The sequence below is a fragment of the Pristis pectinata genome, chromosome 7 (assembly GCF_009764475.1).
Source record: "Pristis pectinata isolate sPriPec2 chromosome 7, sPriPec2.1.pri, whole genome shotgun sequence".
Classification (NCBI taxonomy): domain Eukaryota; kingdom Metazoa; phylum Chordata; class Chondrichthyes; order Rhinopristiformes; family Pristidae; genus Pristis; species Pristis pectinata.
Genome location: NC_067411.1, coordinates 4,154,921 through 4,216,635, shown reverse-complemented (window position 1 = coordinate 4,216,635; position 61,715 = coordinate 4,154,921). Strand labels below are relative to the sequence as shown.

Here is a 61,715-nt window from a genome sequence, read left to right as displayed (position 1 = left end):
TCCTTACCAAGAATCTATCTATTTCTGCATTAAAATGTGATGGTTCTCAGCAAATCAAATAAGGGTAGGACATACACAGTAAATGGTAGGGCCCGAGGATGAAGAGAGAGATGTTGGGCTACAAATCTATAGTTCCCTGAAAGTGGCAACTCAGGTGGATAGTGTGGTGAAAAAGGTGTGGGGCATGCTTGCCTTCATTGCACGGGCATAGATTATAAGAGTTGGGCCATCATGTTACAACCTTACAAAACACTGGTTAGACTGCACGGAATATTGTGTGCAGTTCTGGACTCCTCACTATAGGAAGGATGCAGTTGTGCAAAGGAGATTCACCATCTGGATTGAAGGACTTTAGTTATTTGGAGAGATTTGATAGGCTCTGTTTATTTTCCCTGGGGTGAAGGAGGCTGACGAATCACCTGGTGGGAGTATGTAAGAGGCATAGACAGAGAAGATTGTCAAAGTCTTTTTCCCATATCAGGGGTGTCTAAACCAAGAGGGCATAGGTTTAAGGTAAGAGGTAGGTGTTTGAAAGGGGATCTGTGAGAAAAGATTTTCACACAGAGAGTGGTTTATATCTGCAACTCACTGCCAAAGGATGTGGTGGAGTCAGATACAATCACTACGTTCAAGAGGCATTTAGACAGACATCGGAATAGCCAAGGCATAGACGGATACGGACTTAATGTAGGCAAATGGGATTACTGTAGATAATGTACAATAGTTGCGAAGGACCCATTTCTGTGCTGTATGATTCAATGACTCCAAAAATATTCAAGACTTTGCCTTGAGTGTCCCTTGAAAAATTTCAGCACGTCACTGAACACTCTAAACTTCTACAGGTGTACGGTTGAAAGTATCCTGACTGATTGCATCACGGTCTGGTATGGAAATTTGAATGCACAGGAATGTAAGAGGCTGCAGAGAGTAGTGGACTCTGCTCAATACATCATGGGCACATCCCCCCCCACCATCGGGAGTATCTACAAGAGGCGCTGCCTCAAGAAGGCAACATCCATCATCAAAGATCCCCACCATCTGGGCCATGCCATCTTCTCGCAGCTCCCATCGGGCAGGAGGTACAGAAGCCTGAAGTCCCACACCACCAGGTTCAAGAACAGCTACTTCCCTTCAACCATTCGGTTCTTGAACCAACCGGCACAACCCTAATCACCAGAGTTTAGCAACACTGTGACCACTTTGCACAAAATGGACTTTGTTTTTTCTGATCTAATTGTGTTTTCTTGTAAAAAAACTGTGTATAATTTGTTTAGTTTATGATTTTCTTGTGAATGTTGTGTGTCTGATGCTATGTCCCTGTGATGCTGCTGCAAGTAAGTTTTCCATTGCACCCGTGCGCACATGTGCTTGTGCATGTGACAATAAACTTGGTATTGGTTTATTATTGTCGCTTGTACTGAGGTACAGTGAAAAACTTGTCTTGCATACCGATCGTACAGGTCAATTCATTACACAGTGCAGTTACATTGGGTTAGTACAGAGTGCATTGATGTACTACAGGTAAAAACAATAACAGTACAGAGTAAAGTGTCACAGCTACAGAGAAAGTGCAGTGCAATAAGGTGCAAGGTCACAACAAGGTAGATCGTGAGGTCAGAGTCCATCTCATCGTCTCAGGGAACCGTTCAATAACCTTATCACAGTGGGGTAGAAGCTGTCCTTAAATCTGGTGGTACGTGCCCTCAGGGTCAGGCAGCATCTGTGGGGGGGTTATAATCTGTGGAGATTATCCCTGAGCCAGCATAATCAAAGACCCCACCCACCCGGGTCATTCTCTCTTCTCTCCTCTTCCATCGGGTAGAAGATACAGGAGCCTGCGGGCAGTGACCACCAGACTTAAGGACAGCTTCTACCCCACTGTGATAAGACTATTGAACGGTTCCCTTATACAATGAGATGGACTCTGACCTCACGATCTACCTTGTTGTGACCTTGCACCTTATTGCACTGCACTTTCTCTGTAGCTGTGACACTTTACTCTGTACTGTTATTGTATCTGTACTACCTCAACGCACTCTGTACTGACTCAATGTAACTGCACTGGGTATTGAATTGACCTGTACGATCGGTATGCAAGACAGGCTTTTCACTGTACCTCGGTACAGGTGACAATAATAAACCAATACCCGCTGAGCTCCTCCAGCAGATTGTTTGCTGCTCCAGATTCGAGCATCTGCCGTCTCTTGTGTCTCATTGTGTATAATTTATGTTTAATTCATGTTTTTCTTGTGAATGCTGCTTGTCTGATGCTCTGTGCCTGTGATGCTGCTGCAGGTAAGTTTTTCATTGCACCTGTGCACACATGGACTTGTGCATCTGACAGTAAGCTCGGCCTTGGTGACACAACACTGCAACACCCCCCCCCCCCCCCCCCCCCCATTGCCACCAGTAACATTAAACTTTTGCCTTGCAGTTGGTTGCTCCTCCACCGCTGTCAGAACCAGGCCCGGTTACCCAGGCAACCGGCCGCGTCTCCCGCCCCGCCGCCGCCGGTTGTCAGGGTGAAAGGTCAGCGGCGCGTGGGCTGCCGGGAGAGTGAGGCCTCCTCACAGTCACGGATCGGCGGCGGGCGGGCGGCGGGAAGTGAGCGGCGGCGGGCGGAGGGCGCGGCTCGCCCCGGCACAGGTCAGGTCCCGGCTCCGGTGCCGGCCCCGACCCGCCGGCGAGGCGGACGGTGGCGGCGGCCGAACGGCGGCGGCGGACGAGGTGGGGGGAGGCCAAATGCGCGATGTGATGACGTAACCGCTGTCAACAGTCGCCGCCGCGAAGGCGGGAGGGCGCCGCCGGCCCTTTCACCTCACCTACCGGCTGTGGTGCGCTCCCCCGCGGGCTGCCCGGCCAGCGCGAAGCCCCGGGCCGGCCGATGGCGACGGCCGCCTTGTTTTTCGTGTCTGGCCGCGGTAATCGTTGGATTTTCAGCCCGAGGTGAAAGCCCAAAAGTAGGCCTTCCGGTGCCGATGCGGGGAGACAAGGTGGCCCCGCCCACTTGACCGGAAACCAGTTTACTGGTTGATTGAAGGGTGGTCCCGGTTCTTCATTGGTGGGTTTTGGGCTGATTGATGGGAGACAGCCGATTGTCATTGGTGGGTTGTGGGCTGCGTGACGGGAGACAATGGGTAGTCATTGGTGGGTTTGTTGGGAGATAACGGGATGTCATTGGTGGGCTGTGGGCTGTTGATGGAGGGAGTGGGCTGTCATTGGTGGGTTAAGGGCTGCTGATGGAGGGAGTGGGCTGTCATTGGTGGGCTGTAGGCTGTTGATGGAGGGAGTGGGCTGTCATTGGTGGGTTAAGGGCTGTTGATGGAGGGAGTGGGCTGTCATTGGTGGGCTGTAGGCTGTTGATGGAGGGAGTGGGCTGTCATTGGTGGGTTAAGGGCTGTTGATGGAGGGAGTGAGCTGTCATTGGTGGGTTAAGGGCTGTTGATGGAAGGAGTGAGCTGTCATTGGTGGGTTAAGGGCTGTTGATGGAGGGAGTGGGCTGTCATTGGTGGGTTAAGGGCTGTTGATGGAAGGAGTGGGCTGTCATTGGTGGGTTAAGGGCTGTTGATGGAAGGAGTGGGCTGTCATTGGTGGGTTAAGGGCTGTTGATGGAAGGAGTGGGCTGTCATTGGTGGGTTAAGGGCTGTTGATGGAAGGAGTGGGCTGTCATTGGTGGGTTAAGGGCTGTTGATGGAGGGAGTGGGCTGTCATTGGTGGGTTAAGGGCTGTTGATGGAAGGAGTGGGCTGTCATTGGTGGGTTAAGGGCTGTTGATGGAGGGAGTGGGCTGTCATTGGTGGGTTAAGGGCTGTTGATGGAGGGAGTGGGCAGTCATTGGTGGGATCTGGGTTGTTGATGGAGGGAGTGGGCTGTCATTGGTGGGTTAAGGGCTGTTGATGGAGGGAGTGGGCTGTCATTGGTGGGTTAAGGGCTGTTGATGGAAGGAGTGGGCTGTCATTGGTGGGTTAAGGGCTGTTGATGGAGGGAGTGGGCTGTCATTGGTGGGTTAAGGGCTGTTGATGGAGGGAGTGGGCTGTCATTGGTGGGTTAAGGGCTGTTGATGGAGGGAGTGGGCTGTCATTGGTGGGTTAAGGGCTGTTGATGGAGGGAGTGGGCAGTCATTGGTGGGATCTGGGTTGTTGATGGAGGGAGTGGGCTGTCATTGGTGGGTTAAGGGCTGTTGATGGAGGGAGTGGGCTGTCATTGGTGGGTTAAGGGCTGTTGATGGAAGGAGTGGGCTGTCATTGGTGGGTTAAGGGCTGTTGATGGAGGGAGTGGGCTGTCATTGGTGGGTTAAGGGCTGTTGATGGAGGGAGTGGGCTGTCATTGGTGGGTTAAGGGCTGTTGATGGAGGGAGTGGGCTGTCATTGGTGGGTTAAGGGCTGTTGATGGAGGGAGTGGGCTGTCATTGGTGGGCTGTGGGCTGTTGATGGAGGGAGTGGGCTGTCATTGGTGGGCTGTGGGCTGTTGATGGAGGGAGTGGGCTGTCATTGGTGGGTTAAGGGCTGTTGATGGAGGGAGTGGGCTGTCATTGGTGGGATCTGGGTTGTTGATGGAGGGAGTGGGCTGTCATTGGTAGGTTAAGGGCTGTTGATGGAGGGAGTGGGCTGTCATTGGTGGGTTAAGGGCTGTTGATGGAGGGAGTAGGCTGTCATTGGTGGGCTGTGGGCTGTTGATGGAGGGAGTGGGCTGTCATTGGTAGGTTAAGGGCTGTTGATGGAGGGAGTGGGCTGTCATTGGTGGGTTAAGGGCTGTTGATGGAGGGAGTGGGCTGTCATTGGTGGGCTGTGGGCTGTTGATGGAGGGAGTGGGCTGTCATTGGTGGGTTAAGGGCTGTTGATGGAGGGAGTGGGCTGTCATTGGTGGGCTGTCATTGGTGGGCTGTGGGCTGTTGATGGAGGGAGTGGGCTGTCATTGGTGGGCTGTGGGCTGTTGATGGAGGGAGTGGGCTGTCATTGGTGGGCTGTTGATGGAGGGAGTGGGCTGTCATTGGTGGGCTGTGGGCTGTTGATGGAGGGAGTGGGCTGTCATTGGTGGGCTGTTGATGGAGGGAGTGGGCTGTCATTGGTGGGCTGTGGGCTGTTGATGGAGGGAGTGGGCTGTCATTGGTGGGCTGTAGGCTGTTGATGGAGGGAGTGGGCAGTCATTGGTGGGATCTGGGTTGTTGATGGAGGGAGTGGGCTGTCATTGGTGGGTTAAGGGCTGTTGATGGAGGGAGTAGGCTGTCATTGGTGGGTTAAGGGCTGTTGATGGAAGGAGTGGGCTGTCATTGGTGGGCTGTGGGCTGTTGATGGAGGGAGTGGGCTGTCATTGGTGGGATCTGGGTTGTTGATGGAGGGAGTGGGCTGTCATTGGTGGGTTAAGGGCTGTTGATGGAGGGAGTGGGCTGTCATTGGTGGGTTAAGGGCTGTTGATGGAGGGAGTGGGCTGTCATTGGTGGGCTGTGGGCTGTTGATGGAGGGAGTGGGCTGTCATTGGTGGGATCTGGGTTGTTGATGGAGGGAGTGGGCTGTCATTGGTGGGTTAAGGGCTGTTGATGGAGGGAGTGGGCTGTCATTGGTGGGCTGTGGGCTGTTGATGGAGGGAGTGAGCTGTCATTGGTGGGCTGTGGGCTGTTGATGGAGGGAGTGAGCTGTCATTGGTGGGCTGTGGGCTGTTGATGGAGGGAGTGGGCTGTCATTGGTGGGCTGTGGGCTGTTGATGGAGGGAGTGGGCTGTCATTGGTGGGCTGTGGGCTGTTGATGGAGGGAGTGAGCTGTCATTGGTGGGCTGTGGGCAGTTGATGGGAGATGATGGTCTCTCCCATCAAAAAGCCCATAACCCACCAATGGCTGGTTGGATGTTGATTGATGGGAGCACCATCAATTGATGGGTTGGGGCACAATTGGTAAATTGGTTTATTATGGTCACATGTACTGAGGTACAGTGAAAAACTTTGTTTTGTGTGCCATCCATACAGATCATTTTGTCACATCAATGCATTGAGGCAGTACAAGGGAAAAGAATAGCAGAATAAAGTGTCACAGTTACAGAGAAAGTGCAGTGCAGGCAGATAATAAGGTGTAAAGCCATAATGAGATAGATTGTGAGGTCACGAGTCCACCTTATCGTACTTGGGGACTGTTCAACAGTTTTATAACAGCGGGATAGAAGCTGTACTTGAGCCTGGTGGTCTGTGCTTTCAGGCTTTTGTATCTTCTGCCTGATGGGAGGGGGGAGAATAGAGAATATCCATGGTGGGTGGGGTATTTGATTATGTTGGCTGCTTTACTGAGGCAACGAGAAGTATAGACAGAGTCCATGGAGGGGAGGCTGGTCTCTGTAATTTGCTGAGCTGTGTCCACAACTCTCTGCAGTTTCTTGCGATCACAGACAGAGCAGTTGCCATACCAAGCCGTGATGCATCTGGATAGGATGTTTTCTATGGTGCAGCCTTAGGAGCAGGAGTAGACCTGAGAATCTTTCATTGGGACTGAGGAAATGACAGAGGAATTAATCAAACGCCGAATTTTAAAATAGCGTAGAAGATTGCCAAAGGATACCATTGTGGTCTCATACTCTGATAATACAGCAGGATATAGATCAGTTGCAGATGTGGGTGCAGCAATGTCAGATGGAGTTTAATCCAGGCAAGTGTGAGGTTTTGCACTTCGGGAGACGAAATGTAAGGGGAATGTATACAGTTAACGACAGGACCCTGAACAGCATTGATGTACAGGGGGATCTTGGGAGTCCAAGTCCATAGTTCCCTGAAAGTGGGAAAGAAGGCATATGTTAGTCGAGGCATTGAGTTCAAGAGTCAAGAAGTTATGTTGCAGGGATGATATGGAGGCTGTGGAAAGGGTTCAGAAGAAGTTTACCAGGATGCTGGATCAGAGGGCACGTGCTATAAGGAGAGGTTGGACAAACTTGGGTTGTTTTCTCTGGAGCGGCAGAGGCTGAGGGGAGACCTGATAGAGGTTTATAACATCATGAGAGGCACAGTTAGGGGAGAGTCGGGTCGAGGTACCTATTTCCATGCTGTATGAATCTGATTTTAATAAAGTAACTCCTCATTTTCCTAAACTCCAAAGGATACAAGCCCAAGATATTTACCCTCTCTTGATAGGACGACCCTCCCATTCCATTAATTAGCACTGACTCCAATCTTACTTTGTCTTTTTATAGGCAAGGTAACCAAAACTGTAATTCAAATACCCATTAATCAGCCAGTATTTAGACCGGAGTAAATTATGATCGTTGCTGCTTTTTAAAAATGTATTCACAAGTAAGCATTTAGCGTCTGTCTCTAATTGCCCTTCTGAAGACAGCACTGTTGACTTCATTTACTGTTGCAGTTCGTTGATTGTTACTGGGCTTCCAATTGCAAAACCAACTCTCCACTGCCACACTGCCTCCTGTCACTAAACTAATTTCAGGTGCCTATGACTTTTTATCTTTTAGACCAGTCTCCCTTTTTTAAAGTCCACGTAGACTACCCATGTGGACTGTCTTCACACTCCCATTCTCCCACCTTGTTCCATCTTTTTTTCCCCTTCTTCCTCTCTCTCTCTCTCTCTCTCTCTCTCTCTCTCTCTCTCTCTGCCTCCATCTATCATTCACCTGCCACTGTCTCCCAGCTCCACCCCCTGCTCCCCTCCACTACCTGCCTGTCACCTCAGTCCACCAATCGCCTCGGGATCCTTCCTCGCCACTCCCCCTCTCCTCTTCATACTGGCCATCTCCCCTCTCAGTCCTGATGCAGGGTTTCAACCCGAAGCGTCAACAATTCCTTTGCTCCCAGCGATGCTGCTCGACTTGCTGAGCTCCTCAGTAGATTGTTTGTTGCTCCATCAACCAACTGTCCTCATCAACACACTTCAAAAAATTTCAGTCACATTAGTCAGACAGGACCTCCCCTCAACAAAGCCACCAAGACTGAGGCTGGTTGAGGCTAAAGTATTGCAATAGCTCAGCGATCAGCTCAGTGATTCACGTGGTGATCCACAACACAGTCTTCAGCATTTGTTGTCCCTACCATGGAGTGTCCATATTAATTCATTGTCCATTGGTAAATTGGTTTATTATTGTCACATGTACCGAGGTACAGTGGAAAACTTGTCTTGCAAACCGATCGTACAGGTCAATTCATTACACAGTGCATTGAGGTAGTACAGGGTAAAACAATAACAGAATGCAGAATAAAGTGCCACAGTTACAGAGAAAGTGCAGTGCAGGCAGACGATAAGGTGCAAGGCCATTACAAGGTAGATTGTGAGGTAAGGAGTCTATCTTATCGTACTAGGAGACCATTCAATAGTCTTATAACAGTGGGATAGAAGCTGTCCTTGAGCCTGGTGGTATGTGCTTTGTCAGGGGTGCGTGTGGTCCTTGATTATGTTGGTTGCTTTACGGAGACAGTGAGAAGTATAGACAAAGTTCATGGAGGGGAGGCTGGTTTTCGTGATGTGCTGGGCTGTGTCCACAACTCTGCAGTTTCTTGCGGTCACGGGCAGAGCAGTTGCCATACCAAACTGTGATACATCCAGATAGGATGCTTTCTATGGTGCATCGATTAACATTTGGTGAGGGTGAAAGTGGACATGCCAAATTTCTTTAGTCTCATGAGGAAATAGAAGTGCTGGTGAGATTTCTTGGCCATGACTTCTGTGGTTGGACCAGGACAAGCTATTGGTAATGTTCACTTCCAGAAACTTAAAGCTCTTAACCCTCCTGACCTCAGCATCACTGATGTAAACGAGCATGTGCACCACCCCACCTTCCTTGAAGTCAATGACCAGCTCTTTTGTTTTGCTGACATTGAGGGAAAGGTTGTTGTCATGACACCATGTCACTAAGTTCTCTATCTCCTTCCTGTACTCCGACTCATCATTATTTGAGATATAGCCCACTACGGTGCTGTCATCTGCAAACTTGTAGATGGAGTTAGAGTAGAATCTGGCCACATAGTCATGAGTGTATAGGGAGTAGAGTAGAGGGCTGAGGACACAACCTTGTGAGGCACCAGTGTTGAGAATAATCGTGCCGGAGGTGTTGCTGCCTATCCTCATTGATTGCGGTCTGTTGGTCAGGAAGTCAGGGATCCCGTTACAGAGGGAGGGGTTGAGTCCCAGGTCTCAGAGTTTGGTGATGAGTTTGCTTGGAATTATAGTATTGAAGGCAGAGCTGTAGTCAATAAACAATAAGAGGCTCCCATAATGACCATGGGAGACTAACTGAAGAGCAGTCTGAGCTTGATGCTGCAGAAGTTGGTTACCGGCGCTTGTTTCCTGGGGTCGCGTGTGTGTCGGACCCTGCTTGGTTGGCTTGCTGGAGAAAGCACTGAGATTATCCGGGATGGGTGTTGTTCCTTGTCCAGTCGAATGAACTGTGCCAACTCAACCAGTCATAGAATCGTAGAAATGTACAGCACAGAAACGGGTCCTCACAGCCCACTTTGTCTATGCCAGCCGTGATCCCTATCTGTGCTAATCCCATTTGCCTGCTTTAGGTCTGTATCCCCCTATTCCTTTCCTATCCAAATACTTCCAAATGCCTTTCAGACATAGTATCTGCCTCCACTACCTCCTTTGGCAGCTCTGTGTGGGAAAATCTTGCTGCTCAGGTCCTTCCTTCCCTTTTTAGACAGCATTACTGCAGCCTGCCAGCACCATGCCCATAACCAGAGAAATGTGGCAAATAATAGTCTGACCCTCTGCCACTTCCTCCCTGCCCCTTGGCAGTTTACAGATGAGCTCTGCTGGCTGGGTGGTGTGGCCAAGCTGGTGCTGTAAAGCTCCAGTGTCAGACGTTGTCTGTGCCCTGGTCTCCCTGCCATAGTTCTGTGTTCTAAAGATGATGCAGTGCCTCTGCTCTCATGTTTACTTTATTCTTCAGCCAGCCTCCTGCACAGGAAGTCTGCTACAAATTAATTTTCACTCCTGGGTTATTCTGCCCAGTGGTCCTGATACAATCTACTTCCTTTTTTTACTTCTCTCCTGCAAATTGTACAGCCCACTCACTACTGGCATTAGACCCCATCCAGTTGACCGTATCCATCTGTGTCTATTCTTCAGCAGGTTCCCATAGACTGGCAATCTGAACCTTGACCTTCCCTGGACTGGCCCTTCTCCCGGGTTAATTTTAGTTCGAGAGAATCCCAATACAACAGCTCCTCAATATCTTGATCACTTTAGATACATGAACCAAAGAAATGGTTAAGTGAGAGATTTGGGATGGGATTCTTGGGTCAGGGGACAGTATTTTTTGTCACAGTGTTGACACTCTTGTTGCTGCCTCTCATTTATTTGGCAGCCGCGCAATGTGTGTGGTGAAACTACGGATTTATTTTCAGCTGCTTGAAGTCATTTCTCAATACTAGTTGCATCTTTTTATAAAATCGACCTTGTGTAAGACAGCAAATCTCCTTGTTGCTTCCCCTCTGCTCTGCATTAGTCCTGTTCCCTTCTCCAGCTGTTATACAATGTGCCCTTTCCCTTTCCCTCTCTTCCAGTTCAGCTGTAGCTAAAGGACAGCTCTTTTACACACTGGTTACTTCATCCAAAATGAATCATCTGTTTCCCATAACAAAACAAAAGTGCAAGCAAAGCAATATATAAAATGATAGATGTGCTTGTATATTAATGATCTGGATGAAAATGTGGGTGGTCTGATTAGTAAGTTTGCTGACAACATGAACATGGTGGAGTTGTGGGTAGTGAGGAACGTTGTCAAAGGATACAGCAGGATTTTGATCATTTGGGCGGAGGGGTGGCAGATGAAGTTTAATCTGGACAAGTGTTAGATGTTTCACTCTGAGAGGTCAATTTCAGGAGGAAGGTATACAGTAAATGGCAGGACTCTTAGAAGCACTGATGTACAGAGGTGCAAGTCCAGAGCTCCCTGAAAGTGGCAACACAAGTGGATAGGGTGGTAAAGAAGGCATATGGCTTGCTTGCCTTTCTTGGTCAGGGTGTTGAGTATAAAAATTGGCAGGTCATGTTGCAGCTGCATAAAACTTTACATTTGGAGTATTGTGTGCAGTTCTGGTTGCTACAGGAGGGATAGGAAGGCTTTGAGGATGTTGCAAAGGAGGTTGCCTGGATTGGAGAGTGTAAGGAAAAGTCGGATAAACTTGGATTGTTTATCTGGAACAGGGAGACTTGGTCTTACACAATTTCAATTTTATAATAAAATGTAACTCCCATTGAGAAATGACTTCAAACAGCTGAGAATAAATCAGTAGTTTCACCACACGCACTGTGCAGCTGTCGAAAAAGGAGAGGCAGCAAACAGAATGTCAACACTGCAACAAAAAAAGTGCCTTCCGTCCCCTTGCCCTTGAAGTGCAAGGGCATTTTGAGATCAAGAAGGACATGGTGCTGGGTCTCTTGAAGATCCCCAGGGCCTGATGGGATCTATCCCAGGTTATTGAACGAGGCAAAAGAGGAGACTGCTGGGGCCTTGATGAAGATCTCTGTATCCTCACTAGCAACAGGCGAGGTCCTGGGGTGTAGATAATGTTGTTCTTTTGTTCAAGAAGGGAAATAAAGATAATCCTGGAAATTATAGGCCAGTGAGCCTCACATCAGTGGTAGAGAAGCTATTGTAGAGGATTCTTAGGGATAGGATTAATGCGCATTTGGAAAAGAATGGCCTGATTGGGACAGTTAGCATGGCTTTGTGTGGGGGCAGGTCACGAGCTTTTGGGGAGGTAATGAAGGTGACGCACGAGGGTTGGGCAGTGGACGTTATCTACATGGACTTTAGTAAAGCATTTGACAAGGTCCCTCATGGAAGGCTGATCCAGAAGATTAAGATGCATGGGATCCATGGTGACTTGGTAGTTTGGATTCATAGGAGACAGAGGGTAGTGGTGGAGGGGTGTTATCCATGATCAGTGGTGTCCTGCAGGGATCAGTGCTGGGACCTCTGTTGTTTGTGATGTATATAAATGATATGGATGTAAATGTAGGTGGGCTGATTAGTAAGTCTGCAGACAACACAAAGATTGGTCGCATTGTGGATAGTGAAGAAGGTTATCAAAGGATACAGCAGGATATAGATATGGGCGGAGAAATGGCAGATGGAGTTTAATCCGGCAAGTGTGAGGTGTTGCACTTGGGGAGGTCAAATGTAAGGAGAAAGTATGCAGTTTATGGCAGGATCCTTAACAGCATTGATGTACAGAGAGATCTTGGGGTTCAAGTCCACTGCTCCCTGAAAGTGGCTGTGCAAGTAGATAAGGTGTAAGGCGTGCTTGCCTTCATTGATCGGGGCATTGAGTACAAGTCACTTTGCAGCTTTATAAAACCTTGGTTAAGCTGCACTTGGAGTATTGTGTGCAGCTCTGGTCGCCCCATTACAGGAAGGATGTGGAGGCTTTTGAAAGGGTGCAGAAGAGGTTTACAGGGATGCTGCCTGGATTTGATGAGAGGTTGGACAAACTTGGGTTGTTTTCTCTGGAATGTCGGAGCTTGAGGGGAGACCTGATAGAGGTTTATAAAATCACGAGACGCATAGATAGGGTAGACAGTCAGATCTTTTTCCCAGGGTAGAAATGTCAAATACTAGAGGGCATGCATGCAATATGTCCTTGTATGGATATGGATCATGTGCAGGTAGAAGAGATTTTGTTTAATTTGGCATCGTGGTCGGCACAGCCACTGTGAGCTGAAGGGCCTGTTCCTGTGCTGTTCTATGTTTTCTCTGGAGCATCGGAGGCTGAAGGAGACCTGATAGAAGTTTATAAAGTTATGAGAGCCACAGATAGGGTAGACAGTCAGAGTCTTTCCCCCAGGGTGAAAACACCAGAAGGTGAGAGGGGAAGAGTTTAAAGGAGATTTGCAAGGTAAGTGTTTTAAACAGAGACTGGTATGTGCCAAGGGAGGTGTAGAAGCAGATATGATAGCAACATTTAAGAGGCATTTAGACAAGCAAATGAACAGGCAGGGAATGGATGGATACAGACCACGTGCAGGCAGGTGGGATTAGTGGGATTGGTATCATGGTCGGCACAGACATGGTGGGCCGAAGGGCCTGTTCCTCTGCTGTCCTTTTCTGTGTAAAGGAGAACTAGAGTTAATGCTGAGTCAACTGATGACAAGTCATTGGCCTGAAACATGAACTTGGTTTCCCTCTTCAGAGAAGCTGCTGGTTCAGCTGAGTATTTCTAGCACTTCACATTTCTAGTAACTACATTTTTTTTTCTTTTAATAGTTTCTCGCATCATTTCTCGCTGTTTTTGAAAGGTTTTGTCTCTGCCACGTTGCCTTTCTGGCCCTAACTGATGGCGGTATAGCTGACGAGCGGATGTTCTGCTCTGGCAGATCGCTGTATGGTTACTCCACCTACATTCTGTGAAGAGCAAATGGGATTGGTGTAGGTGGGCACAAAAGCCGGGCATGGACATGGTTGGCTGTAGGGGCCTGTTTCTGTGCAGTTTGTCTGTATAAGAGAGGATGGGGCTGGATGCAGCCAGCTGCCATGTCCCACCTGAGCGGTGTAGAATTACACTGCATTTACAGCACAGAAACAGGTCATCCATCCTGTTGTTCACTGCCAGTGTTTCTCCTCCACTTGACATTGTAGTCTCAAGTCCATTATTTCCTTTCTCCCTCGATGTTTTTCAAGGCCTCCCTACAAATGTTTTGGTGCCAGTTGCCTAGCCGGTTGTGCTAACAGTGTCTGCATCAAACTGTTCTCTAGGTGGAGAAGTTTGCCCCTTGCTCCCTATTGGATTGGTTAGCCGACAGTGGGGCTCAGTGGCACATATTGTAGTGTTGCTGCCTCATAGCTCCAGCGACTCTAGTTCAGTCCTGATCTCCAGTGCTGTCTGTGTGGAGTTTGCACGTTCTCCCATTGACTGCAGGGGCTTACCCTGGGTGCTTAAGTTTCCTCCCACATCCCAAATTTCTGCAAATTGGTAGGTTAATTAGCTACTGTAGATTGCCCCTTAGTGTGTAGGTGAGTGGTAGAATCTGGGGAGAGTTAATGGGAAGGTGGGGAGAATAAAATGGTAGTGGAGGATTACGAATAAATGGGTGCTTGATCGTCAGCACCAAGACTTGTTGGGCTGAAGAGCCTCTCTCCATGCTATATCGCTCTATGACTCCACATATTTATGGCCCCAAGAAGTCACTTATAGAGTCATATAGCACGGAAACAGGCCCTTCGGCCCAACTCATCCATGCTGACTGTGTTGTCCAGCAAGCTAGTCTGCCCGTGTTTGGCCCATAGCCCTCTGAACTATCCATGGACTTAGCTAGATGGCTTTTAAATGTTGCTAATGTGCCCGCCTCAACCACTATTTCTGGAAGCTCATTCCAAATACGCACCGGCCTGTGCGTGATTAAGTTTCCCCTGTGCCTAGGTGCCAAATTGTGTTTGATTATGCTGCTTGTAGGGACTTGGGACATTTACCTGCACTAAAGTTGTAAGCTGTTAGTCTGACAGATTGCAAAAGGGAGCCATTTAGCTTCTGTGTCTGTTCTGTAGATTGTGGCCAGTCTGTACCCCTACTCCAGTTACCCAACTGAAATCCGTACATCTCACAAGATCTAGACAATCCCTTGCAAATGCAGTCTTTCATTGGTGAGTTTTCCCATGTTATACCTCATTCTGAGCTCCCACCAGAGGAAATTGTTTCTCTTCACTTATATTGAGAATCTATTGGCATTTAGTACACTTGCCTACATCGGTCAGAATATTGAGTACAGGAGTTGGGACATCATGTTAGAGCTATACAAGACATTGTGAAGGCCACATTTGGAATACGGCATGCAATTCTGGTCACCCTGCTATAGGAAGCATGTTATTAAACTGGAGAGGGTGCAAAAAAGATTTCTGAGGATGTTACTGGGACTAGGGGGTTTGGGTTATAAGGAGAGGCTGGATAGGCTAGGACTTTATCCCCTGGAGTGTAGGAGACTGAGGGGTGACCTTATCGAGGTTTATAAAGTCATAAGCGGCATTGATAAGGTGAATAGCCACAGTCAGGGTAGGGGAGTCTAAAACTAGAGAACATTTAAAAGGCATTTGGACAGGTATGTGGATAGGAGAGGTTTAGAGGGATATGGGCCAAATGCAGGCAGGTGGGACCAGTTCAGTTAGGCAAACTTGGTCAGCATGGGACAAGTTGGGCCGAAGGGCCTCTTTCTCAGTTGTACAGCTCTTTGACCCTTCATTATTTTAAACACCTATCAGACTGTCTCTCATCCTTCCAAGTTTAACAGAGTGCAATCCATGTGTAAGTTATCCACCCTTGTAACTTAACCTTGTGGTCCTGTTATTATTTTGCTGACCCTTGCACTGCACCCTTTCCAAAGGCAATATATCCTTCCTGAGGGGTGGTGCCAAAAACACAGTACAGTGCTCCAGAGTTGGTCTGGCAATCCTCTCATGTAATTTGAAGTTAAAAGTTTCCGATCAGGAACTGCAGGCTGCTTGCCCAGTCTAGGGGTGCTTTAGCTCACTGAGTTGTGTCTCAGCTGAGATCAGCTCATTTCACACACGTAAAACAGTTTGGAACAAGTTGAAGCAGGCAGAGCATTAACAGGATTCCTTCACAGCACGCATCTTCTCGCTCCCTGCCCCTTCCCTTCCCTGCCCCGTCCCTTCCCTGCCCCTCCCCTCCCCTCCCCTCCCCAGCTGAACTGGTTCTCTGTCATTCAACCCTGAGGTGTGAGTCTTTCCAAACTGAAGGCAATTATGGCAAGAATGATTGAATGGAGACACAGGAGACTGCAGATACTGGAATCAGTTCATTAAAAACAAGCTGCTGTACGGACTCAGCGAGTCAAGCAGCAGCTGTGGAGGCAAAGAGATGGTCAACATTATTGGTCGACACCCAATGCAGAGTCCTGATGCAGGGTCTTGACCTGAAACACCAGCTATCTCTTTGCCCTAACAGATGCTGCTTGACCTGCTGAGTTGCTCCAAGAATTAGTAAAACCTAAACTATCTTGTTTTGGCCATTCCAACACAATTTCTTAAAACTTTTAAAAATTTCTACCCTGTGTCACCGATACCAAGCTCTGCAAAAGCCAGGCCCTTTTTTTTAACCATCATTTATGGATATGGGCGCCATTGATTTTCTCCACCCTTGAAAAGATGAATTAATGCAGTACACCCACTCTCATAAGCATCCAAAATTTAGACCCAGCAACAATGAAGGAATAGAAAGATAGGGTGATGTGGGACTTGGAAGGGGACATACAGATGGTGATGGTCCCAAGTGCATACTGCCTTTGGCCTCGTTGGTTATGGTATGGTGGTTAGGGAACCAAACTAGTAACCTGAAGCCCAGCATTCAAATCCTGTTGTGGAATTTAGAACATAGAACAGTACAGCACAGCAATAGGCCCTTCAAGCCCACTATGTCTATGCTGAACACAATGCCAAATTAAATTAAATCTCTTCTACCTGCACATGATCCACATCCCTCCATCCCCTGCATATTGGTAAATTGGTTTATTATTGGTAAATTGTTTTATTATTCACATGCACTGAGGTACAGTGAAAAACTTGTCTTGCATTTCGTCCATACAGATCAATTCATTACAACAGTGCATCGGGAAAACAATAACAGAATGCAGAATAAAGTGTTACAGTTACAGAGAAAGTGCAGTGCAGGCAGACAATAAGGTGCAAGGTCATAACGAGTTAGATTGTGAGGTCAAGAGTCCACCTTATTGTACTAGGGGGCCGTTCAATAGTGTTATAACAGCTGGATAGAAGCTGTCCTTGAGCCTGGTGGTACGTGCTTTCAGGTTTTTATATCTTCTGCCTGATGGGAGGGAGGAGAATGCATGGGTCTTTGATTATGTTGGCTGCTTTACAGAGGCAGTGAGAAGTGTAGACAGAGTCCATGGAGGGGAGGCTGGTTTCCGTGATGTGCTGAGCTGCATACACAACTCTCTGCCGTTTCTTGCAGTCACAGTGCCGTACCAAGCCGTGGGTGCATTGGGATCGGTTGCTTTCTGGTGGTGTCTCATGTTCGTGTGTCTATCTAAAAGCCTCTAAATGCTGCTACCGTATCTGCTTCCACTCGTTCTGGCATCCCGTTCCAGGCACCTACAACTCTGTTGTTTTAAAAAAAAACTTGCCTCATATACCTCCTTTAAATGATCCCCCTCTCACCTTAAATGCATATCCTCTCAATTAAATTCAGTAAATTATCTTGAATTTAAAAATGGTCATTGATCATGATGACCATAAAACTACTGGATTATTGTGAAAACATCTCATTAATGTCTCTCAGAGAAGAAAATCCCCCAATATATCACTCACCTCCATCAGAATTCTTGGGTAAGTCCTTTTCCACTGGTAGGACAGATCCACCAGAGGAGTAGCATAGGGCTGTACATGTAGGAGAGAGTCCTCAATTTTGACCTTGGCCTTCATGAAGTCTGATGACATTGGGTCAAAAATAGGCAAGGAAACTCCTGATTACCACCTGCCCTCCTCCCTCAGCTGAATGCTCCTCCATACTGAGCAACACTTGGAAGAAGCATTGACAGTAACAAGGGAACACCATGCAGACTGGGTGAGGTACACCAGTGAGCATCACCAGCAGTGGAATTGTACCACCACCAGTGACCCATCTGGCCAAGTCCTCAAGGACAGTGTCACCAGATTGATTCTCCAGCAGGCAATGGAGAATTAACCCACTTGAACTGGTCCTCCCCAATCTACCTGTGGCAGATGTCCACGACAGCATTGGTAGAAATGACCTCCTCTATGGAAATACTGTGGAGACCCTCCATTGTATTGTGTGATCATGGTAAATGGGAAAGACTCAATACAGCAACACACAATCTGCTGGAGGAACTTGGCAGGTCGAGCAGCATCTGTGGGAGGAAGGGAATTGTTGAATCAGGACCGCATCAGTCCTGCTTCGACAATTTGTTTCCTCCTACAGATGCTGCTCGATCTGCTGACTTCCTTCAGCAGATTGTATGTTGCTCCAGATTCCAGCATCTGCAATCTCTTGTGTCTCTCAGTATAGATCTGGCAGTTGAAAACTGGGTATCCCTGTGGTTCAGCAGCAGAAACATACACTAGTAGTCTGAAACATCATGATTCACTTTACATTCCTCACTCTGCCATTACCTTTCTTTTTCAATCTTTTTATTAGTTTTCAAATTAATACAGATTAATTTATAACATCAATGTTTGTACATGTAATACACAGAGATCGGGAGAACAATCATGGCATAGATAATCATAAAGAACAATAAAATATAAAAAAAAATCTAGATCCTACGATCTCTATATAATATGAAAGAAAGGAAAGAAAAAGATTTATTATATATATATGAAAAAAAGAAAAAAAATCCCCAAATCAATAAGAAAAATTATAAACAATATGTCAAACCAAACTAAACAGAAACATTTCAAAAAAGAACAAAAAAAAGAAAAAAAAGACTGGACTGAAATTTCTCAGTAAAAACAGAGCAATATTATGTCATCAACTCTGTTCCTTTAAATTAGAAAGTTATTGAAAGGGGATCTATATCATGTGAAAATATTGGATAAATGGACTCCAAATATCTTCAAATTTAAGCGAAGGATCGACAGTACCACTCCTAATTTTTTCCAAGTTTAAACATGATATAGTTTGAGAGAACCATTGAAAAGTAGTAGGGGGTATTGGATCCTTCCATTTAAGCAAAATGGATCGTTTGGGCTGCTGGAAATGGTGGTGGAGGCTGATAAGATAGGGTCTTTCAAGAGACTGTTAGACAGGTATATGGAGCTGAGTAAAATAGAGGGCTATGGGTAAGCCTAGTAATTTCTAGGGTAGGGACATGTTTGGCACAGTTTTGTGGGCCGAAGGGCCTGAATTGTGCTGTAATTGTTCTATGTTCTAATGTGACAAAGGCAATCATATGGTAAGCAGAAGCAGATAAATGGCCAGACTCTATCCTTGGTAATCTAAAAATTGCAGTGATAGGGTGAGGTTGTAAATCAATATTCAATACAGTTGAGATAATGGTAAAAATGTCTTTCCAATATTTTTCCAAAAGAGGACAGGACCAAAACATATGTGTCAAAGAAGCCACATTCGATTTACATCTGTCACATATAGGATTTATATGGTGATAAAAACGGGCCAGCTTATCTTTTGACATGTGGGTCCTGTGAATTACCTTAAACTGTATCAAAGAGTATCTGGCACACATTGAAGATGTATTGACGCTCTGCCAATACCATCACAGATCCTGGTGTTCCCTTGGTCAACGAGGAGTGAGATGTGTGTGCTGGGAGCAGCACCAGACATAACTAAAAATAATGAGATGCCAACCTGTTGAGACAGCAGTGCAGGGCTACAGGTGTGCTAAGCACCAGAATTGGCATGTCATACACACTGCAAAACAATCTCGTAACCAACAGTTCAGATAAAAAGCTCTAAAACCTGCCACACCTCACCAGGAATATGGCAGACAATTAAAACAACTAATGGGAGGAGTGTGCTCCAAGGGTATCTGCATCCTCAATGAATGTTAAAGACTGAAATATTTGCAGTCATGTTTTGGCAGAATGCTGAGTGGATGATCCATCGTGGCTTCTTCCTACGATCCACATCATCATGTTGTAGTAGTGGGGAATTTTAACTGGTCATAATTGTAGGAGTTGGGGATTTCATCCTCCTCAATATTAACTAGGATCACCTTAGTATGAAAGGATTAGACGAGATGGAATTTATAAGGTGCATCCGGAAGAGATTTTTTTAGCCAATATGTAGACAGTTCTATGGATGGGGCAGGTGCTCGACCTAATCCCAGGGAATGAGGCCAGGCAAGTGGAGGAAGTGTCAGTGGGGAAGTACTTTGAGGATAGTGACCATGACTTGGTAAGTTTCAAAGTAGTTCACTCAGGACCTTCACCACCTGGGACACACCCTCTTCACGTTACTATCATCAGGGAGGAGGTACAGGAGCCTGAAGACCCACACTCAACGATTCAGAAACGGCTTCTTCCCCTCCACCATCAGATTTCTGAACGGTCCATGAACACTACCTCGTTATTCCTTTCCTTTGCACTACTTGTTTTTGTAATTTATAGTAATTTTATGTCTTTGCACTTTACTGCTGCCATAAAACAACAAATTTCACATCACATGTCAGTGATAATGATTCTGATAGTTGTGGAGAGGGATAAGGATTCTCTGAAAATTAAGCATCTGAATGGGGGAACAATTTCAATATCATGAGGTTGGACTTGGCAAACATAGATTGGGAACTGCTACTTGAGAGTAAATCTACATTCAGGGAGCAGGAGTCTTAAAAGTGAAATTGTCGGGGTTCGGGGCCAGTGTGTTCCCATTAGGGTGAAGGGTAAGGATGGCAAGTCCTGGGAACCCTGGATGTCATGGGTTTGACAAGGGTAAATAAATGAAGCAGATGGTAAGTACAGAGCACTGTAAATGAAAGAGGCCCTTCAGGAGTAGGGAGAGCGCAGGAGCTGCTTAACAAAGAAATTAGGAGGACAAAGAAGGGCCAGAAAATATCACCGGCAGACAAAATTAAGGTAAATCCCAAGGTATTTTATGTATGTTAAGAGTGAGGAGGTAACAAGTGTGGGGCCTATAAAAGACCAAAGGGGCAATCAGTGTATGAAGCCAGAGGATGTGGTTGAGGTGTGAAATACTTTTCATCTGTATTCACTCAGGAAGAAATCAGTGTGGTTGGAGATTTCGGTTGGGACAATGAAATTCTGGAGTAGATTGAGATCAAAAAGGAGGTTTTAAATATCTTGTTGGGACAGTGATGGAGATACTTAAATCCTCACTAGCCACAGGCGAGGTGCCAGATGACTGGAAGAGAGCAAATATGGTTCCTCTATTCAAGAAGGGCGGCAGGGATAAGCTAACGTAGGCCATTTAGTGTAAAGCAGTGGTAGGGAGATTATTGGCAAAAGTTCTGAGGGACAGGATTAATCTACACTTGGAAAGGCTCGGCCTTTTCTCCTTGGAGCGACGGAGGATGAGGGGTGACCTGATAGAAGTGTATAAGATGATGAGAGGTATTGATCATGTGGATGGTCAGAGGCTTTTCCCCAGGGCTGAAATTGTTGCCACAAGAGGACACAAGTTTAAGGTCCTGGGGAGTAGGTAAAGAGGAGATGTCAGGGGTAAGTTTTTTGCTCAGAGGGTGGTGAGTGCGTGGAATGGGCTGCCGGCAACGGTGGTGGAGGCAGATACGATAGGGTCTTTTAAGAGACTGTTGGATAGGTACATGGAGCTGAGAAAAATAGAGGGCTATGGGTAAGCCTAGTAATTTCTAAGGTAGGGACATGTTCGGCACAGCTTTGTGGGCTGAAGGGCCTGAATTATGCTGTAGGTTTTCTATGTTTCTATGTTTCTAATCAGGATAGTCAGCACATACTTGCTGGTTGGAGATCCTGTGTGACTAATGTGATTTGTGTTTTTAAAAGAGGTAACTAAGTATATTGAGGAGGGGAGTACAGTTGATGTAGTCCATGTGGACTTCCACATTCATGTCCCACTTGGGAGATTGGTCCAAAAGCTTGGTGCCCATGGGGTCCAAGGCAAGTTGGAAAATTGGATCTAAAATTGGCTTGGTAATAGGAGACAGAGTGATGGTAAAGGTTTATTTTTGTGATTGGAAGCCTGTGAGCAGCCGTGTACTGCGGCGATCAGTGTCGGGGTCCTTGCTGTTTGTTATGTACATTAACAGCTTAAATGTGAATGCAGAAGGTGTGATTAGTAAGTTTGCAGATATTGTGAAAATGGATGGTGGTGTTGATAGTGAGAATGATATTGATCAGCTGGTAAATTGGGCAGGGAAGTGGTAGCTGGAATTTAATCTTGATAAGTGTGAGATGATGTGTTTGATGTGGTGGTGGGGGGGGGGGGGGGTGTCTAATGAGTGAAAAACGGGCCCGAGGGAGTATTGGGGAACAAAGGGACCTCCGTGTACAAATCCAAAGATCCCTGAAGGTGGCAGCACAGGCACATAGAGTAGTGAAGAAGGCACACAGGTTCCTTCCCTTCATTACCTGGGACATATAATATAAGAGCTGGGAGATCTTGGTACAACTTTATAAAACATTGGTTAGGCCACGGCTGGAATATTATGTACTGATCTGCTTCCTGCACCACAGGAAGCTTGCACAGGGTAGCACAGTGGAACAGCTGGTAGAACAGCTGCCTCACAGCTCCAGAGACCCACACAAGAACATGGGAGCAGGAGTAGTCCATCAGACCCTTCAAGCCTCCCCCACCTTTTAATATTACCATGGCTGATCTATGCTGGCCTTAACTCTTCTTCTGAGCTATTTCTCCATTCATCGATCGATCAAATAATTTCTCCATCTCCACTTGTGTAATGAATTAACCTGTACGATCGGTATGCAAGACAAGTTTTTCACTGCACCTCGGTACAAGTGACAATAATAAACCAATTCCAATACTTTAAATACTTCTAATGACCCAGCTTCCATCACCCATTTCAGCACAATTAAACATAGGCAGAAAATGCTGGAAACACTCAGCAGGTCAGGCAGCATCTGCAGAAAGAGAAACAGAGTTAGTTTCAGGTCTTTGACCCTCATCAGAACTTTTTCTGAAATTCTTTGGTTTTTTTTAAAATCTAAACGTAGGCTTGGTTTGTGCTTTGTTTCCAGTTATTGGACATGGAGGCAGAAGAGGTGTTGGTGGACACTGTTCATGAGGTGCCAAGCCACTACAAGGTAGTATTGGACAGACTGAACGAACAGCGGCAGCACGAGCAGTTTACAGACATCACCCTCATTGTGGATGGTCAGTATTTCACACTTGGTTTTTCAGACAGGATTTGGGTCTTTTGGAGAACTATGTCCTGATGCAGAATTGTTACTCATACTATAAAACAGCAAACACCAGTATTCTGTGATTTACTGTTAAATAGTGTAAGTACAAACTATTATTTGTTCAAAATTGCAAGAGCAGGAACAGGGGTGTTTGTCTACCAATTAGCTCAGCTGATACTTGTACTCTAGGGACCGAGGTCATATGTTTAAGCACATTACCCTCAGTGAAGGCAGCACTGTCTGAAATGTTTTACTGAAATTGAACATAAAACAGTACAGCACAGGAACAGGCCCTTTGTCCCACCATGTTGTGCCAAACTAATTAAACTAGTAATTAAATGCCTAACTAAGCTAATCCCTTCTACCTAAACCATGTCTATATCCCTCCATTCTCCGCACATTCATGCGTCTATCTAAGAGCCTCTTCAACGCCTCTATCATATCTGCCTCCACCACCACCCTTGGCAGTGGGTTCCAGGTGCCCACCACTGTGTGAAGAAAAACTTGCCCCACACATCTCTAAACTTACCCCCTCTCACCTTAAAGGCATGTCCTCTAGTATTAGACATTTCGACCCTGGGGAAAAGTCAAAGAGGTTCCATTTTGAAATCTTGAAGTTCTGTTTCTTCAAGAGTGACTCTAAAGGATGGCTGAGATACTTTCAGATCTGCTGTCTCAAGGAGATGGTAAAGTAGCCACTGGTCTGCCGCGGTCACAAAAAGTGGTTTAATGGTCCCAACCCCTAACCAAAGCCTCTGAAAATTGGCCACCTTCTCCCACACCATCCAACTGCTCTCCTAGGATCTGGCCTAACTCCCCCTTGAATAATGCTGCAAAAATAATCCCAAGCAACAGCCCCAGACACTGCCCAATTACCTCCTTAACCTGTGGTTCCAAAAACTGGCCAAATGCTCCACAAACAGTACCTCCAGACTTTGACCAAATACCCCGCAAACATTGCCCCTTGAAATTGCAATAACCCTAGCATTAGTTGAACGCCAGCTGCTGCCCACTGAGTTGTGGCTGACCGGGTGCGAGCACTGCCCTTGGTATGCCGTTTGTTTGTTGGAAACTGTGATTAGAACAACACCTATGTCTCAAGAAGAGTGAAGCTGAGTTGTGTTCCACAGGTCACCACTTCAAAGCTCACAAAGCTGTCCTTGCTGCCTGCAGCCAATTCTTCTCTCGCTTTTTCCAGGATTTCAGGGAGGAACCCTTGGTTGAGATCGAAGGTAAGTTTTGACAAAGCGATCAACGATTTCACGGAGACGAGGAAAGTTTTTTGTTTCAAGTCAAGTCAAGTTTATTGCTGTCTGCACAAGTACAGGTGAGGTACAGGTACAATGAAAAACTTCTATGGTTCTTATATAAGACAAGATGCAGGTTGGGGGACTGCTTTATTGGGCACTTTCTCTCTGTCTGCCATACAAGCTGGGATCTCTTGGTGGCCAGCCATTTTAATTCCACTTCCCATTCCCACACCGAAATGTCTGTCCACGGCCTCCTCCACTGCAAAGTTGAGGCCAGACGCAGATTAGAGGAACAGCACCTCATATTCCGCCTTGGTAGTCTCCAACCTGACGGCACGAACATCGATTTCTCTAACTTCCAGAACCACTCTCCTCTTCCCCCCCTTTATTCCCCTTATCCCACCAGCCCCCACCACCCGGTCTTTCCCCTCCCCCACCCTGTCGATCTGCCCATCACCCACACACTCCTCCCACTGGGTCCCGTCCCCACCTCTTTCCTTTTATTCCATTCTCCACTGTCCTCTCCCATCAGATTCCATCTTCAGCCGTTTGTCACTTCCACCTATCACCTCCCAGCTTCTTGCATCATTCCCACTATCCCCCCTCCCTCACCTGCCTATCACTCCACCTCATTCCAAGACTCCGTCACTCACTTTATCTCCTGGTATACTTGCTTACACAATAAATGGAAGGGGTCAATAGATAAAGTGCATAGATAATGTTTCTGTTCACACAGGGCATTTTTAACTGAGTCATAATTTTAAAATAATGACGAATAAATCCAGTGTTGTGTTGAGAAACAAGTTTCATACTCAGAGCACATGAGAATAACAACTTGCTGTCACAGAGCCAGATGACTAGTGATTCATTTCTATTCCTTAAACTTATGGGGAAGCTGGATAAACACATAGAGTGGTACAGCACAGAAACAGGCCCTTCAGCCCACCACATCCATGCTGACCTTCTTGCCCATGTACACATCCCATTTGCCTGCATTAGCACCATATCCTTCAATGCCTTGTCGATTGAAGTATCTGTCTCAATGCCTCTTAAATTTAGTGATTGGATCTGATTCCACCACATCCTCTGGCAGTGCTTTCCAGATAACAACCAGTCTGTCTAAAAAAAAATCCCTCAGACCCCCTTTAAAACTCCTTCCTCTCACTTTAAACCAATGCCTTCTTGTTTATGTACGGGATAAGGAATAGAATGATATGCTGAGGAGAAAAGAGCTGGGAGGAAGCTTGAGCAGAGCCAGGTATGTTTGACTAGGGCCATTGGCTTGTTCCTGTGACGTAAATTCAGTTGGGATCATTTTAGTGCGGCGTCCCAATGCCATTTTGAGAGCAAAGATAGCTCCTTTTCATTTTGCTGGAGGATTGTAGTGGGTGGAATATCCCCATCTTGGCAGAGGTGTCCTGGTTCACTCAGTCATACAGCATGGAAACTGGCCTTTTAGCCCAATTGGTCCATGCCGACCAAGGTGCCCCATCCAAGTTAGTCCCATTTGCCCACGCTTGGCCCATACCTTCTAAATCTTTCAAATCCATGTACCTATCTTTTAGATGCTTTTATTGTACCTGCCTCAACCGCCATCTGGCAGCTTGTTCTACATACATACCACCCTTTGTGTGTGTAAAAAAAAAAATTGCCCCTCAAGTTCCTATTAAATCTCTCCCCTCTCACCTTAAACCTGTGCCTCTAGTTCTTGATTCTCCAACTCTGGGAAAAAGACTGAGTGCAGTCACCCTGTCTATGCTCCTCATGACTTTATACACCTTGAGAAGATCACCTCTCAGTCTCCTACACTTTAAGGAATAAAGACCTAGCCTGCCCAACCTCTCCCTATAACTCAGTCCCTCAAGTACTGGCAACATCCTTGTAAATCTTTTCTGCACTCTTTCCAGTTTAATAACATCTTTCCTGGAGCAGGGCGACCAAAACTGGACACAATACTCCAAGTGCAGCCTTACCAGCGTCCTGTACAACAGCACCATGACCTCCCAACTTTTATACTCAGTGCCCTGACTTATGAAGGCCAGTGTGCCAAACGCCTTCTTCACCCCTCTGTCTAGCTAACACCACTTTCAGTATTGCCCTTAAACTAATGGGTGGTTCTGATTCTTTGGTGCAGATAAATCTCTGCCTCACCTGAAAGGACTGTTTGGCTCCCCGGATGGAGGGAAGGAGGGGCAGGTGTTACACCTATGGCGGGGGCAGTGGAAAATTCCTGGGGTGGGAGCGGGATGGGTGGGGGGGAGAGGAATGAACCAGGGAGTTTCGAAGAGAGCGGTCTTTACGAAAGGCTGAAAGAGGTGGGCAGGGGAAGATAAGCTTGGTGGTGGGGTCCCGTTGGAGGTGGTGGAAGTGGCGGAGAATGATGTGTTGGATACGTAGGCTGGTGGGATGGAACGTGAGGACAAGTTGGGTCTGGGAGGGGTGGGGTTGAGAGCTGAGGTGCGGGAAATGGCAGAGATGCAGGCGCGAGCTCTCTCGATCACAGTAGGTGGGAAGCAATGGTTAGAAAAGAAGTTGGCCATCTCTGAGGTCCTGGAGCCGAAAGCCTCATCATGGGAGCGGATGCGGCGGAGGCGGAGAAATTGAGAAAAAGGGATTGCATCCTTGCAGGAGACAGGGTGGGAGGAGCTGTAATCGAGGTAGCTGTGGGTGTCAGTGGGTTTGTAGAAGATGTCGGTGGGTAATGAATCTCCTGAGATGGGGATGGAGAGATCCAGAAAGGAGAGAGAGGTGTCAGAGATAGTCCAAGTGAATTGGAGAGCCAGGTGAAAATTAGTGGCGAAGTTTATGAAACTGTCAAGTTCTGCATGGGTGCAAGAGGTGGCACCGATGCAGTTGTCGGTATAGCGGAGAAGTTGAGGAGTGGGGCCAGAGTAGGCGTGGAACAGAGACTGTCAATGTAGCCAACGAAGAGGCAGGCACAGCTGGGGCCCATGCAAGTGCCCATGGCTACGCCCTTGCTCTGTAGAAAGTGAGAGGAATCGAAAGAGAAGTTGTTTAGGGTGAGGATAAGTTCAGCCAGGTGGAGGAGAGTGTTAGTGGAAGGGGATTGGTTCTGTCTCTGATGGAGAAAGAAGCAGAGGGCGGTGAGGCCGTCATGATGGGGAATGGAGGTATATAGGGACAGGACGTCCATGGTGAAGATGAGGTTGTGCCTGCCATAGAATTTAAAGCTATGGAAGAGTTGGAGAGATTGTGAGGTGTCACGGAGGTAGTTGGGAAGGGATCCCTTTCAATTTCTCTGCCTCCGCTGCATCTGTTCCACGATGAGGCTTTCCATTCCACTCCGGGCCTGCTTTTCTCCATGGATGCTGCTGAGTCCTCTAGCATCTTGTTGTGTTTTTCATCCAGATTCCAGCATCTGCAGTCCTTTGTTTCTCCATGCCACGTCCACGTCCACAAGACGTTAGACAGCTTGTTGACGTTTGACACTGAATGAGTCCCCTCCCGCACCGGCCCTTTACTGTCCTCCTCCCATGCCAGCCGCATAAAGAACTGGCCATGAAAGGACAGGAGGCTGCTCAACAGATGACTGAGCAGGATTGGGGTGATCCCTGACCTTGCCTCAAGCAGTAGGTGCAGGTGGGCGAGGAGGAGTGTGCTGGGGATAAAGGGACAGTCACTGCCTCCAGTGGGTCCACCAGCAGGGGACTATGGTCAGCCCCCGAGTCCGTCTTCAGTTCATCTCAGGCAGTAACAGTGTCTGAGGGGCCAATACCTCGGCTTTTTCCTTCACTCAAGTCTCAACAGTCAGATTTTCTTGACTCTTGACCCAATATCTAGATCTTACTAGTTCAAAAGCTGATGGACTGTGGAAGCAAGGGCCCCTTGGAGAAGGAATCGCCATGGAACCAAGAGTTAAACCTATTCAAGGCCTAAATATATAAATAGGTCTCCTTAAATCCTATAACGTAATAAGGATTAAGTGTGCTTCTGGAGAGGAGGGTGGATGGAGGTGTGAAAGGCTGAGATGGTTTGCTATAATCTCAGAGGTCTTCTAAGGCCTGGCATATCTCCCAGAACAGTTTACTAAATAATTTCTGGTCTCTCAGTTGTGGGAGGAGATATCTTTGGCAAGTTGTCCTAAGGCAGGCACTTGGGATGCAGAGGGAGCTTCCCTGTAAGCAAGTGGAAGCAGATTCAGATTAGTTTGTTGTCATATACAACAGGGTGCAATGAAATTCCTCGCTCGTGTGAAACTCACAGAGTAAATATGGTGATAATAAATACAGTGACGAGTACAAAATGGCAGATTGGTGCAAAGCATAGAAGAAAGATGCAAAAAAAGAGATGTGAGAGTGACAATAACAGAAGGAGTAGAATTGATGGTTCAAGAACGTGATGGCACCACCAGGAAGAGGATGTGAAAGCACAACATCCCTTCACAATTAGGCATCAGAACTCCAGGGTCTCTGGCCTCCTCCACCTTCAAAACATCCGTGTAAATTCCTTTTATACCTTGGGGAAATTCAGAATCATCCCTACCACCAACTCAATTAGAGAGGAACGTTTCCCTTCGCTTTCTCTCTCTCTTGCGCTCTTGCTCTCTCTCACCCCAGCCCCAGATCTCCATCTTTCAGTTCAATGATCCCCATGAAGGAGAGGTGGCCATCAGTAGTTACAGTTACTCAGCATCCAGTCCAGGTGGTCCACCAGCAGGAAGGGCCCACACATGGTGACCCACTTGTTGAGGACCAAGGCCACCCACCTGCTTGTATGGGAAAGCTTCCTGACATCCATTTCGGAGGTTGCAACAATGCTGAGAGGCTGACAAACTTGGTTGTTGTCTTTTGGCAAGCCTCTGTAGACAGAGCAGGGCTGGCATGCTTTTGACCCCATGTATAGTCAGTGGTGACAGTGCAACAAAAGTGGCCCAGTGAGTATGAGTCGGTTGTATTGGTATTGGTTTATTATTGTCACTTGTACTGAGGTACAGTGAAAAACTTGTCTTACATAGGGTCAATCGTACCGGTCAATTCATTACACAGTGTGATCAGGCTTATGCAGAGTGGAGGTGGTCATGCTGACATTTGTCTCGGGATGAGTAACCTGGCCTTTCACCAGCAGTTTGAGATCACCCACACTGCTAAGGGTCACAGAGAGATGGATTGGTCATGGAGTTCAAGAACTGAGCCACCTTCATTCAAAGCACAGCACCTTCAAATAGGTTGGAATAATTTGGCTTTATAAAAGAGAAATCTTTGTAAAGGAGAAATCTTTGTAAAAGGGAAGAGGGAATAGTTGAGAGGGATGACGACTTTACCTTAGAATGGCTGTGAATGGCTGAATTCAGGGCCCATAAACCTAGTCTTTGCTTCTTGTTCTTCACCCTGGGGCCCCCACAGCCTTGCACAGTTGAGAGACCCTGGCTGAGGGTGACCCTTAGAGAGACCCTGGCTGAGGGTGAGTGTGGGTAGCATGTGAGGAGGTTTATGCAGCAAAGAGGTTGTCACACTGACTCTTTACTCTCTGGTCTCAGGGGTGAGTAACCTGGCATTTCAGCACCTGATCGAGTTCACCTACACTGCCAAGCTGATGGTGCTGCAGGAGGAGGAGGCGAGCGACGTGTGGAAGGCAGCGGAGTACCTGCAGATGGAGGAGGCAATGAAAGCCCTCAACAACCGGTAACAATGTCCTTGTGTTTGTCTCTGCTCCTCTGGAGGCTGGTGCTGGGTATGGGGGGCTGAATGGGCTCCATCTTCTCCCACTGATGGGAAGATCCAGCAGAGTGTGAAACAGCGCAGGAGGAGGCTGTGCTTGGGTTAGTCTGGCTTTGTCTTCCCAGAGGCTGAAGGGGTGGCCTATTAAGAGGAATATAAAATTGTGAGAGGCACAGACAGGGTAGGTAGTCAGAATCATTTTCCCGTGGTAGGAGTATCAAAAACAAGAGGGTGTAGGTTTAAGATTAGTAGAAGGAATTTTAAAGGGGATCTGAGGGGTAAGATTTTTACACAGAGAGTGGTTGATATCTGGAATGCACTGCCAGGGAAGGGGGTGGAATCAGATCCAATCACTGTGTTTAAGAAGCATTTAGACAGACATTTAACCAGGTAACGCATAGAAGGATACGGACCTAATGAGGGCAAATGGGATTAGTTTAGATGGGCAAAAAGGACAGCATGGATGTGGTGGGCCAAAGGGCCTGTTTCTGTGCTATACAACTGATTCTGTGGCGCATGGTGAGAGTGCTTCATTCAGCACCTGATCCTGCTGCAAACACTCCCCGCATTGGGTTCCCAAGGAATCGATTACTTTGCAGTTCAAACACCTGCAGCAACCAATTTCTGCACAGAAGCAGCCCGTGAGCAACCGTAGGTGTGGCTTGTTCCTGCTGTGTGAGGCTCTTCTTTGAAGGAGTCATTCAACACAATGTTGTCACAGAGACCAGCGAACTGCAGCTGCACTGACAAGCAATTCAAAGGCAATTAAGAGCAGGGATGTGGTGCCAGTCACTGCATTCTTGGTCAGGTCCCATTTTAGTTAAAGATACAGAGCCATAGAGTCACACAGCACAGAAACAGGCCCTTCGGCCCAACTGGTCCATGCTGACCAAGATGCCCATTCAAGCTAGTCCCATTTGCCAGCATTTGGCCCATAACCTTCTAAACCTTTCCTATCCATTTATCTGTCCAACTGTCTTTTAAATGTTGTTATTGTACCTGCCTCACCCACTTCCTCTGGCAGCTCATTCCACATATATACAGTATATATATCACCCTTTGTGTAAAAAAAATAGTTGCCCCTCAGGTTCCTATTAAATCTCTCCCCTCTCACCTTAAGTCTGTGCCCTCTGGTTCTTGATTCCCTATCCCTGGGAAAAAGACTTGAGTGCATTCAGCCAATTGACCCATCAACCTGCACATCTTTGTGGTGTGGGAGGAGACTGGAGCACCCAGGGAAAACTCAAATTGAAAAGGGGCAAACTCCACACAGACAACACCGGAGGTCAGGATTGAACCCGGGTCTCTGGAGCCGTGAGGAAGCGGCTTTACTGTTGCCATCCACTGTGCCGAGCTAATTGGGCATTTAAATGTGGGGATGTCCTTTCTTCCATTTCAGTGTCGTTGTGCTCATTAATGTTGCCTGTCCATTGTTTGTAATCCTCTCGCTGCCTTGCTCTGTGTCCTGAGCTGGTTCTTGTCCCACTTGCTGCCCTGCATCCTGGGATTTGCTTTTGCCCCTGCCCCCTCCTGCAGCGTGGGCTTTTCCCAATTTATTTTTTCCGTCCCCCTGATTACCCTGTTCCGTTTTCCAGGAAGAACGCCGAGTCTGCGGTCAAAGCCAAGAATTCCGGCAAGAGGAAAGCCAAGAAGCGGACAATAGCGGAAACATCCAACGTCATCACGGAAACGCTGCCATCCATCCAGGAGACAGAGACAGTGGAGATCGACCAGGAGAACGTCTTTGCTGCCGAGATGGTGGAGATCGGCGGGGGTGCGGAGCGGATGGAGGAGGCAGCCGCGACGGAGGCAGTGGAGAACCCGCCGACGGCAGACGAGGCAGCGCAGCCGGCCAGCGACCTGCCCAGCTCGGAGCAGCCGGCCGAGTCGGCGCTGGCGCTGCTCGCCGACATCACCAGCAAGTACCAGCAGGATAACCTTGACAAGGAGCTGGAGAGGGAGGGGGAACTGGAAGCTGCAGCCCAGCCCCAGGAGGAGACGGAGGCGGCAATCTCCTCGGAGGACGGCATCCACATCGTGGAGGTGCTGGCGCAGGGCGACAAGGTGTTCTGCTGCGAGAAGTGTGGCCGCACCTTCAGACTCTTTTACCATTTCAAGGAGCACCTGAAGGTGCACTCGGGGGAGAACTACGTGTGCCACCTCTGCAGCAAGCAGTACACGCGGGAGAGCGCCTGGAAGCAGCACCTCTCCTCCCATCGTGACGAGGAGGGCAGCAACAAAAAGCCACGCTGCGTCCGCAAGGTGCACGTGTGCCAGTACTGCGAGAAACAGTTTGACCACTTTGGGCATTTTAAAGAGCATCTTAGAAAGCACACAGGTAAGAAATGCTTCAATGGTAAATTGGTTTATTATTGTCACTTGTACTGAGGTACAGTGGAAAAACCTGTCTTGCATGCTATCCATACAGATCAATTCATCACATCAGTGCATTGAGGTAGTACAAGGGAAAACAATAACGGAATGCAGAATAAAGTGTCACAGTTACAGAGAAAGTGCAGTGCAGGCAGACAATAAGGTGCAAAGCCACGAAGAGGTAGATAGTGAGGTCAAGAGTCCATCTTATTGTACTAGGGACCGTTCAATAGTCTTATAACAGCAGGATAGAAGCTGTCCTTGAGCCTGGTAGTACGTGCTTTCAGGCTTTTGTTTCTTCTGCCTGATGGGAGGTGGGAGAAGAGCGAATGTCCGGGGTGGGTGGGGTCTTTGTCTATACTTCTCACTGCCTCGGTAAAGCAGCCAGCATAATCAGAGTCCATGGAGGGGAGGCTGGTTTCCATTGTGGTGTGCCTTTATATACTGGGATCGTAGAGTCATTGTATCATAAAGCATAGAAGGATGCCTTCCAGTTAACCACCCTTCCCTACTCTTTCCTCAACTGTACAGTGCCCTGTTGAAAATTCCAGTTGAATCTGTTTTCACTGCCCATCATGCAGCAAATTATTGATCACAGAATCTCACTTCATGAAAGAAATTTGTCCATTACCTGAGAGCAATCCTTCTACTACCAGTGGAAGCCATTTCTTGCTTATTACTATAAAACAAACCTCATCAATTTTATCTCCTCTTAACCTTTCCCTGCCCTGAGCAGAATGTCACCAACTTCACTTCACATAACTTAATCCTTCTCACCTTTAGGAAAACTCTGTGGATCTTTCCAAGATGTGGATACCGTTCCCAAAGTATGATGCTCAGAGGCCACATTAATTTGTAAAGACTGGAATCTTCTCCCTGTTTAAAGGAACAAGAAAGAAATACTCTGGTGTTCTTTCACCGGCTCTGAGAGCCACAGGGTCAAGGGCCTGTTCTGTGCTGAAAATCCAAAGAAAAAACTGCAGATGCTGGGAACCTGAGATAGAATGCTGGAGACACTCAGCAGGTCAGGCAGAGTCTGTGGAAGGAGAAACAGAGTTAAAGTTTCAGGTTGACAACCCTTCATCAGAAGAAGGAACGAGAGAAAAGTTTTAAGCTGAGGAGAAGAAGGGGAAGGGTTGGATAGGACAGTGGGAACATCTGGAATGGGGTGAGGCCAGGGTTGCCATGGGGATAAGTTGTAGAGGTTTTCTGATCAATGAGTTAGTGGGGCAGGTAGAGAGAAAGAGAAAATGAACAGAAGTTATGAGCTGTGAGCAGTTGGAGAGCGAGAATACAGAGGAGCGTAAGAAGTTGCAGGATGCAGGGCTACTGATCATTCTCAGGATGAAGTACATGCAGTAGAAGCTCAGACTCCCACTGCTATCTCAAATATACACCCTCTCACCCTGCCTTCAGTCAGGACTCCATTCCTTTCTTCCGGTTTCTTTGTCACATTTTCTCCAATGATGAGACGTTCCACACTTTCCAGACTTTCCCCTCAGTTGTCTTTCTTGCTTACCAACCATGGCTTCCCCTCTACCATCGTTGACAGAGCCCAGGGCAGCAAGTGGGACAAGAACCATCTCATCTATTCCCCGTATCTCTGCTCTCTCCTGGACAGAGCGAGGACAGAGTTCCCCTGTTCCTCACCTTCCACCCCACCATTTTCCATATCCAATGGATCATCCTTTGCAGTTTCTGCCAGCTTCAACAAGATTCCACCTCCCAACACGTTCTCCCCTCTCTTTTCAACAGTTTGAAGGGACTATTCCCTGTGTAATTCCTTGGCCTGTTTTTTCCCTATGCCACTTTCCCGGGCAACCACAGGAGATACAACACCTGTCCATTTGCCTTTTCCCTTCTCGCTACCCAGGAACTCGAATTGGAAGCAGTGGTTCACTTGCATTTTCAACAATCTAGTGTACTGCATTTAATGTACACAATGGGGCCTCCTGTAAATCTGAGAAACCAAATGCAAATTAGTAGATTACTTTGTGGAGCCCCCGTGTTCAGTCTGCAAGGGTGATCCTAATCTTCCTGTGGCCTGTCACTTTAATTCACTCTCCCACTCCCATTCTGACCTGAAGGTGGCCTCCTGCACTGTTACAATGAGGACCAACATAAATTTGGGTAACAGTGCTTCATTCTTGCAGCCTTCTGGATTCAAAATCACATTTTACAACGTTCAAGTAACTCCAGAAGTAGCTGTTTCTGCTGTACGTTACATCTGTGAGACTTGAGCAACACACAAAGTGCTGGAGGAACTCAGTGGGTCAGGCAGCATCTGTGGAGGGAAATGGACAGTTGACATTTCAGGTAGAGACCCTTCATCTGGACTGAACATTGAGTTCTTCCAGCGCCTTTGTGTGTAAGTTGGAAAATTAGTTTATTATTGTCACATGTACCGAGGTACAATGAAAAACTTTGTTTTGCATGCCATCCATACAGATAATTTCATTACAAAGTGCATTGAGGTAGTACAAGGGAAAACAATAACAGAATGCAGAATAAGCTGTTACAGTTACAGAGAAAGTGCAGTGCAGGCAGACAATAAGGTGCAAGGTCATAACAAGGTAGATTGTGAGGTCAAGAGTCCATCTTATTGTACTGGTCTTATAACAGCAGGATAGAAGCTGTCCTTGAGCCCGGTGGTATGCGCTTTCAGGCTTTTGTAACTTCTGGCTGATGGGAGGGGGGAGAAGAGAGAATGTCCAGCATCTGCAGTCTCTTTTGTGTCTCCATCTGTGATATTTTCTAAGCTTTTCTTTCTGCTTCTGTACAGCCTTGCTTGCTGGGTGCGTCCAACAGCTCTGCACTTAGTGCGGTCTTACGTCCTCTGTATTGTATTCCCAGTTGCCAAGAAGGGTCTTCGACTCAATACGTTAACTCTATTTCTCTTACCACACACGCTGCCTGACCTGCTGAGTGCTTCCTGCATTTTGCTTTTATTATAGCCCGGTCTATTCCGTCTGTTCCCAGTACACGGATACAGGTCACTCCCCCCCCCCAGGTTACAGCAGGGATCCGTTCCTGTGAACTGTTCATAATCCAATGTATTGTGAAAGGTCATGGATGTCACGTGACACCATTGATCACCTGGTCGAAAGACATCATTGTCAATCAAGGTCTGGCTCCACCCATCCATTAGTCCACACTTGACCATTGGCCTCTGTAAACACCTTTGTACCTGGCCTTGGGCCATTGGTTTGTTTGAACTACCTGGGCTGGACCCCCCAGCCCCCCAGCACTATAAAGAGTGCCACGTGTGCGTGGTCCTCCCTCTCCTGATTGCTCCAAGGAATCGTGAAACAATGCTGAAGAGACCATTGGTAAGAGTGTGCACTTTCACAGGGTTAGGAAACGTCCTAAAGCAGATTCCCAGTAGCATAGAGCTGTGCCTGCACTGAGTCAAGGGTGGCAGGCATCGTATTGTTTCTTCCTTGATCATTTGTACCCAGTGTGTTGTGCGTGCATGTGTGCATCTCACCCTTGTTGCAATACCCCCGCGTTCGTGATCACCAGTGTGTGTGTGCGTATGTGTGTGTTGTTCCTATTATCCTATCCCGCATTTGTCTTTTATAAATAAATCATTTTAACTCCAAAGACTGTGTCCAGAGTTCTTGCCCCTCGAGACTCTTGAATCTGTTACACAACATTACCCAAGCAGTTTACAAGTCGGAAATGTGGCTGCGAACTGAGTTCCCGGGTGGCAGGAGATGCCAGCAGCCGTGCAGCAAATCCATCCCGCCGGTCTCCCAAACACTTGTTTGTATGTACAGACTGTACATAAGTAAGGTGTTCGTAAGCCGGGGAGGACCAGTACTGGGCGAGGAAGGATGACTGTGGCATTAGCTCCAGCAAAGTCCTGTGACATGATGATGATCCAAGAGGCTCTTTTCCACCTGTAATCCTCTGTAACTGCTGTCTTGCAATTGACAACATTTGTAGCATTCATAGATACATTGATAACACGAGTATGATAGAGGGATATTCAGCCCATCTTAGTTTATCTATTTAGAAAGGGCCCTTCAACTCGTTCTTAAAAGCATCCAAGAATCCATCTGGGAGTGAGTTGTTGCAGAGATCCGTTTGTAGGCAGAGCATTTTGGTATTTAAGCCTGCACCCCCATGAATTGGAAATGCCCTTTCACAGCATCAGTTACTAGTAAAGTGAAACTTTGGATCGTTTAGTTTGAAATGGTATTTCACCTCGCCCTTTTCTGACAAAAGTCAAGTGCAAATACAGGTGACCCCTGCATTAAGGGGGAGGGGGTTGTGTTTCTAGAAAGAGGCCCGTATCCTGATTTTCTTTTTCCATAACGCAAAGCGTGTTACTGGTACGTGCATCAAGAAACGCAGTTAAAAAAATTGTAATTAAATCATTTTGCTTTCACATAAAATCTGTGAGACTGAATTTTACTCTCAAACTTTTGTGGAGCAATTTACATAGAACATAGAACATGACAGCGCAGTACAGGCCCTTCGGCCCACAATGTTGTGCCGGCATTTTATCCTGATCTGAGATCTATCTAACCCTTCCCTCCGACATAGCCCTCCATGTCTCTATCATTCATGTGTCTATCTAAGAGTCTCTTAAATGTCCTTAATGTATCTGCCCCCACCACCTCTGCCGACGCACCCACCACTCTCTTTGTAAAAAAAACTTACCCCTGACATCCCCCTTATACCTTCCTCCAATCACCTTAAAATTATGTCCCCTTGTGTTAGCCATTGTCGCCCTGGGAAAAAGTCTCTGACTGTCCACTTGATCTATGCCTCTTATCATCTCGTACACCTCCATCAAGTCACCTCTCATCTTCCTTCTCTCCAAAGAGAAATTCTGTGAGAGATACACTGTGAATTCCGTAAGGCCATACTTTGGTTACCCGAATAGATGTAACATGGGGGTCACCTGTATAAAACTTCAACAATCAACCATTTTCCTGCTTCCATGTTCCAATTATCCTCCTGGTAAATACCGTACAGTTGGAAACTGATCCTGCAGACACTGTGAACAAATCATCAGCTGATCAAAGACTGATATCTACATATGTGGTGTGTATGTGGAACGAGCTGCCAGAGGAAATGGTTGAGACAGGTCCAATAACAATATTTAAAAGACAGTTGGACAGGAACATGAATAGGAAAGGTTTGGAAGGCCTAACACTGGCAAATGGGACTAACTTGGATGGGCATCTTGGTCGGCATTGATCTGGAGGTGATGTTGTCCGGAAGATCCTTTGGGAAGTCAAGAATGAGGCACAATTCTGATGGTTTATTAGAGGTTCATCATCATATAGGCCAGTACTTCCTGTACAAGCAAGGCTAGTAAAACGAAGTAACAAAGGAACTTGGTGGCATGCTCTCCCTTTATACTGCAAACCAGTCTAAACCAGTTCAATAAGGAAACCTGTGAACAAGTACGTGTGAGTCACGCTTCAGTTTTACAGGCAAAGAAACTACAGTAGAGCTAAATATACTATGTTACTAAAAGTTTACGGACAAACACGTGATTATACAAACATAGAAGCAAGTGTAAAGAGGATAAAATAAGATTTCTTTATTAGTCACGTACATCGAAACACACAGTGAAATGCATCTTTTGCGTAGAGTGTTCTGGGGGCAGCCCGCAAGTGTCCACGCTTCCGGTGCCAACATAACATGCCCACAACTTCCTAACCCGTACGTCTTTGGAATGTGGGAGGAAACCGGAGCACCCGGAGGAAACCCAGCAGATACGGGGAGAACGTACAAACTCCTTACAGACAGCGGCTGGAACTGAACCCGGGTCGCTGGGGTTGTAATAGCGTTACGCTAACCGCTACACTACTGTGCCTGTCCCAAAAAAAAGAAAGCTAAAATTACGAAAAAACAAGAAAAACAACAATCTAGACCCTAATCCAACGGCATGGACCAGTTGGGCCGAAGGGCCTGCTTCCATGCTGTCTGACTCTGTGTCTGATAACGGGAGACAAAAACATAAAATGCTGAAAAAGCTCAGAACTAATTTCCTGTACTTAAAATATTGAGTGTTTCTCATCCACAGATACTGCTTGACCTGCTGAGTTTTTCCAGCAGTTTCTGTTTTTATTTCAGATTTCCCGAATCTGAAGTTTTTTTTGATATTCATGTACTGTTGAAACAACAATAACTTACATTTTATGTAACACCTCCCACAGGAAAATATCACAAGGCACCTTTGTATCCCTTTAGCCACAGGTGAGGTCCCAGAGGACTGGAGAATAGTCGGTGTTGTTTCTTTGTTTAAGAAGGGTAACAGAGATAAAGCAGAAAATTATAGGCTGACGAGCCTTACATCAGTGACACTGTCATAACAGAGAAACTTGTGTTCATATAGCACCTTTCACCACTTCTTTACAGCCAATGAAGTATTTTCAAGTGCAGATATCTTTGTAACGTAGGAAATGTATTGGTATTGGTTTATTATTGTCACTTGTACCGAGGTATAGTGAAAAGCTTGTCTTACAAACCGATCGTACAGGTCAATTCATTACACAGTGCAGTTACATTGAGTTAGTACAGAGTGCATTGATGTAGTACAGGTAAAGACAGTAACAGTACAGAGTAAAGTGTCACAGCCACAGAGAAATTGCAGTGCAATAAGGTGCAAGGTCACAACAAGGTAGATTGTAAGGTCAGAGTCCTTCTCATTGTATAAGGGAACCGTTCAATAGTCTTATCACAGTGGAGTAGAAGCTGCCCTTAAGTCTGGTGGTACGTGCCCTCAGGCACCTGTATCTTCTACCTGATGGAAGAGGAGAGAAGAGAGAACGTCCTGGGTGGGTGGGGTCTTTGATTATGCTGGCTGCTTCACCAAGACAACGAGAGGTAAAGACAGAGTCCAAGGAGGGGAGGCTGGTGGCCGTGACATGCTGGGCTGTGTCCACAACTCTCTGCAGCTTCTTGCGGTCCTGGGCAGAGCAGTTGCTGTACCAAGCCGTGATACATCCAGATAGGATGCTTTCAATGGTGCATTGGTAAAAGTTGGTGAGAGTCAAAGGGGACAAACCGAATTTCTTTAGCCTCCTGAGGAAGTAGAGGCACTGGTGAGCTTTCTTGGCCGTGGCATCTACGTGATTTGACCAGGACAGGTTGTTGGTGATGTTCACTCCCAGGAACTTGAAGCTATCAACCCTCTCGACCTCAGCACCATTGATGTAGACAGGTGCATGTACACCACCCCCTTTCCTGAAGTCAATGACCAGCTCCTTTGTTTTGTTGACATTGAGGGAAAGGTTGTTGTCATGACACCATTCCACCATTCCAATGTGGGCAAAAAGGAGATATTGGGAGAATAACTAACTGTTTCTACTATCTTTATAATTAATAAAACCCATTATTTTGGGAGGGAGACTATGGTACGAAGTGACTCAAGACATAATGGAACTGCCTACTCTTCTACTCCTGCAGGTGAGAAACCTTTCGAATGTCCGAACTGCCACGAGCGCTTTGCCAGGAACAGCACCCTGAAGTGCCACCTGGTAGCTTGCCGTACAGGCATGGGTGCAAAGAAAGGAAGGAAGAAGATGTACGAGTGCCAGGTACAGTGTGCTGAGTCGCATGGGTCGTTTCCTTCCCTCAGGGCCAGAAAGAAGATCTTTGAGATAAAAGCAGAAAATGCTGGAAGAACTCAGCAAGTCGAGCAGCATCTGTGGGTCAAGAAACCAGCCAACAATTTGGGTCAGATTCCATCATCTGCAGCTCATTGTTGCCTCCACCTACCGCATCCCAGCCTCCAGTCGCTAGTTCCACTCTCCCCTCCTCCAACTCTCCTAACCTGGATCCACCTATCACCTGCCAGCTCTTGCTCCACACCTTCTCCACATCTCTGTATACTTGCTGTCACCTTTCAGTCTAGGTGAAGAGTCTCAACCCAAAGCATTATCTGTCCATTCCCTCCGCAGACGCTGCCTGACCTGCTGAGTTTCTCCAGCATCTTGTGTGTTGCTCCAGATTCCAGCATCTGCAGTCTCTTGTGTCTCCATTGGAGAACTCATTGGTCATTCTGAAATGTTGTGAGAATATCAACACTTCTTTATTTTACAATTGTGTGCTAATAGTCAAAAAACCTGGCTGTAGGCTTGGAAAACGACTTAGTTTAGTCAAAAAAGAATGAGGAATCATTTATAAGGTTTAGGAAGCTAAAATCGGTGATTGTATCGAGGTGTACAAGATCCTGAGGGCCGTAGGGTCAACATGCACAGTCTTTTTCCCAGGGTCGATGAATCAAGAATTAGAGGGCATAGGTTTAAGGTGCGAGGAGAAAGATTTGAGGGGCAATTTTTTCACCCATAGGGTGGTTAGCAAATGAAGTGAGCTGCCAGTGGAAGAGGGTGAGGCAAGTACATTCACAACGTTTAAAAGGCACTTGGACAGGTACATGGATAGGAAAGGTTTAGAGGGATAGGGGTCAAACACGGGCAAATGGGACTGGCTTAGATGGGAATCTTGGTCGGCATGCACCATTTGGGCCAAAGGGACCGTTTCCGTGCTGTGTGACTCTGTGAAAGGACCTTGAGGAATATAAAAGAAGCAGGTAAGAACTTAAACCAGCGAGGAGGGATAAAAGGGGCCATGGAATGTCCTTGGCAAACAGGATTAAGGAGAATCTCAGGGCATTTTGTGCATATATTAGGAGCAAAAAGGTAGCTAGGGAAAGGGTAGGTTCTTGGTAGGTCCACTCGAGGACAATGGAGGGGATTTGTATGTGGATCCAGGGGAAGTGGGCGAGGTCCTCAATGAGAACTTCCCATCGGTATCACAAAGGAGGAGGACATGGGCGATGGTGAGATAAAGCAGCATCGTATCTCCTGGAGTTACGTGGTTAAGGATTGATTAACGGAAACAGAAGTTTTCTGGAACTGCTGTGGTTGATGGAAACAATTACCATCCATCGGAATGACCAAGACTGGCAGAGGCGTTGGTGGGGAGGCGGGGAGGGAGTCGAAAAATTAGAGCCATGTCTTTCAGCAATAAAGTTAGGCAATACTTGGGGTGGGAGAAGTTTGAAGTGGCAATTGATGCTAGATTAGTTGATGGAAATTACTTGTTAACCAAGGGGGTATTCTTGAAAAGCAGGGGGTGAAATGTTACTGGGAGAGAGCAGTAATGTGGATTTGAAGTTACAGTGAAATCAAACATGTCTCTATTAAATGGCAGAGTTGGTTTGCAGGGCAGTGTAGCCTGTTCAAGTCAAGTCGAGTTTATTGTCACATGCACAAGTCCATGTGTGCACAGGTGCAATGGAAAACTTACTTGTAGCAGTATCCCAGGCACAGAGCATCACCATTCACAAGAAAAACATAAGTTACAAGAAACAACACAATTAGAACAAAAAACAAAGTTAATTTTAGTGCAAAGTGATCAAAGTGGTCATCGTGTTGCTAAACTGCAGTGATTAGGGTTGTGCTGGTTGGTTCAAGAACCAAATGGTTGAAGGGAAGTAGCTGTTCCTGAACCTGGTGGTGTGGGACTTCAGGCTTCTGTACCTCCTGCCCGATGGGAGCTGTGAGAAGATGGCATGGCCCGGATGGTGGGGATCTTTGATAATTCATGTGTAGATGCAGGGTACGTCTTTTCTTGTGAAGGAGAAGGAGGCCAAGACCCAATGAGTCTAAGCCGGATCACAGTGCAGTCCCGTCAGTTCCGTTTCACCACTTATCTCCCTGTTGCCCATTCTCTCTCACATCCTCTCACCACCTACCGACACACTGGCTGTGGGAGGGAAGGGGGCAATTTACAGCAGGCAATTAACCCACCAACCCCCACATCTAGGGAAACCCATGCGGTCGCAGGGAGAACGTGCAAACTCCACACAGATGGCACGGGAAATTGGGATCAAGCCTGTGTCGCCGGAACTGTGGGGTAGCAACACTGCCCACTGCACCACTGGGCTTTCCAAGGGCAGGAATATGGAGAATATGTCTATGGTTGCTGATCAATCTTCTCACTGAAAGACAGAACAAACTGGAGGGGCTCATTAGCTCCTTCTTGATGCTGTGTTCCTTCTGTTTCTAACCATTCCATGAGTTCCATTGCTGCTTCACACTGACTGAAAATTAACCATGGAACCAGCAACACAGAAGACGCTGGAGGAACTCAGCGGGTCGGGTAGCATCTATGGAAGGAAATGGACAGGTGGAGACCCTCCATTGGGACTGAAAGAGTAGAGGAGAGAGAGCCAGTATAAAGAGATGGAGCAAGAGCTGGCAGGTGATGGGTGGATCCAGGTGAGGAGGGGTGATAGGCAGAGGGAGGAGGGGAGAGTAGAGAGAGCGACAGAGGCTGGGAGGTGAGAGGTGGAGGTGACAGAGGGCTGCAGATGACGGAATCTGATAGAAAAGGATGGTGGGGAGGGCAGATGGGAACCAGTTGGAGGAGTGTGCTGGGTGATGGGCAGATGGGAGTGGGGGAAAGAACCAGGGTGATGGGGTCTGGGGTGGGTGTAGGAAGAATTGGGTGGGTCAGGAGGAGGGAGAAAAGGCACAGAGGGGGACCAGTTTACCGGAAGTTGAGAGAATTCCAGAATTCCTGGTCCAAAACTAGGGAGCATAGGTTTAGGGTGAGAGGGAGAAGATTTAAAAGGGACCTGAGGGGCAACTTTTTCACGCAGAGGGTGGTGAATATGTGGAACGGGCTGCCAGAGGAAGTGGGTGAGGCAGGTACAACTATTATTTATGAAGCACTTGGACAGGTACATGGAGGGGTGGGGCTTGGAGGGATATGGTCCGAACGCAGGAAATTGGGACTAGCTGGGTGGGCACCGTGGTCGGCATGGACTGGTTGGGCCGAAGGGCCTGTATCCGTGCTGTATTGCTCTGTGACTCCAATACACATATTTATGCCGTTGGACTATAGACACTCTAGGAGGATCATGAGGTGCTGTTCCTCTGGTTTGCGTTTGGCCTGACCCTGGCAGAGGAGGCCGAGGACAGACGGATCGGAGCGGGAATGGGGAGGAGAAAGTATAATGTGTCTCTGTTCTCGTTCCCAGGTTTGCTCCAGTGTCTTCCCCAGCTGGGACCAGTTCAAGCACCACCTGGCAGTGCACACAGGGGAGAAGCCCAACCACTGCACCGTCTGCGACATGTGGTTCATGCGAGCCAGCGAGCTGCGGCAGCACGTCAAGGAGAAGCACGGAGCGGCCGAACAGGGGGTGGGTGAGGTGACGGAGATCGTGGTGCCTGTGGTGATGATCGACACTGGGGCAATGGAGGGCGAAACCATCATTGAGCAGGTGACAGTGTAGGAGGCTGCTGCCTAAGATTGGGGGTTGGGAAGGGGGTGGGAAGGGAGGGGGGTGGTGGGCGGGGGTTTGGGCCCAGGGCGGACGCTTCCACGCCTGGCCCAGCGCCAGGAGGTCGCGATGGGGCAATGGGGTGGTCGGTGCAGAGGCACCTCTCGCGCCTTTGGCAGCTGCTCTCCCATCTGTGTTGGACTTCTGGTTTTAACCTTTGATAAATGGCGGTCAGCGTACTTTGCCTCCCGAATGGAATTGCAGTTCAAGACTGTACAGCCTACGTCTTCGTGCCCGTGTGCGCGAGGAGCTGCCAAGGGTGCTCCTTCCGAGCAGCTGCCAGCGTTTGGTCCATGAATGCGCCAGCCCCAAGGCTATCGGGAATCATAAGGGACAAACTCAATGCGGGCCAGTGGCTGTGAGACCCAGCTCTTCACCTCGTAACCCACTGAGAAGCAGCAACCTACACACACCATTGATTGTACACTTCAACCACTGCTGGGAGTGTCCTGTTGCACTGTAGGACCCAGGATCTGAGGGCTTTGTCGCTGCTGGTGTCGTTTGCCAATGTTTTATGTCCAGTTTGCACCATCAGGTTGGCGTGCCACCAAGCACTGAACCCCTTGGACCTTTGTTACTGGGTACCTTGGATGCAACACAGAAAGGACTGCACTCCCGCTGGGGTTGTTGCAGTCGCCAGCTCTGTTTGACTTCTGTAAATGTTCATGGAGAATGCACAGCAATTTAATCCATTTACAGGCCTGTTAATAAAAGAACTGGCTGATTCTGGAGACATCATTCATGTCGTCTTTGATCTACATTGTTTTCCTTCACTCCTCTGGTTCCCCACCCACCACTGTCCAGCTCTTCTTACCTGTGAAAGCCAATGGGTAGCATACCTCAACACCAGCAGCCTGGAAGGTTTGAGCTCAGTGCTACTGTCAGCCACGACTGGGGCAGGAAGGGATGAGATCAGTCAGTGGCTCTATCCTGTGGCTCCATTTGGGAAGTGCTTGAGTGTGATGTATGTGTTGAGACCAGTGTTGCTAACTAAAAACAGAAAATACCAAAGTTACTGTCTGATTAATCCTGCCCTCTGCATTCATTGTTTGCCAAATTCTTCATAAATTTGTGTGCAAAAAGGTGAAGAACCTCAGTGATGGGGAGTGATGCTGTCTTCCACTGAAGTGTACCCAGACAGACTCTTCCCCAGCTCCAATCCTGCCAACTCCAATCAGATACAGAGTAAAGCTCTCTCTACATTGTCTTGTCACACAATCCAAGGTTAGATGTAAAGCAAAGATCCCTCTACACTGTCCCATCAAACAATCCCAGGACAGCGCTGGTATAAGTTAGGTTCAGAGTAAAGCACCCTCTACACTGTCCCGTCAACCACTCCCAGGGCTGGGACAGCTAGAATTGCTAACTACTGATGGATATAGTGCCAGTGATTGCATCATGTGACATGAGATCATGTACCATTTTAGAATTCTCCCAGGCATTTCAAACTTTCAAACTTGTCAGCTGATCAGACTGTAGATGAGAGGAGTTTGTTTCCTGGAATCCACAGAAAGCATTGGTTGCAAACACTGCTTTGACTGGTCTCAGTGACAGCTTTGGCTTGCCTCAGAATGCTTCTTGGAAACCTGCCTTTTCTCCTGAATTATTCCATTTTTAGTAAAGGTTGAGATGAACTAATCACTTTTAGTGGGTGTTTTCTTTATTTCCCCTCCTTGGCTGGTTTCAAGGAAACTTTTTGTTCTTATCTTTCCAGTTGTAGACAGAGAATCACTTACGAATGTCTTCTCTCTCTGTATCTGCATAGGGTTCCCCTGAGCATCTCTCCTTGCTCCTTTTTTCTCAACCTCATGATAGTTCTTTGATAATATCTGTAGTAAGTGTCAATTTCCACATGTGTGGTGACAATGTCTCATCTCACCACCATCTTATCACCATGCCACTGCTGCTAAATTATCTGTCTACTTGGTTGACAGCCAATACCAGGTTACCAAATTATGTAAAACCATTGCCTTTGGTCCACATTACCAACTCATTTCCCAAGCCACTGACTACAGCCGCCTCCCTGACAACTCTCTGGCACTGAACCAGATTGTTCTCAACTTTTGTTCCATATGTGACCCCCAAGGTGAGCCACAGACCTTGTATTGTTTTGTACTGTATTGTTCAATCACTGAGGTTGAACCTCCATAATGTTAAGAATTGAGGGGTGTAGACCGCAGCAAACGTTTCCCCAGGTCAGAGGTAGATAAAACTAGAGGACGCAGGTTCAGGGTGAGGGGGAGGAGATTTAGAGGGGATCTGAGGGCGACCTTCACCCAGAGAGTTGTGAGTACCTGGAACACACTGCCCGAGAGAGTGGATGAAGCAGAGTCACTGACAGCAGTTAAGACGTGTCTAGGCGAGCATATGAATCACTCAGGCATTGAAGGCTATGGGCAAAGTGCTGGAAGATGGGATTAATGTGGATGACTGCCCACAGGTCAGTGTGAATGCGGTGGGCTGAATGGCCTGATTCCATGCATTATGACTCTATGACTTGGCTATCCCTTCCTTCTACTGTCATCCAAAGCTCTACTGTCTACCTTAACTCACCTGAAGTCCCATTCACCTTTTATCCCTGTGCCTGTTAGTTAAACTGTATCTCATTTCCCATCATAGTATCAAATCCTTCCACAGTCTCAGCACTTCCCTTGTCCAGAACTCCCTCCACCTCCACAGCCCTTCAAACTATCTGCAATCCCACAGCTTTGCCTTTTGATCATCCCCAAATTTATTCCCTCCACCATTTGTCCCCGTGTCTTCTGCTCCCAAGATCTTAAACCTGGAATTTCGCCCCCACAAATCTCCCTGTTCCTTTAGCAATAAACAATCTGCTGGAGGAACCCAGCAGGTTGAGCATCATCTGTGGGAGGAAAGGAATTGCTAGTGTTTCAGGATGAAGCTCTTTGACCCGAACCCTCGGCAATCTCTTTCCTCCCACAGATGCTGCTCAACCCGCTGAGCTCCTCCAGCAGATTGTTTGTTGCTCCAGATTCCAGCATCAGCATCTCTTGTTTTCCTGTTCCTTTTGTTGCTTTTCTCCTTTTTAAGCTGCTTCTTAAAACCCACCACTTTGACCAAGCTTTTGTTTATCATGTCTGAGTCTCAGTCTCCATCTGGTTCAGTGTCAAATGTGGTTTGACCCAAGATAACCTTCCAGCAAAGAGTTGTGGAATGTTTTGCTGTTAAAAGTGTGATATAAATGTGTTAGATCATCACGGCTACTTACGAGTTGTAATTTTACATTTATGAGCATACTGAGCCATTTTACATCAGTTCTTTACTAAAATCTGTGTTGAAGTTTGGTGTAGAACACAGAACATAGAAAAACTACAGCACAATTCAGGCCCTTCAGCCCACGAAGCTGTGCCGAACATGTCCCTACCCTAGAAATGACTAGGCTTACCCATAGCCCTCTATTTTACTCAGCTCCATGTACCTATCTAACAGTTTCTCGAAAGACCCTGTCGTATCTGCCTCCACCACCATTTCCGGCAGCCCATTCCATGCACTTACCACTCTCTGAGTAAAAAACTTACCCCTGACATCTCCTCTATATCTACTCCCCAGCACCTTAAACCTATGTCCTCTTGTGGCCGCCAATTCAGCCCTGGGGAAAAGCCTCTGACTATCTACCCTATCAATACCTCTCATTATCTTATACACCTCTATCAAGTCCACCCTCATCCTCCGTCTCTCCAAGGAGAAAAGGCTGAGTTCCCTCAACCTGCTTTCATAAGGCATGCTCTGCCAGGCAGCATCCTTGTAAATCTCCTCTGCACCCTCTCTATGGCTTCCACATCTTTCCTGTAGTGAGGCGACCAGAACTGAGCACAATACTCCAAGTGGGGTCTGACCAGGGACCTATATAGCTGCGACAATACCTCACGGCTCCTAAATTCAATTCCCCGATTGATGAAGGACAATACACCATGTACCTTCTTAACCACAGAGTCAGCCTGTGCAGCCGCTTTGAACGTCCTATGGACTCGGACCCCAAGATCCCTCTGATCCGCCACATTGCCAAGGGTCCTACCATTAATACTATATTCTACCAACATATTTGACCTACCAAAGTGAACCACTTATTGGGTTTCACAATAATTCTGTGTTCCTTTCCCAGTGACGTGTGGCCCACGTGATATTACAAAAGTCAGAGGACAATTTGTATTGATCCTCTAAGTGCCTGCCAATAGTTACTGACACATCCTTTTCACTTACTTCCTTTGCTCAGATTGAAAGCAGTGGTTTCAGATCATTTTTGAACAATATAAAATCTTCTGATATTATACAAGCCCTTTAAAATAGAATTATTAATTAACCTCTCTTATTACACAGCACTAGATCTACAATGACCTGTTCCTTAGTCACTTTCGCATCCTAGATATTCATTGTGGACATTTTCAGAACCACTTCATTTTGCGCACTTTATATGTAAAGTCAAAGTGGAGTTTATTGTCACATGCACAAGTACACGTATGCAGAGGTGCAATGAAAAACTTACTTGCAGCAGCATCAGAGGCACAGAGCATCATATGGGCAGTATTCACAAGAAAAACATGAATTATACACAATTGTAACAAGAAAGAACACAACTAGGACAAAAAAAATACATTTTAGTGCAAATTGATCAAAGTGGTCATAATGTTGGTAAACTGCAGTGATTCAGGTTGTGCCGGTTGGTTCAAGAACCGAATGGTTGAAGGGAAGTAGCTGTTCCTGAACCTGGTGGTGTGGGACTTCAGGCTTCTGTACCTCCTGCCCGATGGGAGCTGCGAGAAGATGGCACGGCCCGGATGGTGGGGATCTTTGATGATGGATGTTGCCTTCTTGAGGCAACAGCTTTACTACTTTCTTTGACTAAACTTGTGAGATCTCTGGTCACCCACGGTTCCCAAACCTAACTTTCATCTTTCCTCCTGTGTTGTAACCAGCAGCGAGGTCCACAATGTCTGGTTGTTCACCTTTCCCCTTCAGGATGCTCTGCAGCCTTTAAATGACATCCTTGGCCCTGATACCAGGAAAGTACAATACTACCCCAGGGTCATACTATCCTACAGCCATAGAAATGCCTAATTATCGAATCCCCTCTCACTATCGCCCTCTCACTCCCATCCTGTATACATGACCCAATTCAGAACATGAGAAATAGGAGCAGGAGTCGGCCATCTGGCCTGTTGAGCCTGCTCCGCCATTCAATAAGATCAGGGCTGATCTGACCGTGGACTCAGCTCCACCTACCTGCCTTTTTCCCATAACCCTTAATTCCCCTACTATGCAAAAATCTATCTGTGTCTTAAATACATTTAATGAGGTAGCCTCTACTGCTTCCCTGGGCAGAGAATTCCACAGATTCACTACTCTCTGGGAAAAGCAGTTTCTCCTCATCTCCGTCCTAAATCTATTCCCCCCCAAATCTTGCCGCAATGTATTGGTATTGGTTTATTATTGTCACTTGTACCGAGGTACAGTGAAAAGCTTGTCTTACAAACCGATCATACAGGTCAATTCATTACACAGTGCAGTTACATTGAGTTACTACAAAGTGCATCGATGTAGTACAGGTAAAAACAATAACAGTACAGAGTAAAGTGTCACAGCTACAGAGAAAGTGCAGTGCAATAAGGTGCAACGTCACAACAAGGTAGATCGTGAGGTCATATGTCCCCTGGTTCTAGTCACACCTACCAGTGGAAACAACTTTCCTGCCTCTATCTTATCTCTTTCTTTCATAATTTTATATGTTTCTATAAGATCCCCTCTCATTCTTCTGAATTCCAGCAAGTATAGTCTCAGGCCACTCAATCTCCCCCCATCTCTGGAATCAACCTGGTGAACCTCCTCCAAAGCCAGTATATCTTTTGTCAAGTAAGGAGGCCAGAACTGCACGCAGCACTCCAGGTGTGCTATTTCATTTGTCGCATGTCCCGGATGGTGAGGGTCCTCAGTGATGGATGCCGCCTTCTTGAGGCACCGCCTCTTGAAGATGTCCTCGATGGTGGGGAGGGTTGTGTCCGTGATGGAGCTGGCTGAGTCTACAACCCTCTGCAGACTCTTTCGATCCTGCACACTGGAGCCTCCATACTAGGTGGTGATGCAACCAGTCAGAATGCTCCCCACTGTACATCTGTAGAAATTTGCAAGAGTCTTTGGTGACGTACCAAATCTCCTCAAACTCCTAACGAAGTAGAGCCACTGGCATGCCTTCTTCGTGACTGCATCAATGTGTTGGACCCAGGATAGATCCTCTGAGATGTTGACGCCCAGGAACTTGAAGCTGCTCACCCTTTCCACCGCTGACCCCTCAATGAGGATTGGTGCGCGTTCTCCCGACTTCCCCTTCCTGAAGTCCACAATCAATTCCTTGGTCTTGCTGACGTTGAGTGCGAGGTTGTTGTTGCGACACCACTCAACCAGCTGATCTATCTCACTCCTGTACACCTCCTTGTCGTCATCTGAGATTCTGCCAACATTTATAGATGACATTTGAGCTGTGCCTAGCTACACAGTCATGAGTGTAGAGAGAGTAGAGCAGTGGGCTAAGCACACATCCTTGAGGTGTGCCTGTGTTGATTGTCAGCGGGGAGGAGATGTTACCACCGATCTGCACTGACTGTGGTCTCCTGATAAGGAAGTCAGGGATCCAGTTGCAGAGGGAGGTACAGAGGCCCAAGTTTTGAAGCTTGTTGATTAGTACTGAGGGGATGATGGTGTTGAACGTTGAGCTGTAATTGATAAACAGCAGCCTGACTTATGTTTTACTGTTGTCTAGGTGCTCCAAAGCCGAGTGGAGAACCAGTGAGATTGTGTCCGCTGTAGACCTGGCGGTAGGCAAGTTGCAGCAGGTCCAGGTCCTTGCTCAGGCAGGAGTTAATTCTAGCCATGACCAGCCTCTCAAAGCTCTTCATCATAGTAGATGTGAGTGCTACCGGACGATAGTCGTTGAGGCAGCTGACCCTGCTCTTCTGTATACAGGATGTCACCCATTCTCTGCCTGAACACAGGATGTCATCCACTCTCTACCCGTACACAGGATATCACTGACTCCCTGCCTGTACACAGGAGGGCACAGACTCTCTGCCCGTACATAGGATGTCATTGACTCTGCCTGTACACAGGAGGGCACAGACTATCTGCCTGTATTGGTATTGGTATTGGTTATTATTGTCATTTGTACCAAGGTACAGTGAAAAACTTGTCTTGCATACCGATCGTACAGGTCAATTCATTACACATTGAGTTAGTACAGAGTGCATTGATGTAGTACAGGTAAAAACAATAACTGTGCAGAGTAAAGTGTCACAGCTACAGAGAAAGTGCAGTGCAATAAGTGCAAGGTCACAACAAGGTAAGTCATGAGGTCAGAGTCCATCTCATTGTACAAGGGAACTGTTCAATAGTCTCTCTGCTGGTACACAGGAGGGCACAGACTGCCTGTACACAGGAGGACACTGACTCCCTGCCTGTACACAGGAGGGCACAGACTCTTTGCCTGTACACAGGAGGGCACAGATTCTCTGCCCGTACACAGGAGGGCACTGACTCTCTGCCTGTACACAGGAGGACACTGAAGCTGCTCCTATTCAAATAGGCACTGACTCTACCCGTATTTCGGTGGGGACTGATGCTCTCTCCCTGTATATAGAAGGGAATTGGTGCTCTGTACACAAGTGGACACTTGCTCCCTTCCTGTATTGTGGTGATCAGAACTGCACACAATACATCAAGTGCAGTCTCACCAAAGTCTCGTATAAGTGTAACATAACATCCCAACTCTAGTACTCAGTGTCCTGACTGTCTCTCCTAACATTCTCACCATTTTCAGGGAGCTATGTACTTGTACCCCTAACTTTCTCTGTTCAACAACACTCCCAGGGCCCTGCCATTTAGTGTGTAAGTCCTGCCCTGGTTTAACTTTCCAAAACGTATCTCTTTGCACTTGCCTGAGTTAAACTCCATCTGCCGTTCCTTGGCCCACTTTGCCAGTTGATCTAGATCCTGTTGTAATATTAAACAATCCTTTTCACTGTCCACGGCACCGTCAATTTTGCTGTCGTCCACAAACTTGCTATCCATACCACCTACTATGTCATCCAAATCGTTAATATAGATGACAAACAACAGGGGACCCAGCACCTCTCCCTGTGGCACACCGCTGGTCACAGGCCTCCAGTCTGAGAAACAACTCTCCACTACCACCCTCTGACTCCCTCCACCAAGCCCATTTTGTATCCACTTGCAACACACACAAAATGCTGGAGGAACTCATCAGGTCAGGCATTTATTTCCCTCCATGGATGCTGCCTGACCTACTGAGTTCCTCCAGCATTTTGTGTGCGTTGCTCCAGATTCCAGCATCTGCAGAATCTCTTGTGTCTTTGTATCCACTTGGCTAGCTCAGCCTGGATTCCAGACCAGCCTACCATGTGGGACATTGTCAAAGGCCTCGCTAAGATCCATATAGATAACGTCTATCGCCTTGTCCTCGTCAACCACCTTGGTCATGTCTTCAAAAAAACTCAAGCAGATTCGTGAGACACCATTTCAATTCCCCACACACAAAGCCACTGCTGACAATCCCGAACCTGTCCTTCCCTTTCCAAGTACTGGTAGATCCTGTCTCTTAAAATCCCCTCCAGTAATCTTCCCACTGTAGATGTTAGGCTCACCAGCCTGTAGTTCCCTGGCTTGTCCTTGCAACCCTTTTTAAATAATGGCACAACATTAATCACCCTAAAGTGGACACTGCTTCTCTACCTGTGCACAAGTGGACACTGACTCCCTTTCTGTACACAAGTGGACACTCTCTCCCTTCCCTTCCATTGTTCTTTCATGCTCTGTGATTTCCATTGACGTGTGCTATAAGCAGACGTTGGAAAAACTTGTGTTGTTTTTCTCTGGAGCGGCAGAGGCTGAGTGGAAAATTGGTTTATTATTATTGTCACTTGTACCGAGGTACGGTGAAAAACTTGTCTTGCGTACCATTCATACAGATCAATTCAGTACCCAGTGCATTGAGGTAGTACAGGGTAAAACAATAATAGAATGCAGAATAAAGTATTACAGTTACAGAGAAAGTGCAGTGCAGGCAGACAATAAGGTGCAAAGTCATAACGAGGTAGATTGTGAGGCCAAGAGTGCATCTTATCATACTAGGGAAACGTTTAATAGTCTTAAAACAGCGGGACAGAAGCTGTCCTTGAGCCTGGTGGTACATGCTTTCAGGCTTTTGTATCTTCTGCCTGATTTGGGGGGCGGGGGGGGGGGGAGGCAGGGGGAGAAGAGAGAATGTCTGGGATGGGTGGGGTCTTTGAGTATGTCGGCTGCTTTAGCAAGGCAGCAAGATGTGTAGACAGAGTCCATGGAGGGGAGTCTGGTTTCCATGATGTGCTGAGCTGTGTCCACAACTCTCTGCAGTTTCTTGCAGTCACGGGCAGAGCAGTTGCCGTACCAAGCCGTGATGCATCCAGATAGGATGCTTTCTATGGCGCATCAATAAAAGTTGGTGAGGTTCAAAGGGGACATGCCTAATTTCTTTAGTCTCCTGAGGAAGTAGAGGCGCTGGTGAGCTTTCTTGGCCGTGGCATCTGTGTGGTTAGACCAGCACAGGCCATTGGTGATGTTCACTCCTCGGAACTTGAAGCTCATGTGCACCGCCCCCCTTCCTGAAGTCAATGAAGACCTGTGAAGTCAGTGGAGACCTGAAAGAAGTTTGTAAGATTATGTGAGGCATAGATAGAATAGACAGCCGCTATCTTTTTCCCAGCATCGTAGTATCTAATACTAGAGGACATGCATTTAAGGCGAGATGGGGTAAGTTCAAAGGAGATGCACGGGGCAAGTTTTTTTACACAGAGACTGGTGGGTGCCTGGAATACGCTGCCAGGGGTGGGGGTGGAGGCAGATACGATAGAGGTGTTTAAGAGGCTCTGAGATAGGCACATGGATGTGCAGGGAATGGAGGGAGATGGACATTGTGTAGGGAGAAGGCACTAGTTTAGTTTGGCGTTTAATTAGTTGGCACTAATGCTGTACTGTTCTGTGTTCTGTATCTGCACCACTTCCTCAAACCTTGGTTGTGGCAGCGTTTTGGGCCACACACAATTTGCCTTGAGGAAGTTCTCTCTCAGTGTCACTGAAGCTTGACAGCTACAGGAAGACACCCAGAGTGGTTGGAGACAAGTATCAGGGGCTCACATCACGGCATACAACCAAAACTTTCTTCCACAGAGTTAGTGGCGGTACCCTGGAGGTGAATGGTTAAATCCCCATGAACCCTGACTGCATCTTGAGTCAGTGATAGATACCATCAGGCTGACAGGACTGTGTGCTTAAATAGTCAATATTTCTTGCTTAACAAGCTTTAAATAGGAACGGTGCTGAGAATTGTTTATTTCTGAGTAGGACAGTATTTCCTTCTGCTGTGAAAGCAAATTGCTATTAAAAACTTTTTGAAATGTTGTCATGCAGTATGCGTTTCAGGTTTTTGGGGAGAAAGAAATGGCCATTCTCTCTAAATTCCTGATTTTGCATCCATATCTATGCTCTATCTGGTGCAACATCGTGCCTTGCATTAATGATTAGTTTTACTTTAAGGTCTTGCTGTGACACCAGTTTCCTTCTGACTTAAACTTGGGTGACAATGAGTCACTGCAAGTGGCAACCTTTGGATTTCTACACGGAGATGGAGGGGAGGGGGTCGTTAATTCACAAACTCCCATTCTCTATTCTTCAGAGAATCATAGAATGGTTACTGCAGAGGAGGGGGATATTCTGCCCATCAGGTTGGTGCCAGCTCTTTGTGGATTACATAGCCCCTGACTGGTTGTTGATGTGTCAATCTATCTGGGGAAAAAACTCAGGATAAACTGGCAAATTAGTTTATTATTGCCACATGTACAGTGAAAAACTCTGTTTTGCATGCCATCCATACAGGTCATTTCATTGCAACAGTGCATTGAGGTAGTACAAGGGAAAACAATAACAGAATGAAGAATAAAGTGTTACAGTTACAGAGAAAGTGCAGTGCAGGCAGACAACAAGGTGCAAGGTCATAACGAGGTAAATTGTGAGGTCAAGATTCCATCTTATCATACCAGGGGACCGTACAATAAGATGGGTGCTTAAATATCTATTGAACATATTGTTTTCAAGAGGGCAGGTTTACATTTTTATTATATCAGAAATGGAAAGACTCAGCTAAATAGACCTCAAAATTGAGTCTATTGTCATGTGCACAAGTACACGTATGCACAGGTGCAATGAAAAACTTACTTGCAGCAGCATCACAGGCACATCGCATCAGGTAAGCAGCATTCACAGTAAAACATGAATTAAACATTAATTATACAAGAAAGAACACAATTAGAACAAAACAAAGTCAATTTTAGTGCAAAGTGATCAAAGTGGTCATAACATTGCTAAACTGTAGTGTTTAGAGTTGTGCAGGTTGGTTCAAGAACCGAATGGTTGAAAGGAAGTAGCTGTTCCTGAACCTGGTGGTGTGGGACTTCAGGCTTCTGTACCTCCTGCCCGATGGGAGCTGCGAGAAGATGGCATGGCCCGGATGGTGGGGATCTTTGATGATGGATGTTGCCTTCTTGAGGCAGCACCTCCTGTAGATACTCCCGATGGTGGGGAGGGATGTGCCTGTGATGTATTGAGCAGAGTCCACTGCTCTCTGCAGCTTCTTACGTTCCTGCGCATTCGAATTGCCATCCCAGACCATAATGCAACTAGTCAGGATACTTTGAATTGTACATCTGTAGAAGTTTGTTGGAGTGTTCAGTAACAAGCCGAACCTCCTTAACCTCCTAAGAAAGTAAAGACGCTGACGCACCTTCCTAGTGACTGCATCTATGTGCTGGGCCCAGGACAGTCGTCTGATATGTTAATGCCCAGGAATTTAAAGCTGCTGACTCTCTCCACCGCTGATCCCCCAATGTAGACTGCTAACAATGTAGACCCGAGCCACTGTGCAGTGGTTTTGGAGATTATTCATTAGTTTGAGGAGCGAGCATGGATTAGGTTCAAAGCTCCTACCACACTGTATAAGCGAAGAAGAAGAGAAAAAAGAAATTAAAAAAATCAGATCAGATATAGAGGGAAGCTCCAGCAAAAATGAGGCAATGGTAATGAGTTTGAGGACACAGCTCAGCGCATCATGGGAACCAGCCTCCCCTTTACAGACTCCGTCTACACTTCTCGCTGCCTCGGTAAAGCAGTCAACATAATCAAAGACCCCACCCACCCCGGACATTCTCCCTTCTCCCCCCTCCCATTGGGAAGAAGATGCAAAAGCCTGAAAGTGCATACCACCAGGCTCAAGGACAGCTTCTATCCCACTGTTATAAGACTATTGAATGGTCCCCTAGTACGATAAGATGGGCTCTTGGCCTCACAATCAACCTCGTTATGATCTTGCACCTAACTGTCTGCCTGCACTGCACTTCCTCTGTAACTGTAACACCTCATTCTGCATTCTGTTATTGTTTTCCCTTGTACTACCTCAATGCACTGATGTGACGAAATGATCTGTGTGAAAGCATGCAAAACAAAGCTTTTCACTGTACCTCAGTACATGTGACAGTAATAAACCAATTTACCAAAATACTTCCAAGTCCCCATGCTGTGGGACTTTGAGGGAGTGAGAGGCAATAAGTTGCTTCTCCAGTCTCTTGACCTGGCCACCAGGACATTTTACCAAGCACAGTGCAAGCCTGTGATCTGAGATCATCTTCCACTGTGACATTCCCCAGGAATGGGCTCCTGTCTCACAGCAGCCAATGCACACATCTCCAGGGTGCACACCAGAGCTGGCCGCCATCGCGACATCACAAAACAACCAAAGTTACTGACCACTTCCATCGGCACGGGACCTGATGTCCAGTGATGGCTTTAGGTGTCAGCAATAAACTCTCTGAAGTCGGTTCAGCATTTTGTAGACAGTACATTCACTGTGGGATTGTACTTTAGGTCCCCCAATAGTCAGCAGCAATTAGAGGAACAAACATGTAGGGGAATCACAGATAGGTGTAGGAATAATAGAGTTGTAATGGTAGGCAATTTTAACTTCCCTAATTTTGACTGGGACTCCCATAGTGCTGAGGGATTAGAACATGGAACACAGCACAGGAACAGGCCCTTCAACCCAAGATGTTGTGCCAAACTAAATAAATTCCTAATTTAACTAATCCCTTCTGCCTACACAATGTCCATCTCCCTCCATTCTCTGCACATCCATGTGCCTAAGAGCCCTTAAACGACTCTATTGTATCAGGAACAAGGGTGATGAACTCAGAGAGTGGGTAAGTACTTGGAACTATGACGTGGTGGGCATTACAGAGACTTAGCTGTAGCAAGGGCTGGAATGGCTGCTGGATGTTCCAGGGTTTAGATGTTTCAAAAGGGACAGGGAAGGAGGTAAAAGAGGTGGGGGGGGGGGGTGGCTTTGCTGATCAGGGACAGTGTCACAGCTGTAGAAAGGGAGGATGTCCTGGAGGAATCGTCTACTGAGTCAGTGTGGGTGGAGGTCAGAAACAGGAAGGGAGCGATCACTCTATTGGGAGTATTCTACAGACCACCACCACCCCCCCCGCCCCCCCCCCCCCCCCCCCCCAATAGCAGCAGAGACACTGAGGAGCAGATTGGGAGGCAGGTTTTGGAGAGGTGCAAAAATAACAGGGTTGTTGTCATGGGTGATTTCAACTTCCCCAATATTGATTGGCACCTCCTTAGTGTAAAGGGGATAATTGGAGTGGAGTTTGTTAGGTGTCCAGGAAGGATTCCTGATACAGTATGTTCAGGCCGGCTAGAGAGGCCGTACTGGACCTGGTACTAGGCAATGAACCTGATCAGGTTTCAGATCTCTTGGTGGGAGAGCATTTTGGTGATAGTGACCATAACTCCTTGACCATAGCCTTGGGAAGGGATAGGAGCAGACGATATGGGAAAGTATTTAACTGGGGGATGGAGAATTATGATGCTATTAGGCAGGAACTTGGGAGCATAAATTGGGAACAGATGTTTTGGGGGAAGTGCACAGTAGAAATGTGGAGGTTGTTTAGGGAGTACTTGCATGGGGTTCTGGATAGGTTTGTCCCATTGAGCCAGGGTAAGGATGGTAGAGTGAAGGAACCGTGGTTGACAAGAGACGTAGGATATCTTGTCAAGAGGAAGAAAGAAGCTTACCTGAGGTTTAGAAAACATGGATCAGGCAGGGCTCTGGAGAGTTACAAGGTAGCCAGGAGGGAGCTTAAGAATGGACTTGGGAGAGCTAGAAGAGGGCATGAGAATGCCTTGGTGAGCAGGATTACGGAAAACTCCAAGGTGTTCTACACGTATGTGAAGAATAGGAGGATGACTAGAGTAAGGGGAGGACTGATCAGGGATAAAAGAGGAAACGTGTGCCTGGAGTTGGAAGAGGTAGGGGAGGTCCTTAATGAATACTTTGCTTCAGTATTCACTAGAGAGAGACCTTGACGTTTGTGAGGATGGTGTACAACAGGCTGATGCGCTGGGGCATGTCGACGTGAGGAAGGAGGATGTGCTGGAACCTTTGAAAAATATTAGGATAGATAAGTCACTGGGGCCAGACAGGATATATCCAAGGTTATTAGGGAAAGCAAGGGAAGAGATTGCTACACCTTTGGCGATGATCTTTGCATCCTCACTGGCCACAGGAATAGTGCCAGATGATTGGAGGATAGCAAGTGTTGTTCCTTTGTTTAAGAAAGGGAGTAGGGATAACCCAGGGAATTACAGACCTTGTCTTGTTTCAGTGGCGGGCAAATTACTGGAGAAGATTCTTAGAGACAGGATTTATGGGCATTTGGAGAAGCATAGGGTGATTAGGGACAGTCAGCATGGCTTTGTGAGGGGCAGATCGTGCCTCACGAGCCTGATTGAATTCTTTGAGGATGTGACAAAGCACATTGATGAAGGTAGAGCAGTGGATGTGGTGTACATGGATTTCAGTAAGGCATTTGATGTTCCTCATGGAAGGTTGGCCAGGCTAGGTCTTTATTCCTTGGAACGTAGGAGAATGAGGGGTAGGCACGGTAGTGTAGTGGTTAGCATAACACTATTACAGTGCCAGTGACCAGGGTTCATTTCCGGCCGCTGTCTGTAAGGAGTTTGTACATTCTCCCCATGTCTGCATGGGTTTCCTCCGGGTGCTCTGGTTTCCTCCCACATTCCAAAGACGTACGGGTTAGGAAGTTGTGGGCATGCTGTGTTGGCGCCGGAGGCGTGGCGACACTTGCGGGCTGTCCCCAGAACACTCTACACAAAAGATACATTTCACTGTGTTTTGATGTACATGTGACTAATAAATCTTATCTTAGAAATGTTTAAAATTATGAGAGGCATAGATAAGGTGGATGGTAACAGTCTTTTCCCCAGGGTAGGGGAGTCCAAAACTAGGGGGCATAGGTTTAAGGTGAGGGGGGAAAGATTTAAAAGGGACCTGAGGGGCAACTTTTTCACGCAGAGGGTGGTGAGTTTATGGAACGAGCTGCCAGAGGAAATGGGTGAGGCAGGTACAATAGTATCATTTAAGAAGCACTTGGATAGGTACATAGAGGGGCAGGGCTTGGAGGGATATGGGCCGAATGCAGGAAATTAGGACTAGCTGAGTGGGCACCGTCATTGGCATGGACTGGTTGGGCCAAAGGGCCTGTATCCTTGCTGTATTGCTCTAGGACTCTTATGACTCTAAAGGGTAGTGTGTATTTGGAATGTGCTGCCAGAAATAGTGGTTGAGGCGGGCACATTAGAAACATTTAAAAGCCATCGAGATAAATCCATGGATAGGAGAGGTTCAGAGGGCTATGGGCCAAACGCGGGCAGATGGGACTAGCTCACTGGGCAACACAGTCGGCATGGACGAGTTGGAATGAAGGGTCTGTTTCCATGCTGTATGAATCTATGATCCAGCCTCGTAGAGATTCATCACTCTCTGCGAGAAGGGAGTGAAGGCTGGGCCTTGGAGGAACTTCTGCAGTGAAGTCCTGAAGTTAGATGATTGACCTCCAACAGCCACAGCCATTTTCCTTTGTCAGAAGCGTGGTCCCAGTGACTGAAATGTTTCCCCTTTGATGACCAGTGGCTTCAGTTTACCAGTGCTGCCTTGATGTTTGAGGGCAGTCAGTCTCACCTTATCTCTGAGTCATAGAGTCATACAGCATAGAAACAAGCCCTTCAGCCTGACTCATCCATGCTGACCAAATGCACATCTACGACGTCAGTTCTTTTGTCTACATCTGGCCAAGGCAGTTATGAGTCCTGGAGCTGAGTGTTTCTGACACAGTCCAAACTGGACATTGGAGAGTAGGCTATTGAAGAATGCCTGACAGCACTGTCAACAACAGCTGGTGATTAGCCAGTTTGGATTTCTCCTGTGTTTTGTGGACTACTTTGAGGAGATTTGGTATGTCACCAAAGACCCTTGGAAATTTCTACAAATGTACTATGGAGAGCATTCTGACTGGTTGCATCACTGCCTGGTATGGTTGTTCCAATTCACAGGATCGAGGTGTCCTTAACCCCAATGGTGTTTTTCTCTGATCTGTCCACACTTGTCCAAGTTACTGAAGGTTCTGTTTCTGATTGTTCTTCCTACCACAACCAGTGAGTATATTTTCAGCTACTTCTTCATTTACTACTTCCCCAAAAGGCAAGGAAGTCTTGTAACTGTGAACCCATTCGGGCATTAAGGCAGTAAGCTGGGAACCGCTGTTGTTATTTATTTTACAGGATGTGGGCGTCTCTGACAGCTCAGCATTTATTGATGATGATCAATGTCCCAGAGACAGGTTTTCACAAAGATGTTCAGCCAGAAGTGGCAGCTGGATGCTCCACTTTGGCTTCCTCCCAACGTCCCCACTGTCACTGAAGCCACTTCTCAGCCAGTCCATGGGATATCAAGAAGGTTACAGGACCAGGCGATATCCTAGTTGCAGCACTGAAGACCTGTGCTTCAGAGCTAACTAAGCTTCTAGCCAACAAACAAATGCCTGGGGGAACTCAGCAGGTCAGGCAGCATCTGTGGAGGGAAATGGACAGTTGACATTTTGGGTCAAGACCCTTTATCTGGACTGGAAGCTAGAGGGGAGAGAGCCAGTATAAAGAGATGAGGGGAAGGGGCGAACAAGAGTCATAGAGCTGGCAAGCGATAGGTGGATCCAGGTGAGGAGGGGTGATAGGCAGGTGCAATTCCTGCCTCGCCTGGAAGGGCTGTTTTGGCCCCTGGATGGTAGTGAGTGAGGTGGTGTAGGAGCAGGTGTTGCACTTCCTACAGTTAGAGGGGAGAGTGTCAGGGGAGGGGGAGGTGGGGAGGGATGAGCGGACCAGGGAGTCACGGAGAGAGTGATCCCTGCGGAAACTAGAAAGGGGGTGGGGAGGGGAAGATGTGGCTGGTGGCGGGATCCTCATGACTGTGTGGCCAGATTCTGCTCTAACTCCATCTACAAGTTTGCAGATGATACCACCGTTGTAGGCCGTATCTCAAACAGCGATGAGTCGGAGTACAGGAAGGAGACAGAGAGCTCAGTGACATGGTGTCATGACAACAACCTTTCCCTCAATGTCAACAAAGAGCTGGTCATTGACTTCAGGAAAGGGGGCAGTGTCTACATCAATGGTGCTGAGGTCAACAGCTTCAAGTTCCTGGGAGTGAACATCACCAACAGCCTGTCCTGGTCAAATCACGTAGATGCCACGGCCAAGAAAGCTCACCAGCGTCTCTACTTCCTCAGGAGGCTAAAGAAATTCGGTTTGTCCCCTTTGACTCTCACCAACTTTTACCGATGCATCATAGAAAGTATCCTATCACAGCTTGGTCTGGCAACTGCTCTGCCCAGGACCGCAAGAAACTGCAGAGAATTGTGGACACAGCCCAGTGCATCACGGACACCAGCCTCCTCTCCTTGGACTCTGTCTTTACCTCTCACTGCCTTGGCAAAGCAGCCAGCATAATCAAAGACCCCACCCACCAGGGTCATTCTCTCTTCTCTCCTCTTCCGTCAGGCAGAAGGTACAGGAGCCTGAGGGCACATACCACCAGGCTTAAGGACAGCTTCTACCCCACTGATAAGACTATTGAATGGTTCCCTTCTACGATGAGATAGACTCTGACCTCACGATCTACCTTGTTGTGACCTTGCACCTTATTGCACTGCACTTCCTCTGTAGCTGTGACACCTTACTCTGTACTGTTACTGTTTTTACCTGTACTACATCAATGCACTCTGTACTAACTCAATGTAACTGCACTGTGTAATGAATTGACCTGTATGATCGGTAT

The 61,715-nt window shown here is 47.2% G+C and overlaps 1 protein-coding gene across 5 annotated transcripts; it reads left to right on the top strand.

Annotated features, from left to right (window-relative positions):
* The first annotated feature begins 2,554 nt into the window (after positions 1 to 2,554).
* On the top strand, positions 2,555 to 44,147 carry LOC127572265 (zinc finger protein 131-like). 5 transcript variants are annotated; one of them, XM_052019281.1, is made up of 7 exons: positions 2,555 to 2,646; positions 22,629 to 22,764; positions 23,924 to 24,025; positions 29,541 to 29,685; positions 31,317 to 32,059; positions 39,526 to 39,656; positions 43,109 to 44,147. In XM_052019281.1, the coding sequence occupies exons 2-7, from the start codon at positions 22,638 to 22,640 to the stop codon at positions 43,361 to 43,363; spliced, it is 1,503 nt and encodes a 500-aa protein (XP_051875241.1). In that variant the 5' UTR covers positions 2,555 to 2,646; positions 22,629 to 22,637; the 3' UTR covers positions 43,364 to 44,147. The 5 variants fall into 5 exon arrangements, with proteins under 5 accessions (XP_051875241.1, XP_051875242.1, XP_051875244.1 ...); XM_052019282.1 differs by having other exon boundaries at positions 2,574 to 2,727; positions 43,109 to 43,385; XM_052019284.1 differs by lacking the exon at positions 2,555 to 2,646 and adding an exon at positions 2,782 to 2,946 and having other exon boundaries at positions 43,109 to 43,385.
* Positions 44,148 to 61,715: the final 17,568 nt, after the last annotated feature.

Excerpts from the sequence above, each read along its gene's own strand:
- LOC127572265 (XM_052019281.1), top strand. The coding sequence starts at position 22,638 with ATGGAGGCAGAAGAGGTGTTGGTGGACACTGTTCATGAGGTGCCAAGC. Across the intron at positions 22,765-23,923 it reads CATCACCCTCATTGTGGATG|GTCACCACTTCAAAGCTCAC; the intron begins GTCAGTATTTCA and ends TGTGTTCCACAG. Across the intron at positions 32,060-39,525 it reads GCATCTTAGAAAGCACACAG|GTGAGAAACCTTTCGAATGT; the intron begins GTAAGAAATGCT and ends CTACTCCTGCAG.